Genomic DNA, 72,089 nt, shown 5'->3' on the forward strand with positions numbered 1-72,089 from the left:
GTATTTGTGTGTTGTAGTTATTTACATACACTGTACACATGTACTATGTAATTAAAAACTTTTACCTTGGATGTAATTACTATGTTGTTACAGTTTAATTAATATGTGATTACATTGTGTTTACAACCAAGATTAACAAACGTGTTTGTATATTTCATGTACAGTGTGCATTTACAGTTATATACCTAAATATGCATAGTATACGTGTATTATATATAGTTACACACTTTAATCTTGGTTTATAAACATGTTTGTCTGATAATGTTTATTAATGTAAATGTTTCTTTGTATATTGCATGAACAGTATATGGATATTTATAGTTGTATATGTAAATATACACAATACACGTGTAGTTACAAACTTAATTACTATGTCAATACATTTTAAACACATTGCTATTACATTATAAAAGCATCCAACATAACATTTATGAACGTAAATAGTTCTTTGTGTATTTCATGTGCAGTTTTTGTGTATTTATACGTAAATATATGCATTACATATGTAGATACACACTTTTATTTTGGATGCAATTACAATGTCATTATATTATATTTACTATGTAAAAACATTGTAATGACATTATTACGACATCATAAATATATTGTTATAACATTGTATATATATTGTTATTATGTTGTTAAACAAACGTGTGTGTATATTTCATGTAAAGTGTGCATTTATAGTTAGGTTTAAATATGCGGAGTACACATGTAATATGCACTTACAAACTTTATGCTTGCTTTATAAACATGTTTGTACTTGTGTGCAATTACTGTGTTGTTACATTGTAAATACATGTCATTACATTGTATATACATTGTTAATATACTGTATTTACAGCCCATATAATATTTATAAACATACATCATTGTATATTTCATGTACTGTATTTGTGTATTTATAGTTATTTGCGTAAATATACACTATGCACATGTATTGTAATTACAAGCTATTATCTTGAATGTAAATACATTGCTATTACATTCTAAATACATCCCAGATAATATTTATCAATGTGTTTTTTGTATATTTCATGTAGTGTGTATGTATAGTTTCTACCTAAATGTACACAGTACACATGTATATAACATTTAACTACAATCTTTTATCTTGTATGTAATTACTCTGTCATAACATTATAATAATTCTGTAGTTACAATGTAACTACATTGCAGTTACATCCGACATACTATTTAGAAAATTAATTTTTAATGTAAATTAATTAATGTACAGTATTTGTTTATTTAAAGTTGTATCCGTAATTAAAGTACACACGTAATTACAAACTTTTATTTTGTGAAATTACTGTGTTGTTACATTGTAACTACTATGTCATTACATTGTAACTACATTGTAGTAACATCTATATAATATTTATAAATGTAAATATTTCTTTGTGTATTGCATGTACAGTATTTGGTTATCTATAGTCGTATACGTAAATATACACAGTACACAAAGAATTACAAAATTAATATGTCATTACATTGTAACTACATTGCTATTGCATTGTAAATACATCCAAGATAACATTTATAAGCTCAAATAATTCTTTATATATTTCATGTGCAGTATTTGTGTATTGATATGTAAATATACGCAGTACATATGTAATTACATACTTTTATTATGGATGCAATTACATTGTCATTACATTGTAAATACCATGGAACAACATTGTATAAAACATTGTTATAACATTGTAATTAGATTGTTGAAACACTATAATTTGATTGTAATTACATTGTTATAACTCTGTATTACATCTAATATGGTATTGTAAATGTTTTTTTGTATATCTCATTTACAGTTTATGTGTGTTATAGTTTTATAGATACACACTGTACACATGTATTATGTAATTACAGACGTTTACCTTGTATGTATTTACTATGTCGTTACATTGTAGATACTATGTGAATACATTGTAGTTACAACCAAGATTTACAAACATGTTTGTATACTTTATGTGCAGTGTGTATTTATAGTTATATAGCAAATATGCAGAGTACACCTGTATGTAATATGTAATTACAAACTTTAATCTTGGTTTATAAACATGTTTGTCCATGTGTGCAATTACTATGTCAGCACATTGTATATACATTGTAAATATGCTGTAGTTACCTCCAAGATAATATTTATAAATCTAAATGTTTTTAAAGTTACGTATTTTTATAACATTATAAATTAATTGTTAAACATTGTATTAACATTGTAATTATATTTTAATTATAATTTTAAACAAACGTGTTACATATTTTATGTACAGTGTTTATTTACAGTTATATACTTAAATATGCAGAGTACACATGTATGTAAAATGTAAATACAAACTTTAATCTTGATTTATAAACATGTTTGTACACGTGTGCTATTATTGTGTTGTTAAATTGTAATTACATGCCATTACATTGTATATACATTGTTAATATACTGTAGTTACAGCCAAGATACTTTTTACAAATGTAAACGTTTATAATAATAATGTTATAACATTGTTCTAACTATGTAATAACATTGTAACAACATTACTATTAAATTGTCATAACATTGTAATTACATCTAAGATAGTAATGTAAATGTGTTTTTGTATATTTCATGTACAGTATTCGTGTATATATATACATTGCTATTACATTGTAAATACATTTAAGATAACTTTTATGAACTTAAATGTTACTTTGTATTTTTCATGTGCAGTATTTGTGTATTTATACATACATATATGCAGTACCTATGTAATTACACACTTTAATTGAGGATTTATTTACATTGTTATAACATTATAATTACGTTGTTACAACATTGTAATTACAATGTTACAACATTGTACTTACATCTAAGAAAGCATTGTATATGAATTTTTGTGTATCTCATGTACAGTATTTGTGTGTTAAAGATATATACATATACACTGTACACATGTATTATGTAATTACAAACTTTTATCTTGGATGTAATTACTATGTCAATACATTTTGACTACATTGTAATTAAATGCTAGATTTACGTACGTATTTGTACATTTCATTTACAGTGTGTGTTTATGGTTATATATACACTAGTATGTAATATGTAATTACAAACTTTATTCTTGGTTTATAAACATGTTTGTACATGTGTTCAAATACTGTGTTGTTACATTGTAATAACATATGTCATTACATTGTAAATATACTGTAGCTACATCCAAAATAATATTTATAAACATAAATGTTTCTTTGTATATTTCATGTACTGTGTTTTTCTATTTATAGTTATGTACGTAAATATACACAATACACATGCAATGTAATTACAAACTATTATATTAAATGTAATTACATTGCTATTACATCCAAGATTATATTTATAAACGTGTTTCTCTTGGATAATTCAAGTACATTATTTGTGTTTATTTATATGCAAATATGCACACTACAAATGTAATTATAGTTTTATTTTCGATGTATTGACATTGTAATTACATCGTTATAATATTGTAATTTCCTCAGAGATGTAATATGTAATTACAAACTTTGTGTGCAGTTACTGTGTCGTTACATTGTAAATACATTGTAGTTTAATTCAAGATAATATTTAGAAATGTAAATGTTTCTTTGTATTTTGCATTTACAGTATATGGTTATTTACAAACTTAATTACTATGTCATTACAGTTTAAATACATTGCTACTACATTGTAACTACATCCAAGATAACATTTATAAATGTGAATATTTCTTTGTATATAGCATGTACAGTATTTGGTTTATTTATAGGTGTATGCGTATATAGTTAACATGCAATTGCAAACTTTTTTTCTTGTGTGCATTTACTGCATCGCTACATTGTAATTACTAAGTCATTACATTGTAGTCACATTGCTATTACTTTGTAATTACATCAAAGATAAAATTCATAAATATGTTTCTTTGCATGTTTTAAGTGTGTATTTATATCTAAATATAGACAGTACATATGTCATTTCAAACTTTTCTTATGGTCGTTAAATACGTCTACTGTGTCGTTGCATGTAATTACTATGTCATTATACTGCATATGCATTTCAGTTACATACAAGATTGTATTTATAAATGTAAATATTTCTTTGGATGTTGCATGTACAGAACTTTTTAGTTTATAGTTGTATATGTAAATATACACAGTACATATGTAAATACAAATTTAATCACTATGTCATTACATTGCTATTGCATTGTAATTACATCCAATATAATATTTATAAACATGTCTGTATCATGTGCAGTATTTGTGTATTTATACGTAATTATACACAGTACATATGTAATTAGACTCTTTTTGGATGAAATTGCTATGTCATTACTTTATAACTACAATGTAATACCATTGTAGTTACATTGTACTTACATCTATAATAGTATTGTACATTTCTTTTTGTACATTCCATGTACACTGTGTTTTATATTGTGTATTGAACAAAGCAATTGCAAAAACATAGAAATGACTAAAGCTGTAGATTTCCGTAGTTTTCAGATATCTTTAAGAAGTCTTTAAGAAGTCATATTTCCAAATTTTTGCTAATGATATCATTTTTGCAACTCATAATCTGCATTGAATGATTTTTTACAGTGAATGGATCATCTTCAAGACAATGCTTTCTGTATGAAATTTGTACAAAATCTATATTAAAATCAAAGAAAAACACAAGTTACATGTTTTATGTTTCGTAGAAGCGAATAAGCTGAAAGAGTAGCTCACTTAAACTTGCTAAGAGAAATGCTGTTGCTGTCAAACATTGTTTACTTCACTAAGCCAATTTAATGGTGAAGAGGTTGATCCAATAGGCCCATTGATAAAAGGTTTGTAAAGAAATGTCATGCTCCCTTGGTAAAGTATTTTGTAGCATTTTCAAAAGACAAAAATACTGTATTTTATTTTGATACATTTATGGCTGCTGTATTTTGTAGTTAATGGTAGTTGTAGTTTGTAGTTGTAGTTGAGGTTTTTAGTATTTTATTTTAAAATACATTTCAATGCATTTTTGCCCATCCCTGGGTAAAAGTATCTGCTAAATGAATTCATGCAAAAATAAAATGTCCACATAGAGAAACTCATCAGCTGATTCACTCGATCACATTCATACAGTTATTCACAAATCAGCTTCAGAGAGTCCTTACTCAGAACACTACAAATCCTCAGTTTGCCAAGTGAAGTGGCTTTGCTGCTGTTTTAAAGAAGTCGATGTGTTAAACTCTTGAATAAGTGATCTCCAGTCAGGTGTTTGAGTCTCTTGAGCAGCTTGCAGGCAGAAGGTCCAGGCTGGGGTTTGTTGTCATTGTGCTGCTGGTTCCTCTGGGACAGCAGGTAATCCTCCGAAAAGTCCAGCTAAAGGATCGGCATTACTGCTGCTTACAGGATGAATAGCAGTTCAAACACAGTACAGAAATGAGAAGAAGGGACAGAGATTGAGCTAGAAGCATACAGCGGGGGGGACAGAGAGACCGTCCAGATGACTGTAGGGATGGGGCAGATGGTCACGGGTGCTTGGATGAAGCTCCAGTGAGCCTTCACTGACGGACAGTCCCATGGGACAACACACACACACCTCACACACCACACACACACACACACACACACACACACACACACACACACACACACACACACACACACACACACACTTCAGATGTATGAGGTAATGCCGAGTCTTATGTTGACAGCTATATCTAGAGGAACCGTTTACTGTACACAACCCAAAAAGATTCCAAATTAAAGCTTGTTTTAAAAGTAAATCATGCTTTGTGTACCTATAAAAAGTAATCATTTCATTATATAATATTAAATGTGAAAATTAACGAGCAATAAGAATAAGAATAATTTTATATTGAATGTGTATTTTGTAAAAAAGAGCTTGATGTGTATTTTACAGCTTTTCTCAATTGCTTTGGCTCGATTCTCTATTGAAATGTTTATTTTTTAAAACAAAAGGTTTTGTTCTCAGAACAATTAGCTTATTGTTTACTTCAGAGTGGCATTTCTTGTTGATTTAAGCACATGGCAAATGCTTTGGCACTGATGAGCAAACGGTAAGTATAATTGCCTGTAGTTTGGAAAAAAACTAATTGCATATGGCTTGTTGATCAAAACTATTGTCAAACTCTTTACAACTTTTCAGTCATTTTTCATTGTGTAAGCCATCACACTCAAAACTATTTATTCAATTATCAAACATCTCTGGCAAGGCCAACAAGTACGACAATGTCCACCAAGAATATTTTTTTTCAAGGATGCTATTTTGTAGTTTTTTTTTTTTTTTTTTGTGTGTGTGTGTGTTTTTGTGGTAAGAAATATGAAATACAACAGAGTAATTGGACAAACAAGATAGCATTTTGCGTGTAATACATTTGTACACAAATAAATGTACTGTAGAAATAAAAATGCTATGTACTATTAACTCTTCTCAACAAATATCAGATTTTTTTTAAATCTTACTGTTTTTCTCAGTCGCTTTGATGCATTTTTCAAAACTATTTACATTCCATCAACAGTTAATACATTTATCAAAACAATTAGTTATTTGAGCACATCATAGTAGCAGATTCTCATTCCTTCCAACAAATCGCAAATGCTTTTGGACATGCATCAATTGCTTTCATACAACTGTCTGCTGTTTTATACCATTATCATTCGCTTATGTCGTGTCAGGCAAAATGAACTAAACTTGTTAATGCTAAATAGTAATTTCATATAAAACTAATCGTCCTTATTTCATTACTTGAGTCATTACATACAAAATGTTGAGCTAATTGTCAAAATCTGTCAAATGTAAATTTTATCACAATCTTTAAATCTTTTTTTCCTGAAAAATGTCTTCCAAATTGAACAGTTTCATGAATTATTTACAGATCTGTGTGTGTTGTAGGTTCAGTTCTAATGTGTAGTGCGATATTGTTTACAGTTGTGCACAGCTGTCTCTAAAAGAAGTTTATGTTTGTTGTAAATAAGGTTGTATTTATTCTTTAGCTCGTTGCAGTTTTTCTCAGTGGCTTTGGTGCATTTCTCACAACACTATTTACCTTTGCACAACAGTTAATGCATGCTAAATCTAGTTGATAACCTGCAAAAGTGTGTCACTTGCTCAAAACGGACAGCTCATTCCTCAAAAGCAAGTATTGATGTCAATGAAAGTGTCAGTGTCATGAAGATAAAAAGTCCTGACACCACTGTTTATGAACAAGATAGTCAAATGGCTTTGTCATGTTTTCATTATGACAGTTTACTCTGGACATTTTTCAAAGTTTCATTTTGGTGACTCTTCCTGAAAGACAGCACTATATACTATATGCACAACCATTTGAAAACTATAGTAAAGTTAGACATCACTGCATTTAGTGAGGTATCTGATTACAAGACACTGACTATGTATGTTTCACATTTTTACTGCATATTCTCTTTGCAACTCACAGCAGTGTGCAAAAGAATAAATACACATTTATTTACAACATACATAAACTCTCCTCGGGTAGAGCTGTGCACAACTGTATACAATTTAGCAGTACATATTGGAACTGAACCCAACACACACAGGTCTGTAAATCATTCATGAAATTGTTCAATTAAGAAGACGTTTTCACAGAAAAAAAATAAAAAAAGATTTAAAAAGTTTTATCAAATTTGCTTGACAGATTTAAACAACTAGATCAACATTTTTGGATGTAATGACTCAAGTGATGAAATGAGGACTATTAGTTTTATAGGGAGTAACTATTCAGCATTTACAAGTTTAGTTAATTTTGACTGACACGACATAAGCAAATGAAAATGTTATAAATAGCAGAGAGTTGTATGAAAGCAATTGATGTCCAAAAGCATCTGCATTGTGTTGGAAGGAATGAGAAACTGCTACTATGATGTGCACAAATGACTAGCTGTTTTGAGAAATGCATGAACTGTTGTGCAAATGTAAATAGTGTTGTGAGAAATGCACCAAAGGGATTGAGAAAAACTGTAACTGTTGATGGAATGTAAATAGTGTTGAGAGAAATGCACCAAAGCGACTAAAAAAATCTGTAATAAATTAGAATTGCAAACAGAGCTTATGCAGTAAAAATGTGAAACATACATATTCAGTGTCTTGTACTCAGATACTTCACTAAATGCAGTGATGTCTAACTTTACTGTAGTTTTCAAATGGTTGTGCATATAGTATACTGTGCTGTCTTTTTTGCGTTTGAAAAAACTGTAAACTGTCATAAAGAAAACATGTCAAAGCCATTTGACTATCTACATAAACAATGGTGTCAGGACTTTTCATCTTGATGAAACTGACACTTTTCTTGACAACAATACTTGCTTTTGAGGAATGAGCTCTCTATTTTGAGCAAGTGACACACTTTTGTAGGTTGTCAACTAGGTTTTGCAGTTTGTGCTAATTGTTTTGAGAAATGCATTAACTGTTGTGCAAATGTAAATGGTGTTGTGAGAAATGCACCAAAGCCACAGAGAAAAATTGTAGTTTAGTTGACTAAACCTAAATATTGCAGAATTGTGAACTGTTGATTTAGCTTAAAATGCCCAGTTTATTTTTAGAGTACATTATAGTTATGAATGTACAATATTGTTATGTGAAATTGTAACATAACCATTACAGTTTTTCTCGATTGCTTGGATGCAGTTGTCAACTGAAACTCCACATTTTCAAAACAGTTAACACACAGGCCTAAACAGCGGCACTCATGGTCAAAATGACACATTTTGCTTGCAAAAGGCACATATCGTGTCAAAACATTTAACATATGCAACAAAAGCTAGTTTTACCTTCAAACAACACAACTTGCAAACAAGTATAAGAGCTCTTTCATTTAATCATTACACAATGGACAACAAAATATAAAATACAGAACTCAAAATGTACCACCATTGCTTGCCATTGTAGCTTATAGCCAATGGCATTTGTTGTCTCTATTTGGGCTGTCAAATTTGCCTTTTTGCAAAGAATTGGATCAAGAATAAGATGTGCTTTGATTGAATATATATTGAATTTATGACATTTTTCAAACTGTGGCTGAAAACTGAAATACTGTATATAAAAAAAAACAGACAAAAGTAATAAAATACTGTAAATATTAGAGAAAACACATGTAAACTAATATACAGTCAAATCTATTGGGAGTATAGGACATAACCATATTGACCTCCTCCATCAATGCTGGCACAGAACAACACAGACCTTCCATCATTTATATAAGGTTTGCAGAATGATGGCTAATTGAAGATTTGTGTGAAGTAGTGTCAAACCGGTGCTTTAGTGATTTCATAATGATGTTGGTAGTTTTTAATAGTTAGGAATAGATGGATTCTGTTTGGTTACCAAAACTAAAACAATGGAGTTTGGACTGCTTGAATGACATCTGTGTTAACTGTTTGGAAAAATGGTAGGGAAAATGTGTCAACCCAATGAGAAAGGGTTTACACATTTGCAAGACCTGTCCTCTGCTCTGCTGGGATAGTGATAATGAAAATGAAGAGGTACCTAGTTTCTTTAACCAGGTCAAAGCAAACTAGAAAAACTGTAATCATGAATATTTGTGAATAAATGAATATCTCTAAAAAGCACATTATTGTAGAGCAGCAGGTCTCAATCAGACATTGTTATTCGCGTGTGAATGTTAATGCATTGTGTTAAATAAAGACTGAGGTGTGAGTGTGTTTGAGTTTGTTAATCCTCTATATCTATGTGATCAGCAGGAGGGAAGCAGGAGAATGGTTAAATGATTGAAAGAGAAAGAGAGTGTGAAAGAGTTAGAGACACACCTCATCGGAAGTGTTCAAGTTTATGCTGATGCTTTTTAATAGAAGATCAGAGGTTTCAGGCTTTACATCAACATTCACACACACTAATGATGTGATATGAGTAAATAAAACAGGGCTTGTTGTGTTTTATTTCAGTATTATTATGCTTAATTTAATCATTTATTTTATTGTATTCATTTTTTCTGTTTTACAATTCCTTATGACTGTTAAGTGAGTAAATAAAAAAGTTGTTATTTTATTTTAATAATTTATATTTTACAGTTTCATATGGCCACTAGTGTGTGCGTAAATCAAATGGGCCATTTATTTTAATTTAATTTAATTTAATTTAATTTAATTTTGTTTTGTTTTATTACTGATTATTTATTGTTCAATTTAATATTTTTTTATGTAATGGTGTATGTGAGTACATAAAATAGCATTTTATTCTGTTTATTATTTTATGTTATTTCATTTGAGATTTTTCTTCACTGGACTCAGTTGCAACAAACCATTGTAGTACCGCTTTTAAATTAATTACAACTGTTTAAACTTGTATTAAAAAATCATAATCATATATCTGATCAAAATAAAACAGCATAATTAATGCATTTGGCTTTTTTTTCATTAATATTTTTGCACATATATATGAGTTTTAGTTGTAAAAGTTGTGATATGGAGCTGTAATGGGGTCAAGATCTGCCACAGTTGTGTGTTTATCTGTAAATAATCAGCCAATCAGAAGCACACATTCAACAGGCACATAGTATAAATAAGTATATAATTTTTATTTTAAATACTTCAGTAGGTACACCTCTCCAACTGCAATTTAACGCAAATTTCTAATCATCCAATCACATGGCAGCAACTCAATGCATTTAGGCATGTAGACATGGTCAACACGATCTGCTGCAGTTCAAACCGACCATCAGAATGTGGAAGAAAGGTGATTTAAGTGACTTTATACTTCGCATGGCTGTTGGTGCCAAAAGGGCTGGTCTGAGTATTTAAGAAACTGCTGATCTACTAGGATTTCCATACACAATCTCTAGGGTTTACAGAGAATGGTCTGAAAAAGAGAAAATATTCAGTGAGCGCCAGTTCTGTGGGTACAAATGCCTTGTTGATGCCGGAAGTCAGAGGAGAATGGCCAGATGGTTTCAGCTGATAGAAAGGCAACAGTAACGCAAATAATCACTCGTTACAACAGAGATTTGCAAAACAGCATCTGTGAATGCACAACACGTCCAACCTTGAGGCGGATGGGCTACAGCAACAGAAGACCACACCGGGTTCCACTCCTGTCAGGAAAGAACAGGAAGCTGAGGCTACAATTTACACAGGCTCCCCAAAATTGGACAATAGCAGACAGGAAAAATGTTGGCTGGTCTGATGAGTCTTGAATTCTGCTGCGACATTCAAATAGTAGGGTCAGAATTTGGCCACAACAACTTGAAAGCATGGATCCATCCTGCCTTGTATCAACGGTTCAGACTGGTGGTGGTGGTGTAATAGTGTGGAGGATATTTTCTTGGCAATCATCTCTGAAGAATATTTCCAGTACACTTGATGAATCTATGCCAAGAAAGAATAAGGCAGTCCTGAAGGCAAAAAGGAGTCCAACCTGGTACTAGTAAGGTGGGGTGTATAATAGTATATAATATTTGTGTAAAATATATGTTTTTCAAAAGTACTACATTGCTTTCTGTTTTTTTTTTCTTTGTTTTTACCATCTTTCTTCAGTATATCATTTGATAGACACTGCTGTAGACCAAATGAAACTTGTGTCAATAAATCTGTTTCTGAGTCTGCATGTTTTTAGGTGAAGATGACCTTGTCTTTTTGTGGGGACAGTCTATTAATGTGTTTAATGAGTGAGATGATTGAAGAATCTGTGACACCGTCTTTTTCTCAAAAGCAATGTTCTGCCCTCTCTTTTGTGAGTAAGACAATTGGCAGTGACCCTTTCAGCTCTCAGAGGTGCTCAAAGGTCAAGAGGAGGAACTACAAACATAAACACACATACACACACCTCTTTAAAGAAGCCTCCAGTCAGAGTAGACCAGGACAAAGCAGTGGGAAAGAAAACTGCCTCAGAACATTATATTTGCAGTGGTGTGAACTAATACTGATTTTTTATATTGAATGTTTGTCATACTTTATTGTTTTAGATCATCAAACAAATATTAGTCACATAAATACAGTATTGTAAATTGGCATTAGTCAAGAATAACACAAGTAAATAAACCTTCATTTAAAACGAAGATTTTTATTTTTAAGGGAAAAGAAAATCTGAAAAAGTGTTTGCCCCTCCTGTTAAAACAACTTAACTCTGCTTTACCTGCTTCTATAGTTAAATTTCTCTAGCCACACCCAAGCCTGATAACTGCCACACCTGTTTGCACACAAGAGTTGACTGTCCAACCAAAATGAACCCAAGAGCATAGTGAAGCTGTGGTCATACTGCACTTTTCGCTCCATAGACTTCCATTCATACACAAGCAAATGCAACAGACCGGAAACACAAGTTTGTGCAACACGTTTCAAGCTTAGTAATCAAGCTTAGTGAATTCTGACCTGCAAAATTGCATCATGTGACTGCATGAGACCAATTGAAGATCAAAACATGACCTCTCTGTACAGAAATGTAAAATATGAACCAATCGTTTGCTTTTCTAAAAATCTAAGCATCTTGTTTAATCCCGCTTGTTTTCACAGCACCTTACAAAGAAATTTTGCATGCTAGTGTGACCAAGGCATGACAAATCTAAAAGGTCACAAAAACCCCACAAGAACTACCCTAGAAAGAGATTCCGCCATAAGAAAGAGAGTTTATGTTTGAGGGGAGGGGCTTATGAATGGGTCAGATTTAACCTTGAGCCCAAAACCAATCCTTAACATTTGGTTAAGCGTGAGGACCTGAAAGTGAGGACCAGCTAAAATATCCTCACTTAAAGGGCCTATTAAGCAAAAATCCCTTTATAAGGGGTTTTATTGCTGTTGTGTGATGACACTTGATTAAAACAGTTTGCAGAAACACTTTGATTGACATTCTCGCTTATAAAGCGATTATAAATGTGGAGTTTTAAGATGTACAAATGAACACCAGAGTCTTTTAAAGTCAGTTTTAAATCTACCGCTATGCTGAGGCATAGCTCCATCATCTTTTGAATAGAATAGAATCTCATTTGAATTTAAATTTGGATCAAAGCCTAAAGGCAGTGTAAAAAAATTATACAAAATTATTTTTGAGGTATTTTGATTCAAAACTTCACCCACACGAACACTCTAAGAGATCAGAGACTTGTTTTACATAATGTAAAAAGGGGCATAATGGGTCCCCTTTAACTCTCAGCCCTCACAAAGACAACAGCATGTCCTCCATCTCATAGGACTGAATAGGTTGTTTGTCAGTTTCCTAAACTATTACCCATAACATCTTTTACTATGACAATCTGGATGCAGCTTTCTTGAAGCAAGTTGAGATTGCATCTCTCATAAATGCAAAGTCAGACACAATGCACTCAATAGAGCTAGTGATGTTACTGTGAGGGGTCGGTTTAGGGGTGGGGTTAGCGAGCCCTTTAAAAAAAAGCATTGCATGCTGCTCAGATTGCATCTCAATCAGATCTGCATCCAGACCCCCCTCAAAAATGATACATTTCATGAATTGTGTAACTCGATTGGTTGAGCATTATGTTGTACACTTTCAGAAGAAATGGTACAATGTTGTACCAATGCAGGTACAAACCCTTGTCACTGGGGCAGTACCTTTTTATGGGACAGAATTGTACCTTAAGACAAAGAAACACATTTGTACCATTGCAGTTTGCATCTTAAAGGACATGATTTGTACCATGGGAAACCAAAATGTACATTTGGTTTTTAAAACCTGCAGATAGAATAGTGTGTCTCCATCAAAAGTACAAATCTGATCCATAAAGGTACCACTACAGTGACAAGACACTTTCACCTCAACAGAGTCAAAAATGATAACCGAACCTTTATTTAAAATGCCTTAAGTGTTTGGTTTAAAATACCTATAGTTTTATGTTTTACCAGTTGTTTTGTATTATTGTATTTTAGAACTTAATAATTAATGCTTATACGTTTCTTTAAACATACACTTTTGAAAAGATGATGTGTTTTAATATGGAAATTATTCATAAAATTACTTGGCCTTTCCAGTAAAATTTATTTTCATAGATTTGTAATGAAGAAGGAGTTGTACAACACTTATGTACCCTTCATATGCGAACAATTGTCTACCTTCATTTCCATTATAAAAGATACAGAACAGTATCATTAGGTCTTTTCTGTACCATATAAAAGGTACAAAACGGTTCCTCAAGGAAAATTATTTGTAACACCGTGTACCTTTTTTTCTGAGAGTGTACTAGCACAATGTTTATTTACAGAAAATGTGTGTCTTGAATGCTCATGATCTAATTCATGTTCTAAAGCCCCTGCCTAATACGCAAATGTAAATATCAGTTTTGTGAATCTGAAATAGTAAAAATAGTGGGCCTATAAGAGCCAGTCATTAAGTCAAAATGACTGATATAGTCCTATGAGTTCACACACATGTATGCACACACACACACACAAACACATATACATAAACACACACAGTCGCAGTGGGCTGTATGGAGACAGCGACTGCCTATGGCTGCAGGAGATCCGCCACAGGACATGAGCCCTGAGTATGTCTGAAACATTTATGAAGCCTCATAATCCCCTCTCTGCCTAATGTTCCCTAACAAGCCTTTACTGCCTCTCTAGCCCAGCTCTAGTGTTCCCGGCATCTAACCCTTTAACACCCCACTTTCAGTGCTTTTACAGGCTTTTTGCATTTTTAAAACACACAGCGTGGTTGAATAGAGATGAGCGTCCTTGCAGATTCATAACAGACTTCAGTGCTGTAGTGGTGCTGCAGTGGATGCTGTGATGTAGTACTAGGCAAATGCAGTGTACACGGTATATCAATTTGGCGTGTGTGTAGTGTGAGATCTAATATATTATATGGTAAAACATGATGTTAAATAAATGTGAATCTGAGATAAAAAAGGATTTTATCAATCCAAATATATAAAAATAATTTTGAATATATAGTGAGGTTTAAAACTCACAACAATTTCTATAAATGTATTTAAATCGAATATTTAAAGTTCTACTTAATGTGTGTGTGCATATATATATCGGAATTCAGAAGTCAGAATTATTAGCCCCCTGAATTATTAGACCCCCTGTTTATTTTTTCCCCTAATTTCTGTTTAGCGGAGAAAAGATTTTTTCGAGACATTTCTAAACATAATTTTAATAACTCTTTTCTGATAACTGATTTATTTTATCTTTGCCATGATGACAGTAAACAATATTTGACTAGATATTTTTAAGACAACATATTTTAAAGTGACATTTAAAGGCTTAACTGGGTTAATTAGGTTAACTATGCAGGTTAGGGTAATTAGGGAAGTTATTGTATAACAATGGTTTGTTTTCTAGACCAGGGGTTCCCTAACTTTTCAACCCACGACCCCCAAAATGACAATGCCAGTGACTCGCGACCCCCAATATCTTCTGAGGAGGTTATAAATACAGAAACCTTGCATGCAATGGTGCACACACACACACACACACACACACACACACACACACACACACACACACACACCAATAGACCAAAGTCTATTCTTCGTAGATTTTTTTTTTTTTTTTATGTATGACAGTGCTATAAATATGCCAGTAAGTTTATCCTGGTGTTATAAATCAATCTGCTGAATCTGATGCTATTGCTGTGTCTTTAATATAATGTAATTACCCCAGGGGTCGCAATCCAATAGAACTACTAGCTAACCTATTATAGTAACTATATACCAGGGATGTCCAAACTCGGTCCTGGAGGGCCGATGTCCTGCATGTTTTAGTTCCAACCCCAATTAAACACACCTGAACTGGTTAATCAAGCTCCATCTAGGATTGAAGAAACTTGGAGCTATGCAAGACACCAGCCCTGCAGGACTGAGTTTGGACACCCCTGCTATATAGTCGTATATAGAAACTGTAAATGAATATTTTTTTCTTTTCAGTAGGTTATAGATATGGTAATCCTTATGGTTTAATAAAAATAATTAGATTTTTAGAAATCACCAGGCGACCCCTCTTCTTTGTCCCTTGGGGGGTCCCCACCCCCACTTTGAGAACCACTGCTCTAGACTATCAAAAAAATATATAGCTTAAAGGGGCTTATAATTTTGACTTCAACTGTATCTATATTATAACTTACTTTATAATTTACTATAAATTATTATAAATTACTACGGAGACATGCTGGTAATACGTGGCTGTCAATCAAATTGGAACCGCACTCGTACGTCACGTTGCGGTGAGCTTTAAAATGGAAGGGATTTGGATCCTATTTTAACGTTAGGAAATTTAAAAAGAGAGACTTATTGTCTTTATATCACCCTAATATGACAGTGTACACACTATACCTACACACAGTTCTGTCCAAACAGCGTACAAAATAATCATTTTCTTCAAAGGTGCCCTTTAAAAGTAAAATTAGTTTTGTTTCTAAAATAAAAGCCAAGCTTCAGTTTCAGCTTTCTAATCAGATTAGCTTTGTGTACTTTAAATAAAAGCTTATTATCAGTCCAGATAGCCTACCTGAGTACTTGTAAGAAGTTGCTTTTTCAATTGTTTTTTTCATCAGATGTTAAAATTCTAAATATTAAATACTTCTGCCTGAGCTTTTGGGGAAAAAAAAAAACATAAACTTTGTTTTCTGTAAAGTTAAAACAAATTTTAAACTAACCAGAGCATCTTCCAGTGATTGAAATGCAATCTGAAGCTCTTTCACCGCTTGTGTTGTAGATGAAGCAAGTGTTTAAATAACAGTAGCATCAGCATACGTGTTTTTTTTTTTTTTTTTTTACAAAATAGGTACCAACTTAGAACCTTGTGAGACCCCTTTAGATATATCAAGTCCAATTTGAGAGATCCTACACATAAATCAATATATATATATATATATATATATATATATATATATATATATATATATATATATATATATATATATATATATATATATATATATATATATATATATATATTTTTTTTTTTTACATTGCATTTTTTACATCATATATATATATATATATATATGAATATATATGATGTAAAAAATGCAATGTAAAAAAATTTGAATAATTGACAGAAACAAAAACAATACATTTTCTAATAAACATTCTTCAAATAGTCTACATAAAGTCCAAATATATAAAGATAAATTTTAATATATTGCATTTATTTGAATATATTTAATTTATATTTTTAGAATATATTTGTCATTGAATATATTTGCATTTATGTTTTGTTTGTTTGTTTGTTTTTGTAACAATACATTTTAATGTAAAGACGTTTCATCAAAAAATTTAGAATATTTCTGAATTAAACATGTTTCTGACGGTATAATAATCTTGGATAAAAATATCACAGTTTTTCCTTCACTGAACACAATATATTATCATTATTTTAGGAAGCATTTATAATATTTTGGAAGAGTTAACATGTCAGACTAAATAATTCAAACAAATCATTGACTTCTGCCCTCTTTGTTAGTTTTAAAAACACTTTTTACAAGACATAGAAAAAAAAAACATTACATAAATAATTGGAATGCTATCTATAACAGAAATTTTTGCAGATTTAAAACCTGACTTTTTCAAACCATGGTAAAACTAGCTATCATCCCAAGCCTAATCCGAATATAAAAATAAATAAACATATATTATAATGCAATAATAAAATATACAGCTTAATTTGTTTGTTCGCTTTTTGTCATTTGAACATATACACATTCCCGTCTTACATAATAGAGGAGTGCAGTGATTTTAAGCAGAGTGGGTGGGCGAGTGTTTAAGGGCGAGCGAGCAGTGACCTCAGGTTGTCATTGTGCTATAAGGGTCTGACTGGACATCAGGAAAGCTCCATTACTGTGTGTGTATGAGTGTGTGTTAAAAGCGGCTCTTCGGGGAGCTTTGTCCCATGAGGCTGTTTTACTGCAGCCTCTGCCCTGTGCCTATGTTTACATGTCCAGGAGGCCATATGCTAAATGGCTAATGTTACTGCTCAGATTTCCACACTCGCAGCTGAATGAGGACTTATCAGAGAGCAGCAGCCATTTAAAGCAAAGTGATATTGAGCTGTTGGGCTTATTGATAAAGTACTTTACACCTGAGACTTCAGTTCAGCATTTCTGACATTGTAAAGCCGTATAATAATTAGTATGATTTTTTTTTTAAAATGAAGTTTAAACTTTGTAATGTAGTGGACATTAAACTATGATAATCATAGCTTATTAAAATTTGAAAGCTGTATTTTGTGAATATACAAAAAATGAGCATGTGTAACATATGCTAGATTGTTAGTTTATACTTAATCCCACATAGTTAAATTTCTCTGGCCCAGCTCTAGCCCACACAATCAGGTTTTGCTTGGCCCACATGCCGCAGTGAATTACGGTACATGACTGGACCAAATCTGGCTTCCAGACAAGGGCCAAACACAGACCATATCTGGGCCAAGTCTCAGCCAATTTAAAAACTCATAACTGGGCCTGAACTGGGCCAGATAGGTTGGTGTGTCACGATTGCAATGAAATTGATAAACCCATGGAGTGATGCGCTTTAGGCACACCATGGGCACGCTTTTTCTCAAAGTGACCTGATTGGTAGAATTTTTTTTCTTTACTCAAAAATGATTTTAGTGTATTTTAAATGTGGGTCAAGACTGGCCAAACTCACATGGCCCACTTTTCAAATTTTTAAATCTGGGCCAAATACTACGTTTTTCATCTGGCCCAAATCTTGTGTGCCGCCTTAAAAACGGTGCCACCTCTGCCAAACCCGGGCCATGTTTGGCCCACATGCTGTATGCCAGTGCCGGATGAATGCCTGCTGTGCCAGCTTTTTGCCAAATCTGGGCCAGAATTCTTTGCTACTAGGGAAGTGACACCAGGGTTTCTGCAGGTTTTACAAACTCAAAGACATTTTAAAGACCTTTTTAAGACCATCAAGATTGAAATTTTTGACTAATATAGGGCTAAACGCTAACGATTTTTTAAATGACCAAGCAAAAATTTTTTACTTGCCTGATCAAAAAACTAATTCTAATTAATTTATTTCTTAGACACATATTTAACCAAACTAATAAAAAAGCTCTTTAAAAAATAAAAACTTTAATAAACTAAATGTATGCACAATAAACTTATATGTTAATGTTACAATGATTATTATAAATATAGTTTTGTTTAAAGTTTTATTGAGATTTATTATTGATGTGTGTTGAATTGATGGAATCATTTTACATAAACAAAGGAAAATTAGGACCTGTTTAAAATGATTTAAGACCTGCAAGATAATATTTCAGTGAATTTAAGACTTTTTGGAGTCTAAAATGTAGTTTTTGAAATTTAAGACATTTTAAGACTTTAAAGATTCTGCGGACACCCTGGACATCTTTTGATATGTTTATTTATTTAAAGGGTAACAGAACACCAAAACACATTTTTGAGCTGTTGACAGTCATATATGTATTCCACGCTGCTAAAAACACTAGATACTAGTGTGTATTCCAGCGTGGAGACTGGCTGTCTTTACCTGCGAGTTCACTGTGATGTCTCTGAGTGTGCAGCATTAATTCATGAGAAAGGCTTGGTTCAAATCAATCAGCGTGCTCTATTGTGTATGCCGTGCAACTTCATTAATATGCACGATGGCTTCGAAGACTGTTTTTAACTGTTACAGTCTTCAGATGGCAGAGCGACAACATGTTGTGTTGCCAAAACAAGTGGGAGAAAAAAAATTGTTTGGAGATACGGGTCATCAGTGTTGCTTTTATAATGGATTACAGTGCACACGACACGCGACAGAAATATGTGTCTAAGAAACATTTTTTTACCCGAGAGCTTTTCTCATCTGGAAATGGTGAAATTCAAATTTACCGCTCGTCTCCTTTTAATAAAAACGCAGCTCCAGTTGGTGTTGATTGTCCTGTCTCTACAGATTTGGTAAGTGATCGATCAGTGGTCTTTATTTTTATTTTAGTGTGTTTATTCAGAGGCAAAGTTAGTTAGTATCATCAGCAGTACTCTTTCACGGACCTTAAAGACTGACCTTAGTCAAAATGATTTCCAAGTTACTAAAGTTTACAGTATGTTAGTATCACTACAATATTATAGACTGAAAGATCCGCTGTAAATGCTGCTCTCCGAGTGTAAACATGTAAACACTGCAGTCAAACTATTACTGTTGTGTAAGATTTACGCCTCATTTTGTGACAGGAATAAGACACACAGCTTTCTGATGCTACCTACAGAGTGCATCTAAGTTACAGAGAAATGCAGAGGTTTTTTTCTCTCATACGCTGTGCGATATCAAACATTGCATTAAAAATACACACTTCCAGCAGCTATTCGAATCAAATATCTCATTTGTCAGAAGGGGCCTGAATGTAATGTTCCTCAATGAAAGAGCCAAACTGTAGTTAAACCATTTAATAATTTTTAATAATAATTTTTCAAATGATTTGATTACTGATGTTCATGTAAACACAGCCACTGTATTTGTCCCCCGCGTCTGTGTGCTTGTTTTGACTCTTTGAAAATCAGTGTGTGCCCAAACTGAAACTCCCATTTTTATGCAAATTTTTATGCACCTTTCCTCTTTCCCTCCTCCAACACTCCCTCCTAAACAGAGCTGGGCACACCCACCTTTTCTGACTTTTTCCAAACTAGAGGTGTGAAAACGCCTTGCTGAAACAGGGGGGTTTCGTGGCTCTTTAAGATGAACTTTAACCTATACAACAACAACAAAAAGTCTCTCACATGACATCACTAGTGCCTCATCACACATAGGTAGTCTCTACTCTCTCACAGGCCATAACTAGCCTCTCACAGCATAAGTCTCTTCAATGCCTCATTCAAATTAGCAAGAACTTTGTAGCTGCCACTCACTCTGGGTGGTGACCTGCTGCAAAAGCAGTTCTGTGTAGGTATATACAGCCCAAATACAACTGGTCTCTTTCTTCTTTCTAAGGATTCTCAACTTTGTTGCACTGCTCAACATGCCCACCTGTTCGCCACACCTTTTAAACTCTCAATTTTATCATTTCAAATGTTGACAAGGCAAGTGCACACAAATTGCGTTGCCATCACTAAACGCTCAAGCAAGAAGCAGGAAGTCTAGGACCCTTTTGGTACTGTATTGTTGTGCTTAGTATCCTTTTGAAAGGGTCCCTCGACCAGTTCTCTGTTCACACAACATGCACTGCAGCAAAGGTTAATCCAGTTTTTTTATTCATGTCTGGCCTTTGGTTTCAGTCACTTTAAACAGCTGAACCAGCTGAACAGAGTTTATCAAATAATTAAGAAATTTACCAGCACAGGCAGAGGTGAGTAGGTTTGGCTCACCTTTCTATTACCATACGGACAACTTTTCTGGCATGGACAGTTTGCTCGTAGATCACTTTGTACATTTTTGTACTTGCGATAAGAGTCTGGTGAAGCTTCCACAAAAGATATAAAAGCAATGAATAACCAAGGTAAAACTACTCATCACAGTGTATTTTTACTCTTAAAAAAAACAAAACACTACTGCTTGGGTTTAAGGAAAGGTTTACATTACATTTGCATTTAATCCTTTAGCAGATGCTTTTGTCCATCCCAGATGTCTCCGAGCACAGAGAAGCCGACATTGCTTCTGGACACTGTTAACATAGGGCTTCCTTTTGGCACAGTACAGTTTTAACTGCCATTTGTGGATGTAACTATGTATTGTGGTATTTGACAAAGGTTTATCAAAGTAGTCCTGAGCCCATGTGGTTTTATAACATACATGAACAAGGATTGTTGATGCAGTGCCACCTCAGGGATCAGAGATCACAGATGCTCAGCTTTGGCTTGCGCCCTTGTCCTTTACGCACTGAAACTTCTCCAGATTCCTTGAATCTTTTAATAATGTTATGTAATTTTGAAGGTGAAAAAATCCAAATGTCTTGCGATCTTTCTTTGAGGAACGTTGTTTTTAAACAGTTTTAAACAGTTTTTTTTTTATTTGTTGGCAAACTGGTGATCCAGTGATGTCACTAGCTTCACTGAGTGCATTGTGTCTGACGTTGCAAGTCTGAGATATGCAGTCTCAGCTTGCAAATCCAAGTCTGCATCCAGAAACTATTGAAATAATTAAGAAATTTAACAACAGGTGCGAGAGAATAGGTTTGCCTCACCTTTCTTTCTTCATATAGACAACTTTTCTGGCACGGTCAGTTTGCTTTTAGCTCACTTAATACATTGTTGAACTTTTGACGGATTACAGTCTGGTGAAACTTTATACAAAAGATATAAAAGCAATGAATAACCAAGGTAAAACTATGCGGTCGCAGTGCATTTTTACATTTGCTTTTGAAAACACTATTGGTTGGGTTTATGGAAGGGTTTAGGTCTTTGGTTCACTATGTGATCTGTACAAAATCAATTGGTGATTTTGAAAACACTATTGGTTGAGTTTAGGGAAGGAGGAGGGTGGGGGGATCAGTTGGTTGGTCAGTCAGTAAGTCAGTCAGTCAACAGCTGCCTCTAGTGGATTTATGCGAAAACAGCAGGCATGAATAGCATTGGCCAGAGAAATTTGAGATCTAAAAAAGCATATACAACGTCCTCTGGTCGATTCATGAAAACAAAAACTGAAGAAAATTTTTTGCTATTCTTCAAAACTGTATATAGCGGTGCGTTTTCAGAATGAGCTTGGGCTGGAAATGTACAACAAAAAATTCACAAACATGCAGACATCGCCTCCTAGCTGATTTTTCCTCAAAAACCTACAACAAAACAAATCTGGAGCAAATGATGCATTTTTCAAAAATGTAATCTGATGCAAATATTTCCATTAAGCCAGGTCTGGTATGCATACATTTATTTATTCATTTGCTTGTTTGCCTATTTGTTTAAGTAAATACTTTTCATGCCCCTAGATTTAAAACTAACATTTAATCAACAAATGTTATAATAAATATCATTAATATAGGAATATTTATATAGATTATTGGTCGTACTACACCTTAATAACGGCTTAATAAATTAATTAAAATCAAACAAACAGAATAAGGTTGTGAAAGGTAGGCTAAGGTCTTCAGAGCATCTTTTTGCTAGAATTAGCTTGTTTTCCTTTTTCCTGGATCAATGCAGCTGCTATAGAGGATGCTTTTCATTCACAGTAGTCAAGCTAATGGTTCAGAACATCATCCGAAGGCATCAGCACACAGTCATAACACACACACACACACACACACACACACACACACACACACACACACACACACACACACACACACACACACACACACATACACACACACACAGGGGAAGGAGACACAAAGGTCAATACAGCCGCTCATAAGGAAGCTTGTGGTGTCCATTACACACAATCTTCATTAGTCGCATGTTGAAGAGCAGAAGACAGTAAAGTGGCCTCACACAATCCAGCAGCGTCTGCCCCAGAAAGCTGCTTTTTACACAAAAAAACACCTTCAAGTCCCTCGTGTGAGATAACAGGCCCTTTTCTACATCCGTGTTGCCACTTCCTGACACAAAATATCCTGTCCGCTTGATATCAGCCAGTGTTGGTGATCAATGAGAGAAAAACCATATTTAATCCCCTCAAACATGTGTTCGGTTCTCCAGTGCTGGATGTTGTGGTCACAGGAAAACTGACAGTTTTTTTTTCCAGCCGGAGGAAAGGTGATGAGGGGCATTTGGTCACATTAGATCAGCTTTAGAAGAACCTCTCAAGGGAAAATAGATGTTGCACACAGGGAGGTCATACATGGAGATCCGCTCAAGCCCACCCAGATTGACAGAACTGTGTGTGTGCATGCATGTGTGCTTGTGTGTGTGTCTGGGGGAGAGAGACATCCATTTGCAGAAAAAAAATTTAATTTTCTTAAAAACTGGAACATTTTACAATAAGGTTTCATTTATTAACATTAGTAACCACGTGGGCTTACAAACTAACAGTGAACAACTTTTCTACATTTTATTTTTAATATTGGATATACTTAGAGTACTTTTCAATTTTAGTAATCTCTGAAAACAAATAAAACACTGAAAATAAATGTCGTTTTTATGACTAACGCTTTCATATTTATAGAATAATATGAGAAAATTTTTTTAATACTTACAAACTAGCAATGAACAATTTTCTACATTAAATATTATTATTCATATTCATATTAATAATTGTTGTTTTTCAATTGTTATAAATTGTGAGATCAAAAGTTGTATCTTTTACCACTAGCTGACAAACATTATATTTATTAACAGTTATAAAAGTTAGTAATAAATTCTGCAAAAATGTATTTAAAGTTGGATTTTGTTCGGTAATGTGTTAACTAATGTTAAAAATCTGACTTTTTTTTATAAAGTATAACTTAAAATAATCTCTGAAAGCAGTATCAAAGATTAATAATGAAAGCTTTGCAATGTATTGCTTGTCTGAATTTTGTGTTAGTTAACAAATTAACTCAATGTTATTAATGAAACACTATTTTATAGAGTAATTAGCATTTTTTAAGTAATCAATATTTTTTAAATAAATGTACTGTTCACCATTTAGTTATTTAATTTACGATAATTAAATTATATTTTATATATTAAAAAACACAAGTCTAATAAATGCTGTTAAATTGCTTATTTTTTCATCATAGTTAATGCAGTATCTATTGTTAACTCTAAATTTATCAAGTATATTGAGTAAATATATTAGTATTGAGTAAACTTTTAGTACTTTTAAATTTTAGTACATTGAGCTACATGTTCATATTCATAGAATGTGTGAAACTGCTTACTACTGATTGCAATAATCAAATGGCAAAAAAAAAAAAAGATTTTCTTGCATAGATTTTTTGTCTTGTTTCAAGTCTAAATATTTAAAAATTCTTGAATCAAGAACCTTTTTCCACACAAGCAAAACATAAGGTCTTGTTTTAAGAAATAGTACGTCAAAAATTAAGTAAATTTTTCCTTAAAACGAGCAAAATAATTTCTCAATGGGGTGAGAAAAATAATCTTAAGTCAAAAGGAAAAACAAGATAGTTTTTCTCACCTCATTGGCAGATTATTTTGCATGTTTCAAGGACAAAAACATGTTAAACATGTTTAATAAAAACATATTAAAAGTTAATATTGACATTTTATTTCTTACAACAAGACATTGTGTTTTGCTTATCTAGAAAATGTTTTTTGATCTAAGAATTTTTAGATTTAAGAAAAGCATTTTTTTGCAGTGCAGTAAGGTGTTGTAAATATATTTACACATAATTCAGCAATAATCACGTTCATGACCATCAAGTACAACTACATCAACATGTCAATAAGCGGACTATATTTGCATTTATGATTGAGGTAATCATTGACTTCCATAGTATGTTTTCTGAAGGATATCAGTGGCTACTGCTTATCAACATTCTTCAAAATTATTTAAAACATGTCTTCCTTTATGTTAAACTTCTGTTGATCATTCTGCTGTGGCAACCCCTGATTAATAAAAGGACTAAGCCGAAGGAAAAGAAATGCATGAATGGTCATTTATTCATTGATTTTCTTGTCGGCTCAGTTCCTTTACTAATCATGGGTTGCCACAGCGGAATGAACCGCCAACTTATCCAGCACGTTTTTAAGCAGTGCATGCCCTTCCAGCCGCAACCCATCTCTGGGAAACATCCACACACACATTCACACACACACTCATACACTACGGACAATTTAGCCTACCCAATTCACCTGTACCGCATGTCTTTGGACTGTGGCGGAGAACGGAGCACCCAGAGGAAACCCACGCGAATGCAGGGAGAACATGCAAACTCCACACAGAAACACCAACTGAGCCGAGGCTCAAACCAGCGACCCAGCGACATTCTTACTGTGAGGCAGCAGCACTACCTACTGCGCCACTGCATGAATGATCAACAGAAGATATTTTAAAGAATCATAAAAGGAACTGCTTGAGAGTGCATCATTTTAAAAGGGTGAAATAACCTTTTAACTATTGTATTAAATGCTGTAAAAACATTTATTATGTTATATTATTATATTATACTATATTGTATTTTGATATTATTTTGCTATTTATCTGAATATTTCCCCTCAGCAGTGAAGAATCAGCCCCAGCCTTTCATCAGTATGAGTCCTCATTTAGCCTAATAATCGTGCTGCTTTGTTTAGTTCTCCAGTGTGTAGAGGAAAGCACTTTTTTTCTTCTTTTGTTCTGGCAATGTTCAGCACCGGCGCTTTATTGATCAGAATAAGTCAGTTAATAAGCTGGAGACTCATTCATCACGAGGCTAGAGACTGGAACAGCAGAGCTGAGCTTAATCAAGTCATCAAGGCCGCCGTGCATGAAGCCGGTAATTAAAGCCGAGCGAGTGTGTGTTAGATAGACAGTAACAGCAAGACTAAGATAGAGAACTGTCATTCTCTCTGTGTAAATCTGCTTCAGGCCGCTGAACTCTGGCCAAACAACATTATAAACTATACGTAAATAAGCAAATGGCTGACAGTACAGCTTCATTTGAAACTGTGTTGTTGTTTTTTTTTTTGTATTTAAAGTTCGCTAAAGTGGAGTCTTCAGATCTAAACTTATGTAGTGAGAGTAAAAACTAAATAGACAGCATGTTTCAGTACTGCCCATAAGTTAAAATCAGTTAATGCATTCATTAAAAATGATATAACATCAAAGTATTTCTGTTAATACAAAATATTTGTGTGCATATGTATACCTTAATATAAATTAATCCTTTTTGAGATAATATTTTTCACATAATACTTCTTAGATTTTTTACTGTCATGATTTATAATGTTGCAAGTGCTGTAATACTTTAGTATTTCTGATAATAAATTATATTTAATATAGCTAGGCATATAGCCCGAATGTAAAAATACACAATCAGTAATAAAATATTTTAAATATTATTTAAAAAAGTAATATATAAAGAGTTCCAATAACCTGACTGAAATCTTCTTCTAAAATACTTTTTTTTTTTTCTCAGGCTTCTGTGTGTAAGTTCAGTTAATTCACTTTATAGCAATGACTAGATTTTTTTTCTATGCCTTTAAAGTGAATTATCTGAACATAAACCAGAGAGAAATGCTTATTTTAGAAAATTTTAGAAAATTTTAGATGGTAAAACTTCATATCTGTATCAATCTCCAACACAGTCTCACGGCAATTCGTAACTTTTTGATTTAGTGGCTAATTCGTATGAATTCGTACAATCTAATTCGTACAATTTAGTACGATTTGCTCATCCCCCAATGACGGTTGGGCTTAGAGGTGGGGTTAGGTGCCACGCCTCCTTTTTAAAATCGTACAATTTCGTACGACTGAACTCGTACAAATTCATACGAATTAGCCACTAAACTGGCAAAACGTAAAATACTTCCGTTTTCTCGAGATATCAGGTTGCCATCTCTCTATCTACATGTTTTATTATTAGTTAATTTAAACTAATATGGTAAATAAGTGTTAATCGGTGATTTATTTATTGTAAATTGTAAACAAATCCGTTTTTCCCCATGCTATAGTAATGTTTCAGATGTGTGTCTATCTGAACAGAAGAGGTTTATCTGTCTGTCTTTGCTCAGCTCGGTGAGAAGATGATGTAGTCCTGCCTAATGACAGATCGGCCTGGAAAAATCCCCAATAATGAGCACCGTCATCACCATCATGATGATGGTCAGTATTTCACCCTGCTCTGCTATTGAGAGCTGCGCAGGCGAAGAGCGATGAGCTCATCTGCACACAAACACACACAGCTGATGGACTGGAGATTTATAGCGGCACACAGAAGTGATGGCAGTTTCCCAGTACAATAACTTCTGTCCTAACAGGCCAGCAGAAGAGAAGCAGAGACATTTAATCAGGTCTGGGGCACATTCAGAACTCTGTGAGATATGCTTTCACTAACGTGAGAGAGAAAATGCCATGCATCTGTTGATGAACCATAAAAAATTGCCTTTAAAAATGCAAGAAATCCAATGAAATACAAATATGAATCTAGGTCTCATTTTTTGGATTGTGCACTCAGTTTGACCATTAGATGATGAACAAAATACAGATGTGACTTTCATTGAGACTCCAATGGGTTGGAAGAATCCATGTTGTAAAATTGAGATGAACTGGGGACCTCAATCTGAGAAGACACCCACAGAAAGGCTAAGTCTAAAGGGGTGTCCAACCTTGTTCCTGGAGATCTACCATCCTACAGAGTTCAGCTGCAACCTAGATCAAACAAACCTGTCTTTAATTATCAAGTGCTCCTTCAGATCCTACTTAATTGGTTTAGTTGTGTTTGATCAGGGTTGGAGCTAAACTCTGCAGTAAAGTACATCTCCAGGAACAGGGTTGAGCACCTCTGGTTCAAAGGGTCTTTGTGAGCTCCATGGTTGAGGACATATTTCACATACATACATATTGAGGATGCCAAATTTAAATCAGTAGAGGGGTCAGTAGAGGGGTGGTTCTTTGGTTTATAAAGAGCAAGAAAGTTAGAGGAGAATGACATAATGTTGTAGTTGCTCTAGAATAAACAGTGGGTCAACTTTACCCATGGAAGTGTGGTCCCAGGCAAAAGGTCAATGGCACAGTCGCATAGCCAATAAAGTGCTTCAAACTTAACATTGTTTTCTGGGCTTTTAATGAAGCGTAAGTTGCTTTCTGTGGTTTATAGCTTGGACACATTAAAGATGAGGATTTCTCTAATTATTTGAAAAGTTTGTTTGATATAAACATCCAGTTTTGCATTGCTGGCAACAAGTCAGACTTGTTTGCACATTGGACTCCAGCAGGGCTGCCCTTTGTTACCAGTTGTGATAATTATTTTTATGGCCAACATTTCTAGAAACAGCCTAAGGCTGGAGTGGGTCTGGTTCAGGGATCACAGGATTTCATTTCTGCTATTTGCAGATTATGTTGTCCCGTTGGCTTCATCAAACCTGCACTAGGATGGTTTGCTGCCGAGCGTCACAGCAGAGATGAGAATGAGCACATCCAGGTCCTAGCACTTGGTGCTAAACTGGAAAAAAAAATGGCTTGTCATCTCCAGGTTGGGAAAGATTCCTTGCCCCAGGTGGAGGAGTTCAAGTATTTTGGGGTTTTGTTCATGAGTCAGGGAAGGATGGAATGTGAGATTGACAGGCATATCGAGACATGGTCATAAAAGGACAAGATCTTGGATACAAGCAGGCAAAACTAGTTTCCTTCGTAGTGTGGCAGGGTGCACCCTGATAGGGTGAGGAACTCTGTTACCCGGTAGGAACTCAGAGTAGAGCCTCTGCTCCTTCACATAAAGAGAAGTCAGCTGAGGTGGCTTGGGTGATTCAGATGCCTCCTGGACGTCTACTTAGGGAGGAGTTCTGAGCATGTTCCACCATGAGGAAACACAGGGGAAGACCCAGGACATGCTGACCACCGTAACCTGGCCCTGGATAAGAGGTTGAAAATGATGATGATGCTGATGATCCTTGACAAAGTTGATATAACATATCATGAACTGATTGGGAAGCAGTTGTTTGTCCAAGTCACTTGTGAAAGCTGTTAGAAGGAATTTTAAAAAGGTTGTTTGCATCCTAAATGGCTCTGGCCCACAGCAGTGTTCTTCCTGTTAAAAAGTTGTATAGTTTTGACCACTTTGCCCTGGTTGTTGTGAAAAAAGTAATACTGCAACTTGAAAATATTTCAAGAGTTCACACAGCTGATGATTGATAAATAAAGCTTTTTTGGCATGCTGTCCCGGGAGAGAGCTCTGAGCTTATGAGATCCTCGAACCCTGGACTTCCTCTCGTTTGCAGGGTGAAAGGAGAGTTTGAGCTCAGGTAGATCTTGATGACCCCTCCCCTGCTTATTTGTAGCTAAGTGATGGAAATAGATAGCTGAGAAGAGGTGTGCTCACTTAGAGCTTGACTATGGTATAAATTTTGTGTGTTCAATTTGCTTAGTGTGCTTGTTATTTGGACTGTGGGAGGAAACCGTAGTACACAGGGAAAACCCATGCGAGCACGGGGAGAACAAGCAAAACTCCACACAGAAATGTCGTCTGATTTAAAAGGAACTTAAACCAGAGGCATTCTTGCTGTAAGGCAACAGTGCTAATCACTGGCCGCCGTGCTGCCCATTTGAAAAGGAGGGAAAGTAGGGTTGGGTTGGGGGATTCTTCAAGACAAAGATATTGAGATAGAAAAAGTCTGGTTATTTATAGTGAGTTAGGAATTATCTGATTGAATAATTGGTCATGAGCTGATGCTGGAACAGCTGAAAACAATCATAAGCACGTGCTCCTCTTGACATTTGTTTATAAATGAACTTCACAAAGAACATTGTAATAAAATCTCACTGCATTCCTCTGCCTGACCTGTAAAAAGAGTGGCTGGAAGTGATTGCAGTGACTGATGGAGAGACTGACCAGAATGGTGAATGGGTTTGTGTGATGCATTTGATCAGGTCTTCTGTCACAGAATAAAGAAGAGGAAGACTGACTGATGCATGTTTATTACCAAAAACTCAAGCAAAACTACAAAATAAAAAAAATGCTTAAACAATAACAAAGAAACTTTGGTTGAAACAGGGATCGGTTTAGGAAATAAGAGAAATGGGTAAAACAGGTAAGTCCAATGAGTTAGTTATGGGGGGTCGGTTGAAGAGTGAGCCTAATGTGACCTGACAGCTCACTAAGGAGTGTGTGAACAGGTTAAATGTCTATAATGAGGGTGTGCAAGTGAAGGTCCTCGCAGTTCAGGTGATCAGAGTCTAGTGCCAATGATACAGGCAGATTGTTGATATATCTACATACATCAGCAGAATATAATTTGGCTTTGGTTGAAGAAAAGATAGTGAGAGTGTTTTTGGTTGTGAAAGGTGATTTTTCTCAATAATCAGCAAGTGATCCACATTTCACATAAAATTCGTGAAAAATTGCTGATCTAACAAAATACTGCGTTATTGTTAATATTTGCACGTTAAAAAAAGTCACTTTATGCAGTGTTTTGAGGGGTAGCATCTCTAAGATTTTGACGCCAAAACTCTGACTCCTCTAGCTGTCCGATCTCTGAAACTTTCAGCTCATGCTCATTTGTGGATTCATCGAGCCTTGTGTCATAATTGCAGTGTATCTGTCTCCAGTTTATGGCTTTAAGCACCATAATAAGCTCCCCAGGTGAGACCATGTTTATTAAGATGTCTTTGTCTGTTGCCTTTGACACTTTTTGAGCTGCAGATGGATGTGAAGTGTCCACACAAACCCTTCTCTCAAGCGGGTGAAATACCCAGGTGACCCATTAGATGATGTCCAGTCCACTGAATAGTTCGTCCGCAGGCCTCACCTCAACACCACCTAATGAAGCAGCCCTGATGGGTAATTGCTCCTGTTTTTGCCCTTGAAGCTTTTTTCCAGGTGGGACACAAGTAGCCAAATGAGGTCCTCCGACAAGGGACATTACCATCAACAGTGGTCAGTCGGTGTGAAAGAGCGGACCTTAGCACTTCAGCACTGCCTACAGTCAAATTTATGATCATGCACAGGTGCATATTATTACAGTTTATGTATATACAGATTAGCTCCACACATTGAGATAAACACATAGATTCAAGGGTATTTTATAAAATAACTGTATTATAATTTTAAAATGTATTCAATAAAATGTTTATATTATTTATATAATATTATTTTAGTTTTAGCCTTTGGACATATTTACAATTTAATTTTTTACTAACATATTTAGTGTCAATTTATTTATTTATCTAAATGTATTCCTTATATTTTAATGGTTGACAAAATAATTGTTATCAATTTCTATTCAAAATTATAATTATTTTAGTATATTTATTCTATTACATTTATCATCACAAAAATTATTCACTCAAAATTATTATATTTTATTTTATTAACATTTTAAATCACTTTCTTTTCTAAAATTAGATTTCCTTAGTAACTATGTATAATCAGCTTTATTTCAGTTCAAACTAGTGTTAGTTTATTTAACTGATTTTTTATGTTAAAAAAAATGTAAAAACAGTTTCCTCTATAAATATTTATCATCACAATAACTTGACTTGAATTTTCATTTTATTAAAATTTCCTTATATTTTTCTTAACCTCTGATCTTTACAGAAGTTATCAGCACTCTTTAGCCATCTCAGTTTTACAGCGCTGCATGTGATCCTGCTGATGATCAGCTATTGATCAGACTGATGGTTAAAGCTCAACTGTTTCCTCCCACTAATCATGAGTTGAGCCTGTGGATTGCAGTCTCTTTCCCCAGAGACCTCCAGACAAGGTCCTGCAGTCACTCGACCAGAATCAGGCATAGAGCTGCATTACTGATAGCTTATTCACTATTCAATTCTTATCATGCTATGGTCAACACGTGTTCCCTGTTCCAAACCTCAATTTCATGTTGGACACGAAGAAGATATTTTAAATCTGGTACTGGTAGCCACTGTATTCCTACTATGGTAGTAAACTACAGGTGTAAAAAATATCTGTTAATTAACAGTTTGTGTATTTTGTGATTCACAAGTGCATTATTGGACCTTGACCCCAGCGTTTGACTTTTGATGTAGAAAATTCAACTCAATTTTAACAAAGTGACATTTATTGACTTGTTTATAATTTAAAATAATATGATGTATAAGAAATTATATATCTTTTAAAATAAGTTAGAATAAAAGTACTGGCAGTTTATTACAATTATTGTTCTGTAATACACCAATCCACATAATATATACATTTTAAACTATTAAAAATGTTTATAAAAGTCACTTTTTCCAACTTTTTAAACCGGAGTACCCGGAGGAAACTACACGAATGCGAGGAGTACATGCAAACTCCACACAGTAACGCCAACTGACCCAGCCAAGGCTCGAACCAGCGACCTTTTTGCTGTGAGGAAAACATGCTGAAAACATGCTGCTCTCATTTGAAGGTCACATCAATAATATTACGCATACTGCATATTTCCACCAGCGTAATATCACTTGTCTCCACCCTTCCCTCACAACCAATGACACAGCAATTATTATCCACGCATTAGTTACTTTACGTCTTGACTACTGTAATGCTTAGTTTTCTCTGGGCTTCCTTCTAAACTTCTCTATAAACTCCAACTGATTCAGAAGCATGCAGCTCGTGTTATCGATTCCATCTCACGAGCATATCACACCACTTCTTTATCAGCTTCACTGGCTTCAGGTAAAGTTTCGTATTGGTTTTAAAATATTCCTTCTAACTTTCAAGGCACTTTATAATCTTACTCCTCAATATCTCACGAACTTAGTATTTATACCCCTTCTCGCACTCTTAGATCAGCCAACACTTTCTTTTTGGTACCACCTCGCACTTGATTAAGCACAATGGAGGACTGATATTTTAGTTTTATGGCTCCTCGACTATGGAACTCGCATCCCCTGGATCTAAGGAGCAGTCATAGTCCTGACACATTTAAATCTCATCTTTTAAGCAGGCTTTCATTTAACATTTTCTTTATGATGTTTTTTATCATGTTATTTTATATTCGGGATGTGTGTTTATATTTGTTCGGTCAATGGTTGTTTGATAATGTTTATTATTTGTTTTAATTTCTTCTAGCATGGCTGTTGATGCTTATTGTCATTACATTTGGCACTACATAAACAGCACAGAAACACTAACTGTTGCTGAGTCTTATTCATCTGTATAGTGACATTACAAGGCGTTTCCTATAGTCTTGTTTGTGTCTGTGTTTTGATCTTAACCTTGTTAGCTTTTTTGTCTTAACCTGCCGACTCCCTTACGACCTCTCGCCTGTTGTCTGATTACGATTCTGGACTGCCTCTATACATCTGTTTGCACCTGTACTAACCATTGCTTGCCTGACTATCCGAATAAACCTACATGTGTAACCAAACCTCAGTTGTCATTGCCCCTCCTCGTGTTACAGAAGACTCAGACTCAACATGGATCCAGTGGGTATTAAAATCGTGCGTTTCATCAGGAAGCACGGTCTGTCGAGGAGTACGTGGAGGACTTCATTAATCTGGCACATCTATTAAAAATGAGTGAGTTATGACTTATGATCTTTTTTCATGGTGGACTGTCTGAGCCCCTTTATTTCAACATGCCACTGCACAACCCCCACTGGACGCAAAAATATTATATAGATCTCGCATTGCAACTAAATGGATCCCCCTTCACTGTTGGCGAGGTGGAGGAGACCCCTAAATGTTTTTTGGAGGGGGGCAATAGACTGCAAGACCTGTTGGCAACGGGGCTTGCTGCCCAACCCAGTAACACCATTATGCTAACATCACCTGTACTCCTGTCTCCTGTTTACCAGCCAAGACCACAACCAGCTCACAAAATGGCCATCTCCAGTCCTCCAGCTCACAAGATGGCTGCCTCTAGTCCTCCAGCTCACAAGATGGCTGCCACCTCCAGTCCTCCAGCTCACAAAGTGGTCACAACCAGCCCTCTAGCTCACAATGTGGTAAGCACCAATCTGTCACCAGCTCACAAGATGGCTTCTTGTTCCGAGTCTTTTACTGCTATAGTTCCTGTTCCAGTTTCTGAAGTGCCATCACCGAGCCCCTAGAATGGCCAGGACCACCTGAGTTGCCAGAGCTGCTGCCGCCACCAGAGCTGTTACTGCCAGAGCTACCACCACCACCTCCAGAGCTGTCAGATCCTCAGTCACTGCCAGAGCTGCCATCAACATCTCCAGAGCTGCCAGATCCTCAGTCACTGCCAGAGCTGCCATCACCACCTCCAGAACTGCCAGATCCTCAGTCACTGCCAGAGCTGCCAGATCCTCAGTCACTGCCAGAGCTGCAAGAGCTGCCAGATTCTCCAGAGCTGCCAGATCCTCAGTCACTGGCAGAGCTACCACCGCCAACTCCAGAGCTGCTAGATCCTCAGTCACTGCCAGAGCTGCCAGATCCTCAGTCACTGCCAGATTCTCAGTCACTGCCAGAGCCACTGCCGCCAGTACTGCCAAAGCTGCCAGAGCCACTGCCACTGCTAGAGCTGCTGCCACTGTCAGAGCTGTCAGAGCCGCTGTCACTGCCAGAGCCACTGCCGCCAGTACTGCCTGAGCTGCCAGAGCTGCTGCCGCCAGTATTGCCAGAGCAGCCGCTGCCACCTGTGCTTTCTGAATGGCCGCCGCCTGAGCTTCCTGAATGGTTGCCTCCACCTGAGCTTCCTGAATGGCCGCCGCCTGAGCTTCCTGAATGGCCACCACCGGATCTTCCTAAATGGCCGTCGCCTCATGATCCCGGGGCACTTCAGCTCCATGACCCAGGGCCACTGCAGCTCCACCCTCCAGGCCTTTTGCAACTCCATGATTCAGGGCCACTACAGTTTCACTCTCCAGGCCTTCTGCAACTCCATGATCCCGGGCCACTTCAGCTCCTTGATCCAGGCCCACTGCAGCTCCACGCTCCAGGGCCACCACAGATCCGTGCTTCAGGCCATCCGCTGTGTAAAAACATATGCTGGATAAGTTGGCGGTTCATTCCTCTGGGGTGACCCCTGATGAATTAAGGGACTAAGCCAAAAAGAAAATGAATAAATGATTAATAATTTTTGACAATACATACAATGTAAATCAGCATATTAGAATGATTCTTGAAGAACCGTGAAAATGAAGACTGGAGTCCTGATGCTGAAAATTCAGTTCTGAATCACAGAAATAAATACTATTTGAAATTACACTACATAAAAAATCATAGAAATGTACAGTTTTTGTTGTATTTTTAATCAAAAAAATAATGAGCAGAATAGTCTTTTTAAAAAAAAACCATTTAAAAGTCTGATTAACAAATCTTACTTACAAGTTAAAATCTTTCAAGTTTTTCCTCTTGTGAATATTAAAGAAGATTTTTAGCTGAAACTGTGGTCCTTGGTGATTCATAAAATGCAAATCAACAGGTTCAGATAATGTTAAAGACAAAAAATATCTAAAAATAATAAGGAAACAAAATCATATAAAGTCACATGTAATTTAGTTTCATTTTTGCATCTCACTGATGTAAAGACATTATGATTAACACACATGCTTCCTTTGCAATGACAACAGACCTGTCCGAATAACTTCCAATAGCAAAAAAAAACAAAAAAAAAAAACACACACACTAACTGTATGCATTCTGCATTTATCTGTAGCTTAGTCTTAATCTGTGTCAGATTATCCAGGCCTGAATTGAGTTTGCATGCAGGAGAGCAGAATGAATGTTCATGCATAACCAGAGAGGCTGATCAGACCAAGACTCACAGATCTGTTGGTTTCACTGATGGCCTGATCACCGAATCAATAGCGCTTTTCAGGTATGCTTCTATGGTATTAGTTACATAAACAGAGAGCAAAAAGAAGCACGCTGATTTGTTTTATTACGGATCAGGAACAGATTGCAGGAGCAGCTAATCATCGGGCTATTGGGTCGTGTGCCGAATCCCCTCATGGGCCTTTACACAAGCAAATCAGACATCAGATCAGATCAATATGATCCTCCACACACACACACACAGACACACAGACACACAGACACACACACACACACCTCGAGTTCATTGAATTCTTTCAGTGTTTGGAAAACAGATACTACAGCGCTGTAAATATAGCCTTATACATGATGAGATATCAATAACACATCGAGCTAAGTTGTCACGCTCAAAAGATGCATGAGACCATTAGAAGCTGTTAATTGTGTGTGAGCAAAAACTAACTCAGATTCGCACTTTGTAGTGATCTTAAGCTAGATTCTCCTAGCATTGGATTTAAAAGGATACACATTGGATTTAATCATTAACTCATGTCGATTCAAACAGTTGGCTGTAGTGAATGTGCTGAGCAGAAGATGAAGGTAATAATGTTGTAAATAATGTTCTGTTTCTTGCGTCTGATAGCTTGATTTTATAGGCATAGGGTTGTATAAGACTCTGACAATTTAACTTTGGATAAAATATCACGGATTCACAGGTATTGTGATCACTTCTTTAAAATACAGTATGTTCTTTTTAAATATTTGGGTAAAAACAATGTTTTACCCCATTTAACACAGTATATTTTATTTTAAGAAACATTTAAAATATTTTGGAACAGTAAACATGTCAGGCTAAAAAATTTAAATAAACCATTGACTTTTGCTCTCTTCATTTGTTTCAAAAACACAGATAATGTTGCCTTAAAAACTAAATAAAACAGTCATTAAAAACATGTTTAAAACACTCCCCAAAAGCTTACATATACCATAGGAAAGGTATAACAGAACATTTCAGTGGTTTTAAACCACTTATCATCCCATGCTTTTTTTTGTAATACCTTCATTTATCATCAGGTTTTGAGTTTTTCTGGACTTTCAAAGCACTATATCGGACTTACTTAACTCAAAGCACTATTTCTGACTGAAAAAAACGTAAAAAAATATATATATATCACTCTCAGAAAAAAATTTCTTAAGGTAAAAATGTATCTTTATTTCTGAGAGTGTGTTGAGAATGAAGTTACCTATAGGTAGGCCCAATCGGAATCTGTGCGCGCAGAATTCCACAGATTTTTAGCCCATCATTAATTCTGTTTATTTGCTTGAGTATAAATGTGTGCAGACCTATATTTATTCAGTTTTTAAATTAATTACAGTAATATTATTGACTAATATGAAAATGTTTATCTTATTTATGTAAAATGCAGTTTGTAAAGTAATATTTTATGTCTTTTAGTAGATATATTATAAGAAAGACTTGCTTTGTTTACCAAATAAATGAATCTAATTGGATTTGCATTTTAAACATTAAATAAAAGTTAAAAAGATATATATATATATATATATCTTTTTTATCCCTTCCAGCTGCAACCCATCAGTGGGAAACATCCAAACACACTCATTCACACACATACTCTAAGGACAATTTAGCTTACCCAATTCACTTATAGCACATGTCTTTGGACTGTGGGGGAAACCGGAGCACGCGGAGGAAACCCACGCGAACACGGAGAGAACATGCAAACTCCACACAGAAATTTCAAATATTGAATCTAAATTGCAAAATATGTTGCAGAGAGGGACGAAGCAGTGGCGAAGCATTGGAGAAGCAGTGGTGATGTAGGTAGTGCTGTCACCTCACAGCAGAAGTTTGCTGGATTGTTGGTTCAAACCTCGGCTCAGTTGGTGTTTCTGTTTGGAGTTTGCATGTTCTCCCTGCGTTCGTGTGGGTTTCCTCCGGGTGCTCCGGTTTCCCCCAAAGTCCAAAGACTTGCGGTACAGATGAATTGGGTAGGCTAAATTGTCCGTAGTGTATGAGTGTGTATGTGTATGTGTGTGTGTGTGTGGATGTTTCTCAGAGATGGGTTGCGCCTGGAAGGGCATCTGCTGCGTAAAAACGTGCTGGATAAGTTGGCGCTTCATTCCGCTGTGGCGACCCCGGATTAATAAAGGGACTAAGCTGACAAGAAAATGAATGAATGAATGAACAAATGTTGCAGACAATTTAAATATCGCAATGTATGGTTTTTCCAAAATCATTCATCCCTAGTTCAGTCAAACGAAAATGTACGAGTTTAAAGGGAGCACCAAACTCCACACCTAAACCCAACCATTATTGGGGAATGAGCAAATCATTCTAAATTGTATAAATGAGATTGAGATTGTACAAATTCATATAAATTAGCCAATTAATCAAAAAGTTAAAAACTGCTGTGAGATAGCGTTGTTTATCTATTTTTACTGTATTTTAATTAAAAAAAATAATTTAAAGAAGAAAAGAAGAGAAAAGGAAAGAAGGAAATGAAAAATAACAATAACATAACAACCTAAATGAAGAGTTGACTGGTCATATTGGTCCTTACAAGTCAGACTGATAGATAAATATCTGAGATAGAGTTACAAATTATAAAAGGCACAAACACAATGCATTTCTCCCAATATTACAAGTATTTATACATTTGCAGTTTTAGTGAAAAGGACATGTCCTCCATATTTTGAACTTTGGTAACAATATCTAACCATTCAGAATTTGTTGGTTTGTCCATATCTGATGCAATGTTGTATGATGTTGACACAGCATTCCTTAAGAGTGTAGAATACATGTTAGTTAGTTACATACATTATGTCCAATGTAGTTTGTTCAATTTATCTGTACCTCGTGTCTTTGGACTGTGGCGGAAACCATAGTACCCAAAGGAAACCTACATGAAAACGGAAAGAACATGCAACCTTCTTGCTGTGAGGCGACAGTCCTAACCACTCAGCCACTGTGTCGCCTTGATTTAAAACATGAATTAATGTAATAAAATGTAAATATAGTTTATTAATTATTATCAATGTTATTAGGGCATCTCAAATGTTTCATGTGGTTTGATGGATTTGTCCAGCAAGGCCAGTTTTTTTTGTCAGTGTAACTTTGCAGCTTATTCATTTGTCAGCCAACTGTGCCTCTCCATTGATCCTCATACAATCATTGACAGCCAACCGCAAGCATTCAATCAGGAGCTGAGGCCCAGTGACACTTTAACTTCTTGACATCCATTTATCAAGCAGAATTGCCAGCTCTTAATGCCTGTGCCACTCACATCATTGGCAAAGTGTGCCCTCCAACACACGAATTACAATAGCCGACCATCACAATGGCCACAAATGTGGGTTTTTAGAGCGCCATATAGAAGATAAACCCATTGTTTCAAGCTTCCTCACACTGGCTGTCAGGCTGCTAATTGTGTCCCTTTCAAAGCTTTTGTCTATCAGCACACTTCTGGACACCAATGTGAAAAGAACAAGAAGGGGGTCGAGGGTGTCCCGGGTTGGGTAACTCCGGGCCCCCTGAACGAGGGCACGTGTGCACCACAATGAAGCCTCCAGATTAGACGCTGAACAAAAGCCGGTGAACTGTAATTACACAGCAAACAGTGAATGAGTGAATGAGGCCTGACACTGCTCCATTGACAGCTGTTCTGCAGGCTGACTCTACTGTAAGCAGAGGAGGAGCAGACACATGCAGAACAGAGAGAGAGAGACTGGGGGGAGAGAGAGAGAGACTTTGGGCTTTTCCAGCCACTTTAATTACAAAGTAGAGAAAACATTAAACAAATAATTATTCATTGATTAAAATTTTTAGAGGTTCAGAACTTTATTGCATGTCTGCAAAATGTAGTTACTCCCCCCAAAACATTTCATTCATGCTTCAAAACATAGTTATTGTTTTAGTCATTTGACCAAGGCCACCAAAACAGAAAGAGTATTTTTCATCATGTGAGCCACACAGCTCAAAATAATTAGCTCTTTTTTCAGCATGACAGTCATCCATGGAAATTTAGGTTTAAAAAAATCTTAGATTTGTTGAGAAGAGTCAATGGTAAATAGAATACTTAAATAAATAAATAAATGAACATTTGTATTTTAGTACATTTAATTGTGTACAAATGTATTACATGCAAAGTGTAATCTTGCTTGTCCAATTACTCTATTGTTTATTCTTCCAATTGTTTCTTATGTATGCCACAAATACAGAAAATACAGAAAGTGCTCAAAAATGTCTCTGTCAGTGGTTTCATACTATTATATTTAATTTACCAGTCACACAAGTGCCAATTTCACATCTGTCACATCCATAACGCCAAAGTGTCACATCCATAATGAAGCTTTTTCCTCATAAATGCAGAAATGTCAAACAAAATCTAAAAAAAAATTAAATCTAAAATCAAAAATAAAATCTTTTGGGTTGTGTAGTTTAATTCACAACATTTCTACAAAGTACAGTATGTTGTCTACTGTAAATCTATCTATCTATCTATCTATCTATCTATCTATCTATCTATCTATCTATCTATCTATCTATCTATCTATCTATCTATCTATCTATCTATCCATCCATCCATCCATCCATCCATCTATCATCTATCTATCTATCTATCTATCTATCTATCTATCTATCTATCTATTTATTTATCTATCATCCATCCATCCACCCACCCACCCACCCACCCACCCATCCATCCATCCATCCATCCATCCATCCATCCATCCATCCATCCATCTATCCATCAGGTACCATATATGATACATTGTTAATGCAAATTGTATTGCAACTGGAGGACATTTACCAATTTACCACATATTTTATGGTGTAAACATGTGTATACAAATGTTTGATAATTGAATAAATAATTATTTTTTAAGTGTGATAGCTTACACAATGAAAATAGATTGAGAAGTTGTAAAGAGTTTGACAGTTTAAATGAGAACTGACTCATTGTTTTGATCAACAAGCCATTTGCAATTAGCTTTTGTTCAAACTCCAGACAATTGTACTTACTGTTTGTACACGTGCCAAAGCATTTGCAATTTGCTTAAATCAACAAGAAATGCCACTCTTAGGTGAACAATAAGCCAATTGTTCAGAGATCTAAACTTCTTGTTTTGATTTCAATTGAAAACTGAGCCAAAGCAATTGAGAAAAACTGTAAAAAAAAAAAAAAGTAAATAAAATTAAGAACATTATGATAATAAACATTTTAAATGCCTTTTTTCATGTCTTTAAACTTCATATAAACCTTATAAAATAAATTTTACATATTTAAAGCAACAACTTTTTAAGCAAAGAGCAAAACATCAAACTAAATAAAAGAACAAATATTAAATGCTTCCGTTTCATTATTAAACATCAGCTTCTAATAAAATCATGTTGATATTAAATTCTGTTGACAGGCCAGTTGAATTTCTCTGTAAAATCTGTTGACAGGCCAACATTCATTCATAACTTGTAAATAACCTTGCCAAAACATTTCATAAATATTGTTTGTCAGTTTCTCAATGATGGGTTGCAGCTGGAAGGGCATCCGCTGCGTAAAACATATGCCGGATAAGTTGGCGGTTCATTCCGCTGTGGTGACCCCAGATTAATAAAGGGAAGCTGAAAAGAAAATGAATGAATGAATTCTTTGTCAGCTACCCAAACCACATGTAAAATACATAAAATCATAAATGCATCCTTTTAAAAACGTATATTTTATATGAACATTAACCCGAAATTGCTGCTAAATCAACTTAAGCAGTTTTTAATCACTTCAAAATACCTAATCTCTAATCTTTCCTGCTGTGCAAGAAATTCATAGCGGGCGTAAAAACATCACGTGATCATTGACAGCTTCAGTTTTAACAGGTGTGACTAATGACAGCCTGATATTTCCTACTCAGAGCTAATTTGCGGAGGGTCTTAAAGCAGCACTAGAATCTGCTTAAGCGGCTGAAATGAGGGCTGAAGCAGCAGAGGTTAAAGACTGGAGATGAGGCTGTGTGTCGGTTTAGCTCAGCTCAAGCACACCGGGGGAGCTATTGAAATGCAGAGCCCTGGATGAACCTCATTAAAGGTTTACAGTTCAGGTAGAGCAATAACAGAGAGAGCAAAGACTGTGTTTTATGTCTCACAGTAGGTCAGTATGGGGCAAATATGGAGATGCAGGTCTCAAATATCTTTTTTTAGATATGTTTGCTCTTTCAGTTCGGTAAACTTTCATTCAAAATAGCTGAAAAAAATCACTTCAATTAAGGTAGTGTTCACTTCTTTTACAGTAAACTGGTGGCTCATGGGGTAAGCACTGTTGCCTCACAGCAGGAAGGTTGCTGGTTCTAGTCCCGGCTGGGTCAGTTGACATTTCTGTGCAGAGTTTGAATGTTCTCCCCGTGTTTCCTTCAGATGCTTCAGTTTTCTTCCAAAGTCCAAAGACATGCGCTATAGGTAAATTGAATAAACTAAATTGGCCCTAGTGTATGTGTAAATGTAAGAGTGTATGGGTGTTTCCCGGTGTTGGGTTGCAGCTGGAAGGGCATCCGCTGTGTAAACCTCATGCTGGAAATTAAGTTGGCAGTTCATTCCGCTGTGGCGACCCCTGATTAATAAAGAGATTAAGACAAAATGTTTGATAAATGAATGAATAAATTGGCCATAGTGTATGAGTGTGTGTGAATGTGAGAGCGTGTGGATGTTTTCCAGTACTACAGTAGGTTAGAGCTGGAAAGGTATCCGCTGTGCTAAACATATGCTGAATTAGTTGGTTGTTCATTCCACTGTGGCGACCCAAGATAAGTAAAGGGACTAAGCTGAAGGAAAATGAATGAATAAAAATTATTAAAAATTGTTAAAAAAAGATACCTTATTTGTAAGAAATTAAAAGCCCACTAGAAAAATTCTAGTTTCTCTGGATTTATGATTTATAGTTTATTTTATTTACTTATTTATTTATTTATTTATTTTTTGAGTAAAACAATTTTTTGTTTGACTTTACAAACTATTAATGGCCTTTCTTCCAAAATTTAAATAAATATGTTGTCATGAGCTGTTCATTTATTTATTTTTGGAAAAAAGGAACAAAAACCTGCCATGTAATGAACGCAATTTATTCAAAAAATTCAAAATTGTCAAGAAATCCGTAACCATGATTTTCATTTGTGTGTGTGTGTGTGTGTGTGTGTGTGTGTGTGTGTGTGTGTGTGTGTTTGTGTTTGTGCAAGTCTTGTTTTATTTCAGCTAGAATAAAAGCAGTTTTTAATAAAAAAAAAAAAAAGATAAGATCAAAATTACATATCCTATATATTTTTTCGATAGTCTACAAAACTAACTATCGTTATACAAAAACTTGCCTAATTACCCTAACATGCCTAGTTCACTTTAAGCTTTATAGAAGTGTCTTGAAAAATATCTATTTAAATAATATTTACTGTCATCATGACAAAGATAAAACAAATCAGTTATTAGAAATGAGTTATTAAAACTAATATATTTAGAAATGTTTAAAACAAATAAGACTTTTTCTAGAAGAAAAAATATTATCAGACACACTGTGAAAATTTCCTTGCTCTGTCAAACATCATTTGGGAAATATTTAAAAAAGAAAAAAAAAATCAATAAGGGCTAATAATTCTGACTTTAACTGTATATATATACATTCTTTTTTATCAGAATTGTGAAGAAATTAGTAACCATGAATTTATTTATGAACCATAAGTGTTATTTTGTCCATTGTTGTTTTCTGTGACTATAAATGTCATCAGAACAGAATAAATTTTAATTAATTCATTTTTAAAAAGTTTAATTTTATCTATGTAGAATTTTTTTTTCTATACAAAAACATTCTTAATTCAACACTGTATAATTTAGCATTAAGCTGTTTTTTTTAAATAACAAACTCTTTCAAAGTTCCCCTAACATCCTTTTAACACTTTTACCCCATTTCCATTAACAATTCATTAGCAACATCCAAACAAACAAACAAACCAATGCCATTAAAAAAACTCAACTCCTCTATATGTTAAATTCCAAGTGATTTCCTCCCAGTGAAGGGAAGTGTTTGACTGATGGGAGTTTTGGCAGTGAAGCCACGCCTTCTTTCTCATTGTCCACAGAACCTCAGGAGATGGACTTCACCTGATCCTCATCTCCATGGCCTCCAGCCTCCATTCACAACCCTGCTACTTTAAGCTGCTCTCCAACAATCATGCATTCATGTGCGCGTAATTGGCATCAGCGAATACTGACTGTTTTGGTGGGCCCTTAAACACTGTTAGGGTCTTTGGATGTCACTTCTTGTCAGACAAAAGCCTGGAGGTGTTGCCCCCCATTTCCATCTATTTAGAGTGCTGGGAAGAGGTTGAAACGGCCCTGTGTTTACTGTAAACTTTGGTAGGAGGGAAAACGCTGAGTGCTGCTGAACTGCTCTTATTAGTGTCCAGCAGACATCAATAGCTGGAGTCTTAATTAAACAAGCTGATGCTGGAGTGTCAATCAAGCGGGCAGAACAGATTCTTACTGTCTGATACATACAATATTCTTCATTCCCTTGTGGAATCACTGTGTGTTGTGGAGGGGAAATCACGTGAAAGAAATGCAGACGCGTAAGCATATAGAGCTAATCCAGATGGCTTTTTACATTTGGGTTTATTTCTAGGCTTCGCTGTGTTGCCTTTTGTTGGTTCATTCTCTTTTATACATGTGCTCTCTGTTCATTTATTATTTCTTTTTTCATTTTTCATTTTTTAAATAAATCTTCATTTAAAGGGTTATGTTCTTAAAAGGCAACAGTGTTTGTAAATTGTATATATTTTTGCAAATGATTGTTGAAAATAATATTTAAATATATACAACATATATAAATATAACAACAAATTTCAATGAAAAACAAATATATGATTAAAACAACAGGATGTGTTAAAATTGTTAAGTAACTGTAAACAAAAAAATTAATGAGTTTTACTTATGAAAAAACGATGTCATTAATAAAATTATGAATTATCGATGTATAAACAATAAATTAACATTACTAATAAATTTATAAATCATCAATATATACATCAACATTAAATAAACATCACTAATAAAATTACGAAGTATACAAAATAAGCATTAAGTGAATGTCATAAATATATAAACATTAAATTAAGGTCACTAATAAAATTACGAATAATCAATATATAATTAAACATTGAATAAATGTCACTAATAAAATTACAAATCATCAATATATTAATAACATTAAATTAACATCACTAATAAAATTATAAACCATCAATATATAAAGAAACATTAAACTAATGTCACTGATAAAATCACAAATCATCGATAAAGAAACATTAAATCAATGTCACTAATCAAATTACCAATCAACAATAAATAAATAAATAAGCATTAAATGAACATCATTAATAAAATTATGAATTAACAATATATAAATAAATATTAATTTAAAGTCATTAATAAAATTACGAATCATCGATATATAAAAAACATTAGTTAAACCCACTAATAAAATGACAAATTATCAATATAGAAATAAACATTAAATGAACTGCTACATAAATAAAAAAATTTGTAAGATTATCTAAATAAAACAGAAAATAGCATAACTACAAAATAAATGTTCAAAAAAAGAAAATGAAAGAATTATTCATAATAAAACAGCCTTGAAAGAGGACGAAATCACAAACAAATATTAACTCTCATTCTTTATCATTGATATGGGGAAAGTGGTTAAAAAGCCGGAATTATGCATGAATGTCAGGTCTTAAATCAAAAGCCTCTTGTGGAAAAGAGAAAGCTCAATTCCCACAACTCCGCAGGATTTTGCTTTGCCTGCATGGTGTCTTTGTGGAAAGCAGTTGTATGTTATCTGAGTAACAGAAACAGCCCTGGTAATCCTTTATGTGGCAGGACGCATAACTGTTCTGAGTCCCCTGACAGTCAGTCAGTGTGGGGGTTTGTGGATCTCCATTGTCATTGAGCAGCGCCTCACACCGTCACACTATTGCATTCATTGTAATGTGGCCTGAGTTTTTTTTTTTTTTTTGCATGACCATGAGGCCAATCTGCTTGGATTGCTGCGCTTGGTCAGGGGTCTATAGGTTTGCAATGAGGTCTGTATTTCACTCACTTTCAACTGTCTTTATCTTTGTACTCTGTTAGTGTGGTGAGAGGAGCTAAAGGTGTGATGTTATTTTATTCAGGCTTACACTAATTAGACCGCATCTCTAAGGCTCTGTTTACAACTTGAATTAAAGACATAGATCAGCCTAACTTTAAATGTACTCCTAATTTACTCAGCCTGAGGACATGCGAGATGTAGCTGACTTTTTTGTTTTTACGGTAGACCATTAAGGAAGATTTTTTCTTGATTTACAACCCCAAATCAGAAAAAGTTGGGGCAGTATGGAAAATTCTGATAAAAAAGAAAGTAGTGATTTCTAAACTTACTTTGACTTGTATTTCATTGCAGACAGCAGAATGAACCACCAACTTATCCAGCACGTTTTATGCAGCGGATGCCCTTACAGCTACAACCTATCACTGGGAAACACTCATTCCCTTTCATTCTCACACATACACTATGGACAATTTTAGCTTACCCAATTCACCTGTACCGCATGTCTTTGGACTTGTAGAGGAAACTGGAGCACCCGAAGGAAACCCACACAAACACGGGTAGAACTTGCAAACTCCACACAGAAATGCCAACAGCCTTCTTGCTAATCTGTTTCATTTCATTTGTAAATATGCATCTTTTCCTGTCATTCAGACCTGCAACACAGTCCAAAAAAGTTTGGACAGGAGCAGTTTAGGGCTACTAATCAGGAAACTTGATTAAATAATAGTGTGATTTGAAGCAGGTGATATCAGCAGGGGCCTCATGTACTGAGACTTGCATTGAATTAATACTAAAACATTTCATGCGAAGGTGTTCCTATTGGAGGTAGGCCGGAGAAAAACTGTGTTATTTGCAAGTTTGTCCCCCGGAATTAATAACATAAGGATTAAAAAAAATAGAGTGGGAGAGTGTAGCTGACGCAGTTTACGCAGTGGGGTCTGAACATCGCACTGTGAATGAATAATTTAAAAAGAAATGGTCCAATGTAAAGGTGCAGGTTAAGAGAAGAACAGCGGCAAACCATCAAAGTGTGGACCGAACAGGCGGGGGAACAGGAGATGCTGAACCAACACCTTTTGAGCAGAGATTTTATTCAATTGTGGGAGACATTTTACTGTCTGGAGTAGTATCCGTGTCTGTGGGAGACACAGATGTAGAGGATCACTTTGTTGGGGCTGTTTAGCAGCACCCAACTGGCATTTCAGCTGCTCTACAACTAACCGAGTACAATAAAGGACATCATTGTATCTGCGCTCTTGGTCAGTTTGTGGGTTGTTGAGGGGGGTTAACAGCTACGTCTTTAAAGGATAACCGCAGTCTCCTGATATGCAGTTAAATAATTACGCTCAATAAAATAAAATAAAACAAAATAAAAAAAACTTAGCTGAAATAATATCTTTAAATACATCACTCACTAAAAAGCCACCCATTGTGCACCCTGCCACCTTGGAGCAGGTTTTTCACATGTGTTGGTGCGATACTTTGTAGTACAGCTGCACAATTAATCGAAAAAAGATCGCAATCTCGGTTCGACGCCTCTAGACGATCTTAATCCAGCATTTCTACGATTCTGCCAATCATATTTTCAAGTTCAAGAGAGAAGCAAAGGTGGCTGCACGAGTCTTTTCATTGGCACCTCCAAATGATGTTAAAAGAATCACATACTGTATTTATAAAGTATAATTCACCTAAAATTTCACTTTTGTCTTCATATAATGCTGTATTCACGGCCGGGAAATTACATGTGATATGATCTGATAACGTGCGTGCCCTACTTAATAGCCGCGTTACCACTATCGCACCTAAAGCAAGCGAGTCAGGGCGAGTCAAGGCCAGTCGCATTTCCACTGTCACTTCTGGGGTCTAATCAGGCCAAAGAAGGGCTTTCTCGGGGAATACCTTGGGCCAAAGGCCAACTGGGGCTTCGGGGCGGAGTGAAAGGAGAGGCGGGCACAGTTTTCTGATCGCACACGTACATGCGCCGGCCAAACAAATAAATAAATAAGGGAAACATCTAGCCTTTTTAGACTGGGGCCCTTTGCTTATGATCGCCCTTGTGTTTTTCTTTTAATTAGGCTGTTGCATAAAATAATAAAGTTTTAATTTCTAAGTGACATTCTTAGCTGCGTCCTCCTTGATGTTTCAATAACGCATTATAAGCTTTACACCATATTAAAGACACAGCAGATAGTAAAGTTTTTTAAGAGTTTTTGTCAAGTTTAAAAGGTGTGTTTGTGCACATTTTCCCTGTATGTGAATGTGAGACCGAGCAAAAGAGTGCTCCCCTCAGCTCTGTTCCCTTAGGCTTCTTTTCTTATTTAATTTATTTTGAAGATAATACACAATATGAATACAACAGAAAGACATTAAACTTTACAAATTACGTGTCCACTTTTGCAGGCTCAAAACAGTGTCATATCTTGATAAAATAGCCTAAGTTATATTGAAATCATTAAAAGAATTACAAATATCGGATATAATAAAATCTTATTAAATAAATAAACCAATATAAAACTAACAAAAGCTACGTAGGTTTATACAATACATAAACCGTTTTTAAGCCATATTAAGCTTTCATTTTACAAAGGCCTATCTGAAAAAAAAGATTTTAGATATTTTCTAAAAACAATAAACATCGGAGAAGGTTTAAAATATTATTTATAAAGTATTTGGATACGATGATATTAATCAAATCGTTCAAACAGAGCATTTTTGGTTGTGTGAAAGCAGAAACTATAGGCAACCTTTTTCTCTGTCATCCAGTCCTGCGTGCAGCGCCTCTTTAGAAATGCATTAGGGAAAACTGCATACAAAATGTGTTCTGTGTCCACAAACAACTGTTTGCTTTTATATGACGTGGTAAAATTTAAAAATGAAATTTTAAATGCATGTAGGCGTAGAGCTTTATTAGTGAAAAGATGCTGAGCCCAACGAAATGTAGACTATATTTTATTAATTGCTCTTATGTGCCAAAACACTTAACACTTTCCTTTATTTAAAGATCTCAGAATAATATACAACAGCCTAATATTAATCATCTAATATTAAGTGTCATATAGCCTAGGGAAAAAATATGTTTCAGGTCTCTCCTAAGCATTTGAGCTGAATGTTTGACGTCGTCTATCTAAAAGAGGATGTTATAAAATACATTTTCTTATTATTAACAGAGAACTTCTGTGGTGTTATATTATGTATGATGCGCTCACTGTGCTGGGTCCCTCCGTTAGTGGCGAGACCACTCAATCCACAATAGCAACAGCCGGTCGGTGAGTATGAGAACACACAGGGCTGTGCATGTAGACATATAATGTAATGCTGTACAGTAACGTGTCGTCTGTTTGTTTTGGTTGTCTTCATTTTTAATGGTTTCGTGATGATGGTGTGCTTTATCTGCCTGATTCCCGCTGAAGTGGGCGGTTTGTGTGACGTTTGATTCGGGGATCGTTCTGGGGGTGGGGTCTGCATGACGCGCTGTGAGCTACTAGCCCGACAGTGGAAATGAGACATGATTTCGGCCTCACTGCTCAATCTCTCGGGCGATTGGCCCGGCCTGGCCCGATAAAAGCCCTGGCTCGCACTAGCCCGACAGTGGAAATGCGGCTATTAATAGACGCGTCTTAGCCAACAGAACCTGCATATACTGTGAGTAACAGGTAATTGTAAATACTGTTCAGTTTGTGGCACAGAGTGATTGTTTGAGCCGCGCGCGAAGTATAAACAGCACTTAAGCCTCCTTTCCGCTGCAAACGACAAACGACAAGCGACAGACCGGAAGTTTTCCAATGGAGAGCAGTCCGGGAGCTGCGTGGAGTTCCGATCATCTCCGTATGCAGAAAATTCGGATCCGAATTGAGCTGCAGATCCGTTGAAATATTTGAACTCCTGCGACTAGACCGTATGCAACCTGCCGACCGGATATGATGTATTCCAGTGTTGTCCAAGCAGATCCGTGCGCGCGAGATGAGAAATAGGAGTTTATTTGGTTATTTTTTGAATTATAAAAAGTCTATATTAAAAAAAAAAACTTTTCTGTTCATAAATGGAAGTAAGAAAGTAATAAAAATATATAATTTTAATGTTGTCTCCACATTCCCTCCAATATTTTAGCGGTCTATGAGTTTCTAGTATTCATTCGTCCATTAAACTATCTAAAAGCCTAGAGAATAAAGGCTCTTGCTTTTGCCCTCCTTTATTTCGGACACCGTGAGAATCAGCTTTTTCCCGTGGTGCATGACAACACTGAAAATACTGTGCAGCTGCCACAAGGGGCGTATTCCGACAGACGTGTCCAAATGTTGTGTGCAGTGGAAAGGCGGCTTTGGCAGTGAAAATAAAACTGAAAGCGTGCACATCATTTAAATAATCATATCACATTTTAGAGTTATGATTGCGACAAGCATTTGATAAGTTTTTTCTTTCATAGCGAACACACATTTGTGCATGAAAATAAATGTTTACAGTGTCAGTATAACTACTCCAGCCTATATAATGTTGATTTTACCAGTGAATTAAATGGTCTAAAAATGTTGTCAATGACAGATTGCAAACATAGGCCTATATCTCAAAGATAATTCAACATCAGAATAATTATGAGTAGAATAGAATTATTTACAGAAACCAGTAGACTTACACATAATATTAATACTGTTGTTTTAAAAAATTCGCGATTTTAGCCAGAATCGTGCAGCTCTACTTTGTAGTGTGCATAACACACTAGGTAACGCAGGTAACATAATTACCTGTAGGAGTCGCCAATTGAAATAAAACATACACACACAATAAATACACGTACGCCAGACAGGAAGTTGGCGTGGACCAACGCACATTTTCAAGTTAATTTCATCGTTAGTAAACACAAACATAAGCGTGAAACCTGGCGTATACGCAAAGTTTTGGTGTGTACGCAGCGTTGATACATGATGCCCCAGGTGATTGTAATATGATTTGGTACAAAAGCTGCATCCAAAAATAGGTCTAGTCCTTTAGGAAGGACTAGAAAGGCTGAGGATCACCAGTTTGCCAACAAATAAATTATTGAAGTGTTTAAAAACAATGTTCCTCAAAGTAAGATAGGAAGACATTTGGATATTTTACCTTCAGCAGTGCATAACATAATTAAAAGATAGGAAGGAGCTCATCATTCTTCTATAAGCGATATCACCACATGGGCTCAGGACTACTTCGTCAAACTACTTTTTGTCAAGTACAACAATACGTAGTTACATTAACAAATGCTGGTTAAAATTGTACTGTGCAAAAGAAAGCCCTATGTTAACAGTGTCTAGAGACACCGGCAAATTCTCTGGGCTTGGAGGCATCTGGGATGGATCATCACACAGTGGAAACGTGTACAGATGAATCATACTGTGTTCACACCAGATGCGAAACGTGTGTCAAGCGCGAGTGATTTACATGTTAAGTCAATGCAAACGTGCAAATAGACATCCTGCGGCGCGATACGCGCGAATAGCGCAGCGCAAATGACGCAAATTGCACGAATGACGCGAATTGCGCGAATGGTGCGGTGCGAATGGCGCAATACATGCAAATGGCGCGCCGCGAATTGAGCATTTTGCGCGTTTGACACACTTAACGCGCGTTTCGCGTGAATCACTCGGGTTCGAACATCTGAACTTCAGCGGACATTCGCGCCACGTTAACCAATCAGGAGCTTGCTTTTGTAGGGGCGTGATTGTGAGGTATAGCCTGTTGTCGGTGTTCCGGGGGAAAATCCTCCACCTGTCACAGACAACAGTTCATCAAACTGGACTTGGCTCAGTCAAAAGCACAGCTGAAAGCCTCCGTCATATAGGTTCAGTTTCTGGAGGAGTTTATGAGCTCACAGAGCTTGATGCACCTCTGCAAGGATGTAGTGGACTCAGACACAGCCCTAAACGTATCGACGCTGTTTTTCCAGTCTTCATAAAGCACATAAACACTGTTATTTTCTCAATAAAATCCATGTTAGCCATTTAGCTATAAAGCTAGAGTCACCGTGCAGACAGAAGCCCTGCCCATCACGCAAATCCGCGTCTATTCTGAAGTGAATTTGACGCGCGAATGATGCAGATTTGATGCGCAAATGAAGCGGGGTTTGATGCGCGAATGAAGCGAGTAACCTCAAATGTTCATGTGGCTTTTTACGCGCGAATAGCACGATTTATTGTTCCGCAACTGGTGTGAACACAGCATCAGAATTTCAGGTATTTTTGGGGAAGAAATGGATGCTGTTTGCTCCAGACCTAAAGGAAAAGGATCATCCAGATTGTTTTTAACAACAAGTCCAAAAGCCAGGGTCTGTGATGGTATGGGGTAGTGACACTGCCCTTATGCTGTGTTCACACCAGACGTGGATTCGCGCGTAAAAAGCCGCGTGAACATTTGAGTTTATACGCTTCATTGGCACATCAAACGCGCAAAACGCTCAATTCGCCTCAAGCGTATCGCACTATTTGCACCGCGAAATTTGCGTCATTCGCACCATTCGCGTGTATCTCGGCGCAGGATGTCTATTCACACGTTTGCATTGACATGTAAATTACGCGCACATGACGCCCGTTCTGCGTCTGGTAAGAACGCAGCATCAGCAATTAACTTGCACTCCTGCGATGGCACCATTACTGCTGAAAAGTACATAGAGATTTTGAAGCACAGTATGCTGCCTTCTTTTTAAGGAATGCCCATATTTCAACACGACAATGCAAAACTACATTCTGCACACATTGCAAAGTTCTGGTTGCGGTGAAAGAGGATACAGGTTCTTGACTGGCCTGTCTGCATTCCTAACCTGTCTCAAATAGAAAATGTATGGTGCATTTTTAACTGCAAAATGCAACCAAGAACCCGTACTGTTGCCCACTTTAAGACTTGACTTTTTTTATTTGCATTTTCTATATTGTCCCAACTTTTTCTATTTAGGGGTTCTCTATTGTCTTTGGGGTTCTTTAATTAATGAAGCGTTGTAAATTTATTTAATTTCTTTGAGGATATTGAATTATTTTATTTGTCTTATAATGATGTTTTACAGTTAATCATCAGTTTATTTAGGCTCAGTGTTGCAGCAGATGAGCACGCACAGCGGTGGGGCCCTGCATCATGGGGGCCCCCAAAATTAAGGTTTGTTAATTTTTATAATTTTCCTGAAGGAAAACTGGTGTCAACCAACCATTAACAGAATAAATAGATTGTTCAGTTTAATTTAATGATCAATAAAAATACTAACAATCCATTACATCCCATACATGAAACATTTACTTTAATACCTCATACATTAACAATATACTCAGGATGTCATTTTGATAATTTTTTTATTCTGTAATTTAATAACAGTTAAAATAAAACCCACATAGCAATAGCCTAATTTTTCAAATGTATATAAAGTTAAAGTCAGAATTATTAGCCCCCCTTTTAATTTAATAAAAAAATATATATATTTCCCAAATTATGAGCACAGAGCAAGAATATTTTTACAGTAAGTCTGATAATATTTTTTTCTTTTGCAGAAAGTCTCATTTATTTTATTTTGGCTAGAATAAAAGCAGTTTTAATTTTTTAAAAACCATTTTAAGGTCAAAATTATTAGCCCCATTAAGCTATATTTTTTTCGATAGTCTATAGAACAAACCCTTATTATACAATAACTTGGCTAATTACCCTATCCTGCCTTACCCTAATTAACTTAGTTAAGCCTTTAAATGTCACTTTAAGCTGTATGGAACTATCTTGAAAAATATTTAGTAAAATATTATTTACTGTCATCATGGCAAAGATAAAACAAATCAGTGATTAGAAATGATTATTAAGACTATTAAGTTTAGAAATGTGTTGAAAATATCTTCACCCCGTTAAACAGAAATAATTCTGTCAGGCTAATAATTTTGACTTTAACTGTGTATTTTATATATTTCTATTATTTTAATTTTATTAAAATGACAAAACACAAGAGTTCTGATTATTTTTACCTTGAACAACGCAGTCAGAATTACCACATGCATTTTAGTGGTGACTTGAGGTCCTTTGCCGATCCTTCCCCTTTATCTGATCCCCATGATTTCTAGTCAATACTCTACATACTCCTATCCATTAAAGGTTAAAAAACCCTTAAAGTATGCTAAACAACATATTTCCAATGAGCCCATTTAGTGTAATTTTGGAGTGTGAATTGCACAAGTTCACTTAGATTATTAGATTTATCTGTCATTATTAGATTGAAAAGTCTTAAAAGGTCCAAACAAAAAGCAGAGCTTCAAAGAAATCCTGACAAAGAGATGTAAACAGGACTGGCTCTCCCTCATCTACATTTGATCCAATCGACTCAAACTCATCTCAAAGCAGGTGTAAAAAAAAGCAGGGCCTATAAGAGTTTCTTTCAGCTAATGATATTAGCAGCCAAGACTAATGTAAGTGGGAGCCTTTCTTTAAACGGCACTAAACAACATCCAATCCGAGGACAGAAAGAGACTCGAAACCCATTTAACTGATGAAGGAAGGCCTAATGACAGAACTTTTTATTGCTTTTCCCCTCCAATCCATATGAATGGGAACCAACATGGCTGCTGCTTTATAGACTGATAATAATTACATTATTTTTCCAGCAGACACAAACACAGACACAACATATGTACCGGAAAGTGTATGTTCGGGAAAAGCATGTATGATTTTTCCTTTTATAGTTACAGAGGGCCAGACAGGGCTTGATTAGTGATTCCTGTAAGGTCCATCATGTCAGCAGGTTAACAGGAAGAGCGGCGGCAGCGGCGGCTCAAGGCCACACAGAGAGCTTTACTCACACACATCTGTCTCTATCCGCTCTCACTTCAGACGGTTTCTCATCTCTGATCATTAGCAAGACCTCACTGAATGCATAGATGTGCCTCTCTATACTGTTTTTGTGCTAATTCTTTCAAACACACACTCACAAAATGTATTATATTGACTGAAAGATGCACGTTCTTACAGTTTTTCCCCAATTGCTTACATACATTCTCTGAAAGCATGTCTCATATTGTCATAACTATACACAAATCAAAAAACACACACACACTGGGCAAAACCCTACAATTCTCCTGCAAGATGAAAGTTTACATTCAAAACAATGTAATTACTTCTCAAAATGGTAGTTTGTTTTAAAATGACACACAGTTGATCTGATGCGTTTACACATCAGTAAAACACTATGACCACTTCTTCTCCATTCATCATAATGACACACTGTAAGCCTTTTTGTTCAGTGTTACACTTACTGCAGGCAGTACTTAGGCCTACAAAAGTGCATTGTAAAATATTTCAGAATATTGTTTTATACAAAACACACAAATACACGCTCCCAAACACATTTTTTTTTTGTATTTTTCCCACAAAAACTGTATTTTTCTCCTTTGTAAGTCTCTTACAGTATATTGATCTCCTGCTTGTGGTTGTATATTTGCATTCTTAAATAAAATTAATAAATTAATAAATTAAGAAAAGAAGTATTGAAGGGACAATGTGTGTGTGCTTTTTGATTTGTGTGTAGAGTTCTGACAATATGAGACATGCTTTCAAAAAAATGTGTGTAAAAAATTGGGAAAAATTGTAATCATATAACTTGAATTTATCAGTACTCTTTGATCATTATTTTAGAAATAATCATTTCATTTCAAAGATTTTTTGAAAATGTCGCTTTTATCATGTTTATTATTATGATTATAACATATTATGATGATTATTATGGCTATTATTTGTACTATTAGACTCTATATATTAATTTATTCATATTCTTTTCGGCTTAGTCCCTTTATTAATCTGGGGTCGCAGCATTATGCAGCATATGTTTTACGCATGCAGCGGATGCCCATCTGCAACCCATCACTGGGAAACTGTCACGAGAGGGTTTCACTAAAACAAGAAAAGGTCCATGTACAGCAAAATAAATTTAATAAACTAAACAACGAAAATCCAAAAAACACAAACACAGTGCAGACAAGAAACGAGGAATCCAAAACATTGAGATGATACAAAGTGATCAAACAAACAAACCAAATCACGAGGAACAAAAGTACAAATCAAAAATTCCCAAGGCAACTAAAACACAACAGAACAGTGCTTATAAAAACAGGACTCAATTAAAAAACAAGGAACAGCTGAAAACGATAAGTGATCTTGTGTGCAGAGATACAAGCAAAAACAAAACAAACGCTAGTGCCCTCAAGTATCCACATGAGGGCACTAAAACAGGTGTGACAGAAACACCCACACACTTATTCACAAACACATATACGGACAACTTTTAGCTCACCCAAGTCACCTGTACCACATGTCTTTGGACTTGAGGGGGAAACTGGAGCACCCGGAGGAAACCCATGCAAACGCGGGGAGAACATGCACAGAAATGCCAACTGACCCAGCCGAGCAGGGCTGGCCCACGCCTTATAAGCAGGATTTTATTTGGGCTCCCTTGGTGCAAACAATATGACAAATTATGGTTGATCCTTTATTATTCGCACACTTTTAATTTAAAACATGCATTATCGATTTTATTTGCTGTAGCTGTGTTGCTTACATCATAAAATATATGTTTTAAGGTAATTCTAAATATTATACTGCAGAAACACCTGCCTATTGATCCCACTTTTTATATGACTACTTGCCACAAAACTAAACAATTGGACACAAAACATTAATCTGAGCTGTAATTAATGTTGACAAAAACAAAAACAGCTGGAAGTAGCCAATAGCATTATTATTATTCAGTTACAAAATGCTGCCAAATTATTGACAATAAAGATCTTTTTTTTTAATGGATATAAATGTTAACACTGAAAAAAAATTTTGGAGTTCAAATATCTTAAAAAAACTATCTATCAAATTAAATCAGTAAGCATTTCTAGACATATACGCATATATTATATTACTAAATATCTAGAAAATATCATTTAAAATATTTAGTAATTATTTCAGAAATAATTCTAAATTAAGTGACTTTTTTCTGTAAAACAAATTAATCTGCCAATGAGATAAGTAAAAGAATCTTATTTAAAACCAAAAACAATATTCTTTTATTTACCCTAATTGGCAGATTATTAAGTTTTTTGTTGTTGTTGTTGCTGTTGTTTTTTTATATATAAAAAAAAATTGTCTAGAAAATGTTTATTGGTTTAGGAATTAGATATTTTGGACTAGAAACAAGACAAAAACTAGAAGAAAGAAAATGATTTTTGCAGTATATTTACCAACTGTACCAACTGATCCTTAGTACGTGGCTGTGTAATAAGAAATTTGAACCAAATGTATAAATCAGAAGCTTATCACCAAGTTTATGAAGCATTTTGCTGCTGTGCTGTGCAGTCTTGCTTCAATCACGATATCAGTGATTGTGTGATCTAATGATAGAACACAAGAAAACCAACCACGACATATCACGATTTTTGTAAATGAAGGAGAAAAATGCATCGAAAAGTTATGATGCATTTATTTTATTAACAAAAGATTATAGAATTGCAACAATATATATTAAGTGCACAGCTGTCAAACTGGCTTAAAGATGCTGATGTGCAGAGAGCAGTTTGTGACTGAAAAGAGCACATCTCTATCATTGCATCAGAATATTAATTTATAGAATATACATTAAAGAAAACACTGTCAAAATACAATTTTTTACTTTCTAGTTTTCTGTAAACTTAAAACACTTCACCAACTTCTTTTATGAAGGCATTTTATGCTTTGCCCTGGTTTATTTTATTTTTTTGCCTTTATTAGCCTTTTTTTTTGCCTTTATTAAATAGGACAGTATTTAGACAGGAAGCGAAGTTGGAGAGAGAGAGGGGGTAGGGTAGGGAAATGTCCTTGAGCCGGGATTCGATCTCAGGACACCCTGACGTGCTACTGCACCATATGTCGACGCACTAACCACTAGGCTATTGCGCCAACTGCCCTGGTTTATTTTGATAAAAAATTCTGCATTCCTACTAGATTAATATTTTTTCTTCAACTGATCAGAATGCTCTAAGAAGTAAGCACAGACTCCTCTGAGCACGTACTGTATATGATGTTTTCAGCAGTGGAGAACATTAGTTATTTAATTTATCTTTTTTTTTTATGATTTTTAAATTCCCCTAATATTTTTAGCCAAAATATCATCTACGAGATTTTGCCAAGATCTGTAAGGGTTAAATAAACCCAAGGGCCTTTCAAATGATATGTTGGTGCCCTATTGATTTCTTTATCTAATAAATATTTTGGCAGAATTAAAAAGTTTGAGCACATACTCCTGTATGAAGTCACCGCACTGATTGCGGGCACACATGAGTGATATAGCCTAGTAAAGCGTGTCTATGATCTGCATCGCTCTGCATTTCTTTACAAGTGGCACATTCCTGTATGAAGTGCAGTGATGCCGAAAAGCTCAGGAAAAACCAACACAATTTCATGGCAATTTGTAACTTTTTCATTTAGTGGCTAATTCACATTATTTCATACAATCTAATTCGTACAATTTGCTTATTCTCACAAATAAGATGGATTAATACACTGGGGTAATATCATTTCAGATTTTTTTTTTCAAATTCCAAATAGTAAAATCATAATAGCAGCCAATGATTATCAAAGTACAACATTTATTACAGTCAATTAAATAGTGCGAATGTTGTTTGAATATTCGGTCTGAAATTGCATCTAAATGTCACTTTAACACTTTAACAACATTTACAACATTAACACAAACATAACACTTTAACAACATTAGTACTATTACCATGTTAAACAATAATTTTTAAATTCTGCTTTAATATTTAATTGAATAACAAAGTATGAATCGGATGTGTGAATTGAAAACCAACTTTACCTTATAATGATTAATGCGCCAATAACCATTTTCTATATGGGTTGTTGAAGTGGTGTTGCACTTTTACTGTATTTTCATCATTTAAAATGCAGTAACTGAAAAAACATTTCTTTGTCTTCAATGGACCTTTTGATATAATAGCTGTTGGTTTAAATTTATTTTTTATCTAATTTTTTTAACAGATCTCTGTCAAATATCTGTCTTATGTTGTGACTGTCTCAAGACAGTTATAAATGTTAGTTATTTATAAATAAAAAGGCAAAATGGTAAAAGTCATTAATAAATACCTCAGGCTAGGGCTGCAGGATATTGGAAAAATCTGATATTGTGATATTTTATTTATCTGCGATAAATATTGTGATGTATTTCACAAGACAGTTTGAATAGCTTTATTTGATGTTTTTTGTTTTTTTCTGGGAAGTGTATTCAGGTAGAGAGATTAAATAATTGCAATACAAAAATTTACTTTGCTTTGTCTCGTTTCTAGTCCAAATATCTAAGAAAATGGAGATTGGATTAGGTACAAATATTGTTTTGTTTTCACCTTTAGAAGAAATACAAACTAAATGATCTGCTAGTGGGGTACGGCAAAATGTAGATATTTGGACTAAAAACAGGACAAAAGTTATCAGATTTTTTTATATATATATATAAATCGTATAAATAATTAAATACAATACATTTTTACACCTCCAAACACCATAATTTTTTGTGCCTAAATGTGGCCAAATTTTAAACTTTTTATAAATGTGTAGTCACAGGCTTTAAAAACACATGTTTTATAGTTACTTTTACTGCATATTAATTTTTTTAACTTCCACTCTACTATGGTTAAACTTAGCAGTGACTCAACAAATCACGAGTTCTGTAGCTCTTTCTCAACTATGATTCAAGCTAGAGTTGGGTCGATAGACGATGCCATTGTCTATCGCCGATCGACATTAACAATGCTGAGCCGGCATCGCAATCCTCCGCTTCACCCCAGTCGCAGCAGCAACCCGCTCGTGAAAAATCCACACTTAGGCCCTGTTTACACTAATATGTCTTGGTTTTAAAGTAGTATTTAAAAACAAAAACAATCCACGTCCACACTGGCATTTCATCTAGCATTTCTGAAAAGCCGTCCTTCCACAAGGAATGGGACGATAACCGTTTTCAAGGTGTACCGCAGTTTGGAAAAGTCAAGGTTTTAAAACCGCCCAAATTTTCTGTAATACTGTTCAAAATGTATGTGTAGAATTTATTTATTTATTTAATATTTTATTTATTTTTATTTATTTTTCAGTTTTTAGGACAACAGTATCTCCAGCAAAAAAAGATATCCAAAGATGCCGTTTTAAAATGTAAAGAATTTTGTGTTTTTGAAACTAATGGAGACAGCAGAAGTCAAAGATTTATATGAATTATTTAGACTGACATGTTTAATGCTTCAAATAATTAGATATGTTTCTCAAAATAAAGTTTATTGTGTTCAAAGGGGGTAAAAAAAAAATTTTTGTTTGTTTTTTAACCAGACATTCAAAAAGAGTATATTTTAGAGCAGGGGTTCCCAAACTTTTCAGCTCGCGACCCCTAAAACAACAATACCAATCACTCGCAACCCCAATATCCTCCAAGGTGGTTGTAAATATACAAATGCACACACACCAATAGACCCAAGTAGATTAGAATATAGATAAAATATGGTAATTATAATAGTTTAATAAAAGGAATTATTTTTATATTTTTTGGAAATCACCAAGCGACCCCTCCTGATTGTTCCGCGACCCTCCGGGGGGGTCCCGACCCCTACTTTGTGAACCACTGTTTTTACTGTTAGAGCAGTAAACACAAAACTGTTAAACCGTGAATTTTAATACAAGGTTATCATACCGTCAAAATCCGATACCGGTCCATATACCTTCCACACTATATACTACTGAGAACACACATCAAGTAACCACACACTTTGTCATGTGCTGCAGCGTACATGTGCATCTGAGCTCAAGCAGTCAGCGTGTGCTTTGAGCACAAAACCGCAAAGAGCAGTGCATGTTGGAGAGTTTATCAAGGATGTACTGCTGGATCGCTTCTCACTATAGTTGTTAAAGTGGATATTTAAGAAATATTGTCTCGATCTTTCGACTCTTCTGTCTCTTGAATCTATCAGGTAACATGTCACAGCATTAGTACACTGCTTCAATCTTTCGCTTTCACGCTTGTACTTAGTATAGCGAAAACCTCAGATACTGTTGGTTGGTTCCTGTTGGTTGTGCACCTTTTTACCAACCAAGATTGTCGATGCCATTATAACATTACACATCACTCTGCCTATTCATGCCAGAGTCCCACGGAAAAAAAGCTATTGACAGGTGGTAATTTGTGTGTAACTTTTTATTTATTTATTTATGGTTTGGTGGGTAAATGAAGACCATGCGGCCCAGGTAGTTGAAACAAGCTACAGATAATAAATCCGTTATGAACTAATTATTTATTTATAAATATTCACATTAGACACCGTACGATGCCAAATTGGCCGACATCGCCCAACCCTAATTCAGACTCAACATTGCATACTCTGCGATGTGACTATTGAAGATGTGGACATTGCGATATCGAAGCTAAAACGATATATTGCGCAGGCCTACTTAAGGCCTAAATTTACATGTAGTTATTTTGTCTAATGGCTTTTTTTATCCAAATATTTTTAAAAACATAGGAACTTGATACAACAGAGAAAGTTTTGATATATTTAGTGAGCCCTTTTATTTCCTCAAACACTGAAACATTACATTAAAATAACAAATTTTTCTTAAGAAATGGTTTTACAATAAAAATTAAAAATGTACAGCTGCTTTTCAACTGTCCTTATGGAATCGCTAAAGAGATGAATTGATCTTTTCAAAGGATTACCTGGAGTTACCGGAGCAATCGATTGCATACACATTTCAATCTCTATGCCAGTAAAAAAAAAAAAAACGAGGCTACTAAAAAAAATGCCACTTACAGCATCAATGTTCAGGTAGGTATGTTGCATTTATACTTTTTCAACATACTCTAATGCTAACAGCTATTTAGCTACTGTATGTTAATTACAGATGGCTTGTGACCATCAGTGTTTGATCACAAACCTGGACGCCAGATGGCATGGCTCAATGCAGGACAACCAAATTTTCGAGTCAAAGTCAAAGTCATGTCAGCTCTGTAGACAGCACTTAATGAAAATGGAGTGACGCTGGTCTTTCTGGTGTACATTGACAGGGCTGTTTGAAAGTGTGTTGGTGGGAGACGGGACTTATGCATGCCAGAGCTTTTTGTTGACTCCCTATCCTGAACCAAAGACAAAACCACAGCAAGGGTTTACCATAGCCCAGTCAAACCAGGCTCAAGATAGACACAACTTTAACCATTTTAAAGGCCCGGTTTAACTGTCTTCATGACCTGAGAGTGTCACCCGAACGCACGTCTCAGATTGTGGGTGCATGTGCTGTCCTCCACAACATAGCCTCAATAAGGATGGAGCAGATGCCATGTGAATGCCAGTAATCCAATGATGATGTTGACTCTGCTTCCTGGGTCAATCTAGCTGGGAGGGCTGTCAGACATGCCATCACAGAAGAATATTTCATGCAACATTCAGTAAAGCAAAATTGACAACACAAATACATTTGCATTTTTTTAAATAAACAAACCTTAATTTCAAGTAAATTAGAGTTTAAAGGGGACCTATTATGTAAAAATCACATTTATAAGGGATTTAAACTATAGGGATGTCAGTTTCTATAAAATCTCACGATTGATGATCATTTAAATTAATGATAAAATAATCATTAATCATCATTTAATCGTAAACACAGTTTTGTTTAACAAACCACCCAAGCCTTTTCCATTAGGAGAACTACAGTCATTAATAGCCTAGTCCTTATAAACGATCCATTTATAAAATACATACAAATCAAGACTGTACTGAAGAATGAGCCGGATATGCAATGCATTATGATCATTGCATAATGATCACAGCCAAATAAGCTAAGCGCTCATTTAATATATGCAAACTATTATATATTAGGTTACAGGATAAATAAAGACGACTCGTCTGAGCTACACATCAAAGTCATCTGTGAAGAACAGACTTATATGACAGATGACAAAATGTCAATAAAAACTGATGCTTGCTGTCTACAAGGCTACATAATTTAAGGTCATTCATTACGACATGAAGAGGATCTGTTGTCAAGCTTATGTTTCCTTTTTAATATTAAGATATTGTCTTTGAAATCTGTAATACTGCTATTTTCCCTCATCGCTGGTGAAATAAACAGCCTTTGTTTTATCAATTTTAAATTTAAATGTATATTTTCCTTCCAGTTTAAAGCAGATTAAACACAACTGTGGCCAGTTTTAGATATTAAGGCACTCCCTCCCCTGTACTCGCTGTCATAATTAAAGCACATCACCACTGAGGAAATATCATATGCTCAAGACATAATCTTTAAAATAATGACTTATATTAAAAATGTAGCAAATATATGACAGAGGTTTGTGGTAAAACAATTACAGTGGATCATTAATTAAAACCTTGTTTTGCACGGAGCGAAACACATCACCCACTAGTACAGTTGTGTAGCGGATGGGCGGATTTCTGTGAGGAGTTTGCATGTTTTTTCCATGTTTACGTGGGCTTTCTTTCGGGTGCCCATGGTCCCAAGAAAAACGATATAGGTGAATTGAACAAGCTAAATTGGCCAAAGCGTGTGAATGCAAGAATGTATGAGTTTTCCCAGTACTGGGTTGCAGCTGGAAGGGCATAAAACATATGCTGGGTGAGTTGGCAGTTCATTCCACTGTGGCGACCCCTGATAAATAAAGGGAATAAGCCGAATGAATGTACAATGTAACATTTAAGGTGAACTGCTTAAAAACTAGGTCATTTATGCTTCAGCGCCAAAACATAAACTGGTTGGTTAAATAAAATGTTAATATAAATAAAATGAAAGTAAAATATTAACAGTTTAAGACTAGCCTATATAAAACATCATTGTGATGAGAAGAGTAATAGGTAATATATTTAATATATATTAAATATATTACCAATAATACATATTGGTAATATATATTTAATATATTTTAATAATTTTAGCCCCCTTAAGTATTTTTTTTTGATTGTCTACAGAACAAACCACTGTTATACAATGACTTGCCTAATTACCCCCAAATTGCCTAGTTAACCTAGTTAAATTGCACTTTAAGCTGAATCCTAGTCTTGAAAAATATCTAGTAAAATATTATGTACTGTCATTATGCCAAAGATAATAGAAATCAGTTTTTAGAAATGAGTTAATGTGTTGAAAAAATCTCTTCATTAAACAGAAATTGGTTAAATAAATACACAGGGGAGCTAATAATTCAAGACAGCTAATAATTGTGCCTTCAGCGTTATGTATATATATAAATGTATATCTTTTACAATGAATGCCATGTGTTAGTCTGTGTGAAACCGGCTTAATCCAAAGGTAACCAAAAGATTTTATTTGTCAACAGCAGAGTGACAGTGAATGAGCACTCACCTGGAGCTGCATCTGTGTTGAGTTGAGTGCAGGTGGGCAGAAATCCGCTATCTAGACCGCCGGTGCTCTAGAAGCTCATCATCAGCATGCAGCAGCAGCAGGGCTTCCCAAAGTACTGCTCTCCACTTCCTGTCTAAGGAACTTCTTCCTGCGCACAAGAGCATTTGTGTTGCTGTACTGAAAAATGCCTCATGAACAATCATGCTTCTGGAAGATGTCTTTGGGCATCTATATATGGAGAAATTCTGTGAGAATGTTTATTTTATTATCATATTAGAGAGGAATCTGATGTGTCTTAAATTCATTCCAATAATTTTTTTATTGTTTCTAACAAAAAAATGACCTGACACTGAAAACTGGATTTTTTTTTAAGTGTATTGCAATAATTATAAAACACTGGGTGTCATTCACTAAAAAACAAGGACAATAATAATAGTAATATCTAGGTCAATAATAATTCTCAAATGAAAACTCTGAACTCAGATCTTTTGTGCGTCTACTTTCTGAATGAGTCCACTAAACCAGGGGTGCCCGAATTCAGTCCTGGAGGGCCTGCAAAGTTTAGTTCCAAACCAATCGCACACACCTGGGCGAGCTAATCAATCACTTACTAGGCTTTCTAGAAACCTTTGTGCAGGTCTCTTGATGCAAGTTGGAGATAAAATCTGTTGGACATCGGCGCTCCAAGACCGAGTTTTGGCACCCCTGTTTTAAACAGTCCAGACAGCGGTTTACTTCTTTGTTATAATTTATTTTAATCGTCTCACTCATTAGACATCACTACCACCTATTGGAAGTTTTAGATTCTTATTTGAGGATTATTCTTTATAGTAAAATGCAATAACGTACAATAAACATTATTCTTTGAAATAAAGGGATAGTTCACACACACAAAATAATGTGCACTCTTTTGTGCCATTTAAATCAGTATGAATGTCTTCGTGTTGTAGATTATTTTTGTAATTGTTTACTTGCTTCTTTTCACATTTAACACAATAACGAATTGAAATCTTTTGGTGGTAATTTCTAAGTGAACTTTACATCATTAAACTTTTTGTGCAATAATTTGCATTAATTCAATTCAGGAAAACCAATAATAACTTTTAAGTTGTCACTTAATTTGTTTCTTCACCAGGGCCGTAAGTATTACATGTTTTATGAAATATCAATATCCATCCATACCAAGACACTGAAAAGTGCTTTTTTTTCAATTTTTTTTTTATTAAGGTAATTAACAAATATTTTACAAATAAATATTTAATTCTTAATGTCTGCAAGATTGTATTTTATTTATTTTTGTATGTCTGTGTTATGTATTTCCTAGAGAAGAGCTAAGCTGGCATTGGTCCATCAACTCCACATTAGCTTTAGTTTTGAAGTTCTTCGGGTCATTTAGGTGACATCTTCTGTCTGGAGCATCAGGCCAATCTTCTGCTGTCTGGAATCAGGTGGTTTGTCTTGGTCGGGCATCTCAGCAGAGACCTGTCCACTATGGGTGACCCTACCGGTAGCTGTGAAGTACCAGTGGCGTAGCTCTCAGCATCACAGATCAACACAAGCTCTCACAGCACGTCAAGCTGCAAACCGTGTGAGGGACCCTAACCTACCCTAACCCAACAACCAACACTAACAACCACTAATGTGCCAAAAACCACTCAGAGGAGACTATCAACACACAAGACACCGCCTAGAAAACCTCGCTAAACACCTGCCAACATCCAGCAAACCATCCAAAAGATCCCAACAACTCAAGAGCCGAATATCACCAGCACTGACAATCAGCAAAACATCCAGAAATGTGATGAAAACTTGAATGAAATGTCAAATTTGTTGTATTTGTAAACTTATTCTAGAACTATATACAATATATACAATATGTACATACATGCCCTTAATCCTCCATCTGGCACTATATAGGATGACTCAGTGCCTGGGCTTCTTCTTTCGGGGCTCCTTGGGCAGCGGCTCTTTGCTGATGTCCACCATGATTTGAGGAGGGATGCTGGGCCCAGACCTGCTCTCCGTGATGACCACACGTCCATCAGGCTGCACGGTCTCCAGCAGTACAGGCCGGTCCAGCTGATCCCACAGCCGCTGCTTGATCTCCAAGCCCCACTGAAGGTTGTAACGGCCTCGGCGTCTCTTCATGGTGGAACCCATCACACTGTGGTAGAGGTGCTGATATTCTTGCACACTCCGGCCGTGGATGGAGAGCGGCTCCTCCTGCGGACACTCACCAGCCAAGGAGACTGATGCTGCGGGACGGAGGACAGGAAGGACAGCTGCGTTCCTCAGGTGTTTCTCCTCCAGTGAAGTGTCCGACATGCAGCTGCAGGTGTCTGGCCTGGCCGCTGCTGCGCTCTCCTCAACGGAAGAGACGCGCTCCAGCAAGAAGTCTCTGAGGTGTCCAGGAAGAGTCCTGGTCCTACTCGAGCGCCGCAGCGTCATCGCGAACTCCAAAACAACTTCCCAAAGTAGAAAACAGGTGAAACTCAGTCGACGGTAGATTTGTGCAGAGGTTTGTAGCGCGATGATCAGGATTGATAACTTTATAGACAGTTGTGTGGATTTTTAAACCAACTAAAGTTACCATGGTGACAGAATGACGAGGGTCATTTAAATGTAAACAATAAATGATATCAATGTTGAGTCAATTAGAGCAGCAATAGCTGTATGTTTATACAGTGCATTTATTGTTAAATGGTATTAAATACTGAAAATATCTTAATAATTAGAAGGTAAAATTTTAAAGGGCTCATATACCTAAATAAACAAATACTGTCCCCGTTTTTCTTTATTATGATATTTGTACTTTTGAACTTGAAAATCGTCCACGTCAGAAATGAAGTCATGTTAGCAGAGGTGATGTGATCCAAAGGTGATGTTTTTATTTACGTTTTTAAGGAATTAAATTAATGTTTAATTCCTTAAAACATGGGCAATTAGTTCCAAAACAACGTTTTAAAATACGTCTTTTTATACAAATCTCACCTACACATTGTTCAACTGTGTGAGTGATGCCACAACTATAGGGGCTGGGTAGGGTTTATTTTGGGGTTTAGTTAAGTAAAATAATACACTTCAATATTCATCATCTACCAAGCATATACAATATAGTCAGTGTACATAAATTCACAATTTTTTAAGACTAACAATCTTTTTTTTTGGGGGGGGGGGGGGGGGGGGCACCTTCTATTAACCTAACTTTTTAAAGAAATATCTACTGATTACCAAACCTGCAATTGAAAGCACAGTAAAAACAGTCAAATTATTACACATTCATTCATTTTCTTGTCGGCAGTGCCTTTATTATTCTGGGGTCGCCACAGCGGAATAAACCGCCATCAAATTATTACTTTATTATTATTTTTATTATTATTATCAATATTTATTAATTACTCATAGCATTAATTATTAACACTCCTGTCAGGCACGTGCACACATAGGGCTCAACCTGTGCAGTGCACATGCCCTTTTTAGTCTTGGATAGAACGTGCCCTTCCAAAATGATCAAAAGTGCCCCCGCGACGCGACACACCCTCCGTCCCGCCCTTGAGTACCCTAGTAGCAAAGAATTCTGGCCCAGATTTGGCATAAAGCTGGCACAGCAGGCATTCATCCGGCACTGGCATACAGCATGTGGGCCAAACATGGCCCGGGTTTGGCAAAGGTGGCACCGTTTTTAAGGCGGCACACAAGATTTGGGCCGGATGAAAAACGTAGTATTTGGCCCAGATTTAAAAATTTGAAAAGTGGGCCATGTGAGTTTGGCCAGTCTTGACCCACATTTAAAATACACTAAAATCATTTTTGAGTAAAGAAAAAAAATTCTACCAATCAGATCACTTTGAGAAAAAGCGTGCCCATAGTGTGCCTAAAGCGCATCACTCCATGGGTTTATCAATTTCATTGCAATCGTGACACACCAACCTATCTGGCCCAGTTCAGGCCCAGTTATGAGTTATTAACTTGGCTGAGACTTGGCCCAGATATGGTCTGTGTTTGGCCCTTGTCTGGAAGCCAGATTTGGTCCAGTCATGTACCGTAATTCACTGCGGCATGTGGGCCAAGCAAAACCTGATTGTGTGGGCCAGAGCTGGGCCAGAGAAATTTTGCTATGTTGGTAGGTGCGTGACAACACCGCTCTTGAGTGCGCGCGCAGAAAACTGGATTAGTGGATGATATGAAGGCGAGCAGCCTAATTCATTCCTTGTTCTGGTTAAATAATTTTTTAAAACAACTCTTTTGAGCTCTAAAGGGAAGAAACGCAGTAGGAATTTGCCGTTAAATTTAATTTTAGCAAAAATGCAATGCCAGTCATTTTTACATTTGTTTTTCAGTTAGGGGATATGTTAATTTCACTATATTTATTTACCGGTTATACGAATTATGACTATTCAGTAGTCTAATTGTGGGTTAGCTTGCATGTGTGGGTATAGTTTGACATCTTTACCTAAAACTTTAAACATTTATAGGTCTATTATTTGAAAGAAAACGGGAAGATTAAGGAGGATAAAATATGATCTAAAACACTCGTTTGGCGACGAAGCCATGATCTGTCTGCGTTAATAAACTGTATCTTTACATTAACTTTATTTTTAAAAAATCAGTAATTGCAAAACTGTGCATATTATTGTTACTATAAAAAAGTAGGCTATATTACTGCCTTAAGTCACTAACTTAGGCAGCAATGCAAAGTAATAATAAATGTGAATAAATAGTCTAAATAAAAGGAACAAGAGATTAATTGAGATTAAAATGCCCCCTCAGTTATGACGTCCTGGCGCTGGGCAAGCCCTTTCTGTGAATGGGGTAGGGGAGTCCCAATTCTCTTTAGATTGAAGGCATAGGGCTAAGGGGAAGGTGTATACACCCTTTCAAAAGGAAATTTTTTTAGGACCACACAGTAACTAAAGAAAACTAGCGGAAAATTATGGAGAGCTGGTTGTCTGAAACACAAATACCTTGGTCCAGGGTGGACAGAAGAATGTGTTTGTGTCAAAGATTTTCACCATTGCAATGACTCAGTCAGCAGTCTGCCATTATGATCCAAGTGGTGCTATTACGGGAATGTACTGGATGTACTGTAGCTAAAGAGGTATACCGCTGCAGTCAGTGTGTGAGGCTGATTAATTCATTCAGATTATTTGTAAATTTAGATAATTATCGATACTTGGCGCCAAAGTATGTATCGCGGCCGTAAATAACATATATTTTAATATATATTTAGTAAGCATATATTTTGTCCCACCCCTAATCCACAACCAAACAAACTAAAACGAAAGTCACTCAGTCATTTCATGCACTCTTGGGGGGTCCCTGGTGGCCACGGGGCCATAAGCAGCCGCTTAGTTCGCTTGTGCCGGCTCTGCAGCCGAGGCTCGAACCAGCGACCTTCATACTGTGACCCCAATTATTATCATAATAATTAATAATTATTATTTTAAATGGATGGATTGATGGATGGATGGATGGATGAATGAATGAATGAATAAATGAATGAATGAATGAATGAATGAATATCTTGATACATATAACCATAGCTTTTTTTTTACTATAGAAAATAAATGTCATAAAATAAACTATAAATAATAAAGATTCTTTTTTGCATCTATATTTCCATTAACTACTGTGCAGCGATTAAAGAATATAGGATAAAATGTATTATAAATTACTATGTTTTTTAAATTATTTTACATAGATTTCTTTATCTGCATCAGTCCTGATGCTATACCAAAAATCCCGTAATTTCTGACAATTTTGACAAATAAATAATTCTATGAAAGGTTCTTTATGGTTGGAAAACCTCTTTAGATTTGGCTAAAATGTTCTTCATACTTATGTTATAAAGGAATATTTTAAGAACTGTTCACTGAAGCCATTGATTAAACGTTATTTTTAAGTAGGTCGAAATGAATCATGATTTGATGATCACATTTTGCATTGTGTTTAGTAACTCACATTGTCTATCAGTGTGGTTGATTCTGCTCCGGCAGTCTCACAGATGCTGATGAGACTGGTGTAATATGGAGTCCTGCGCCATCTTCTGGTAAAAGGCAAAACTGAAGGACAGTCGAAAATCACACAATAATTTAGAATAGTTTTGAACTGTAAATTAACAACAAAAAAGTAGATGCAAACAGTAAGAACTAGTTACATTTTAGTTTTATAATATTGCGAAAACGAATCATGATTTTACTACAATTAGTAGAAAATAATTAGACGGCTAATAGACGTCTTTTAAACCATGATGCTTCCTGAGTACTAGATCAATAGAATTATTTATCTGGGTTCCAGCACATGTTGGAACTTTAGGGAATGAAGAAGCAGATGAATAGGCAAAGGAGGCCACAAAAAATAAATAAACAAATAAATAAATCAGAAATTGACATGTTTTTAAGAACTGGGAAAATGAAATGAAGACAATTATTCGACAATATGTGAGGGAAAGATGGCAAAAGAAATGGAAGGAAGAAGGAAGGTGGTAATATGTGATCCAGAGGATGGTGGGTAAAAACAGAAATAGGGAAAAATAGATGCGAGGAAACCATCATGTCAAGGTTAAGGTTTGAGCATACTGCTCTGAATAGTGGACTGTTTAGAATAGGAAAACATCCAAATGGACTTTGTATTAATTGTGATGAAGAGGAAAGTATAGAACATATCATAAAAAAATGTCCATTATATAAAAGGGAACGGAAAATGATGATAGACACTGAGGAAAATAAGGTAAATCTAAATATTAATAGTATGTTAAGTAGTAGAGTAGGAGATAGTAAAATGAAAGCTTTTTATTTGTTAGAGAAACTGGGTTGTATAATATGCTAGACTATAGTCTAAAGTTTTAGTCTATAGTTTTAGACTATCAGTCTAAACCCTGTTTAAAACACATCAGCCACGAATTGCTTAAAACCCGTTTAAAGCCCAGCGTAAAACCAGCAGTAAATCGTCTTACGTTGATTAAAAATGCTATTATAAATGAAACAAATTACATCAAATTGACGCTGTAAATGCTCCAGAAAACCGTTTGTAGGTCCTTTTACAAGTGTCTATGAAAAGCAACATGTATATAATAATCAAATCACATTTAAACCGTCCTGTCAGCCTTTGGTAAAACTGTTGGTCGAGACGAATTTTCCCGAATTGCCTGCTTTGAGTTTTGTCCCCACACGCTTTCCGTATCAACTTTGCTTAATTCAAAATGGCGGCCACCGCAGTTGGAAACGTGAGTTTATCTTTAATTAGTTTCTTTATTCTTTAGTCAAACCTAAACATAGACGATTGAAGTTTAGTATTTTATTACATTTCTATTATACTGTCATTTAATGTACTTTTATTTTCCAGTTAAGATGAGTAAAACTGGACATTGGATTACACGATAGCCTTTTAGAAATTTATTTACTTTTGTATATTTATTTATTTATTTATTGCTTGTAGGATGTTATAGACCGTGATCTTCCGACTGCTGTCCGTC

At 35.4% G+C, this 72,089-nt stretch overlaps 2 protein-coding genes and 2 long non-coding RNA genes across 6 annotated transcripts in view; 2 read left to right on the forward strand and 2 right to left on the reverse strand.

The window, feature by feature from the left end:
• Nucleotides 1-18,071: 18,071 nt before the first annotated feature.
• LOC147837996 (uncharacterized) lies at nucleotides 18,072-21,698 on the reverse strand. The gene is made up of 3 exons (XR_015525455.1): nucleotides 20,779-21,698; nucleotides 18,770-20,624; nucleotides 18,072-18,203 (listed from the first exon to the last, which is right to left on the reverse strand). It is a non-coding gene; the product is annotated as an uncharacterized LOC147837996 (long non-coding RNA).
• Nucleotides 21,699-42,070: 20,372 nt separating this feature from the next.
• Nucleotides 42,071-44,910, forward strand: LOC147831027 (uncharacterized). The gene is made up of 2 exons (XR_015525456.1): nucleotides 42,071-42,218; nucleotides 44,238-44,910. It is a non-coding gene; the product is annotated as an uncharacterized LOC147831027 (long non-coding RNA).
• A 15,441-nt stretch (nucleotides 44,911-60,351) lies between these two features.
• Nucleotides 60,352-67,203, reverse strand: LOC147831028 (uncharacterized). Of its 2 annotated transcripts, none has more exons than XM_087309361.1 (3): nucleotides 66,501-67,185; nucleotides 64,616-64,763; nucleotides 60,352-62,643 (listed from the first exon to the last, which is right to left on the reverse strand). In XM_087309361.1, the coding sequence occupies exon 1, from the start codon at nucleotides 67,061-67,063 to the stop codon at nucleotides 66,539-66,541; it is 525 nt and encodes a 174-aa protein (XP_087165487.1). In that variant the 5' UTR covers nucleotides 67,064-67,185; the 3' UTR covers nucleotides 60,352-62,643; nucleotides 64,616-64,763; nucleotides 66,501-66,538. The 2 variants fall into 2 exon arrangements, with proteins under 2 accessions (XP_087165487.1, XP_087165486.1); XM_087309360.1 differs by lacking the exon at nucleotides 60,352-62,643 and adding an exon at nucleotides 64,214-64,446 and having other exon boundaries at nucleotides 64,567-64,763; nucleotides 66,501-67,203.
• Nucleotides 67,204-71,756: 4,553 nt separating this feature from the next.
• Nucleotides 71,757-72,089, forward strand: part of ngdn (neuroguidin, EIF4E binding protein) — a 14,087-nt gene continuing 13,754 nt past the window's right edge. The window contains 2 exon segments of one of the 2 annotated variants that reach the window (NM_198373.2): nucleotides 71,757-71,840; nucleotides 72,053-72,089. The exon segment at nucleotides 72,053-72,089 is cut by the window's right edge and continues 23 nt beyond it. In NM_198373.2, the coding sequence (NP_938187.2) occupies nucleotides 71,817-71,840; nucleotides 72,053-72,089 (61 nt within the window). In that variant the 5' untranslated portion in view covers nucleotides 71,757-71,816. 2 annotated transcript variants of the gene reach the window in all.

The sequence above is a fragment of the Danio rerio genome, chromosome 24 (genome assembly GCF_052040795.2).
Source record: "Danio rerio strain M-AB ecotype USA chromosome 24, GRCz13ab, whole genome shotgun sequence".
Taxonomy (NCBI): domain Eukaryota; kingdom Metazoa; phylum Chordata; class Actinopteri; order Cypriniformes; family Danionidae; genus Danio; species Danio rerio.

What these genes read in the sequence shown, in the direction of transcription:
- LOC147831028 (XM_087309361.1), bottom strand. Translation starts at nt 67,063, where the DNA reads ATGACGCTGCGGCGCTCGAGTAGGACCAGGACTCTTCCTGGACACCTC.